At 48.2% G+C, this 59,090-nt stretch overlaps 4 protein-coding genes across 4 annotated transcripts; 1 reads left to right on the forward strand and 3 right to left on the reverse strand.

The window, feature by feature from the left end:
- Positions 1-12,710: 12,710 nt before the first annotated feature.
- Positions 12,711-13,685, reverse strand: LOC113243256 (interferon lambda-3-like). Its single transcript, XM_026481762.1, is given in 5 exon segments — positions 12,711-12,848; positions 12,937-13,035; positions 13,076-13,186; positions 13,450-13,527; positions 13,584-13,685. Coding segments are annotated over 5 exon segments (528 nt in total).
- A 14,646-nt stretch (positions 13,686-28,331) lies between these two features.
- Positions 28,332-29,639, reverse strand: LOC113243255 (interferon lambda-3-like). The gene is made up of 5 exons (XM_026481761.3): positions 29,487-29,639; positions 29,116-29,193; positions 28,716-28,859; positions 28,518-28,601; positions 28,332-28,430 (listed from the first exon to the last, which is right to left on the reverse strand). Exons 1-5 carry the CDS (start codon positions 29,637-29,639, stop codon positions 28,332-28,334), a joined length of 558 nt encoding a protein of 185 aa, XP_026337546.2.
- A 3,439-nt stretch (positions 29,640-33,078) lies between these two features.
- On the reverse strand, positions 33,079-34,847 carry LOC113250206 (interferon lambda-4-like). Its single transcript, XM_057314639.1, has 5 exons — positions 34,392-34,847; positions 33,871-33,942; positions 33,641-33,784; positions 33,338-33,412; positions 33,079-33,177 (listed from the first exon to the last, which is right to left on the reverse strand). The coding sequence occupies exons 1-5, from the start codon at positions 34,845-34,847 to the stop codon at positions 33,079-33,081; spliced, it is 846 nt and encodes a 281-aa protein (XP_057170622.1).
- An 8,538-nt stretch (positions 34,848-43,385) lies between these two features.
- On the forward strand, positions 43,386-45,154 carry LOC125283309 (interferon lambda-4-like). Its single transcript, XM_057314640.1, has 6 exons — positions 43,386-43,587; positions 43,673-43,842; positions 44,292-44,363; positions 44,450-44,593; positions 44,821-44,895; positions 45,056-45,154. Exons 1-6 carry the CDS (start codon positions 43,386-43,388, stop codon positions 45,152-45,154), a joined length of 762 nt encoding a protein of 253 aa, XP_057170623.1.
- The last annotated feature ends 13,936 nt before the right edge of the window (positions 45,155-59,090 follow it).

Raw genomic sequence — 59,090 nt, forward strand, 5'->3', positions numbered from 1 at the left:
GGAGTTCCTGGCCTCCAGTCAGATGAGCACCGAGTCAGGCGTGGATGAACCGATCGGACAAACAGTGGTTCAAGACTGTGGCTCTGTGGGTAAGGCCAAATCTAGGCCTCAGTTTCCTCATCTGTAAAATGGGTGATATTTTCTTGCTGTACCGCAGGATTGTTATGAAGATTACAAGGGATAATAGAAAGTGCAGGGGGAATGGGGCAAAGGAACAGCCTCTGGAGCCAGGCTGCCTGGGGCCAAATCCCAACTCCTCCTTGAGCTGTCCACACCTGATTCCACCTCCGGGCCTCAGGGAGACAAGGATGGTATCCATCTCAGGACGCTGGTAGAAGGGGTAAGTGAGTTAATCCACATGACAGCACTAATAGTAGGGCCCTTGCCAAGTGCCATGTGAGCATTTGCCATCACTGTTGTTATGCCAGCGCTTAGCATGGTGCTCACTAAACGTAAAGCAGCACAAGGAAGCATGAGCGCCCATCTGCTCTCATCCCCTCCTCCTCCCCCGGACGCTGTCTCCCGCCCTGGCCAGGCTAATGCCGTAGGGAAGAGCCAAAGGCTGGAAACACTTGGAAGTAGGTTCAAATTTTGACCCTGTCACCTTGCTGAGTGTCCTTAGGCAAGTGAACGCACCTCTCTGAGCTTCGGTCTCCTCCTGCCTTCAATGGGATAACAGAAAATGATAATAGAAAATTATTATATAGGGGCGCCTGGGTGGCACAGTGGTTAAGCGTTCCGGGATCGAGTCCCACATCGGGCTCCTCCGCTGGGAGCCTGCTTCTTCCTCTCCCACTCCCCTGCTGTGTTCCCTCTCTCGCTGGCTGTCTCTCTGTCACATAAATAAATAAAATCTTTGAAAAAAAAAAGAAAATTATTATATAAAGAAACCTAGAACTGGGGTGCCTGGGTGGGTGGCTCCGTTGGTTGGGCATCTGACTTTGGCTCAGGTCACGATTCCAGGGTCCTGGGATTGAGCCCCTACATGGGGCTCCCTGCTCAGTGGGGAGTTTGCTTAAAGATCTCTCTCCCTCTCCCTCTGTCCCACCCCCCTACTCATGCTCTCTGTCTCTTTTTCTAAATAAATAAATAAAATCCTTAAAAAAAGAAATCTATACGTGACATAATAAAATATCATTCATAAACATTAGGAACAATCTGCATCATTGTTATTTGTAAATATAAATACTTAATATTTAATATCGAATGAAAACAGTTGTCGATATAAATATATAAGGCACCAAGTACAGTGCCTGGTACATGGAAAATGCTCCGTAAACAGGAGCTGTTAGGACTATTCCATGATTCTGAGACCCTGGATCCTGGCCTGGCCCTGTCCCAAACCAGCCCTGGATCCTTCTCCCTCCTTTCGTCTTGTGAGCCCACGAAATCTAATCTCCAGCCGCTCACTTCCCAGCCGGCCTCCTTGACCTCAGGGACACAGAGCCCCCACCCTCCCAGCTCTGCCCGGCCCTGGACTCAGGGATGGACGCAGGTAAGTGTAGTGCGGCTGACAAGGGCATCAGACACTGTAGCCACATGGGACGGCAAGGAGACCCTGATAGGGAGAAGACCCAGGGACAGGAAGCCAGGACCCAGGCGGCCACAGCACACAGCCAGCATCAGCGAGGACCCATGGAGACCCAGGGTGAGCGCACAGCATCCCCAATCCAGGGACACATACATGGGCAGGGGGGTAGGGACACCCTGTGACACAGTCAACCTGATGATGGTCACTGAGCCTCACTCGTGAGTCCTAGAGAACAGCACACACTGAGTGTAGATACCTGCTTGGGACACACAGTCCAAGAGAAGCACCGTCCCAGACAATGCGCCCCCAACAGAAACACACCCACCACCACCAACAGGCCCCCAAGCCTCGACCACTCCCAGCCTGCACCCTGCAAAATCCCAAAAGCACAAAACCCCATACACAGATCTGTGGGGCCAGAGGGAGCACCCACAAGCCATCTTCGTCCAGAAGCAATTCCGTCACTGTGTATGAACACAAAATGGGCAAATAGAAGAAAAATAAACATCTCCTTTTTTTCCCCCCATTTTTTTCTTCAAAAAATGGAAGGATGACCTGCCCTTGAGGAACCCATGAGCCTTTGAAAAAGTCAGACGGTAAATCAATAATTCGACCACAATGTGAAAAGAGTTAAAACGGGGGCGCGGCAAAGGACTCTGGGAACACAGTGGGAAGAATAGCAGGGTTTCTTTAATATCCGCGGATACATTTTGATTCGTACAATAAGGAAAGAGTCTTCTCTTCAGATCGCACAACCTTAATTCCACCTTTCCCCCAAGACCATAAAAAAGGAGACTGGTATGCCCATGAAATTGCCGCTAGTAAAAAAAGAAAGTATTCGTCTCCATGAGGGCGGTACCTGAAGCTAAACACTACAGGTGGCACAGAGTTTAAACAAAAATGCGGTCTGTTGCACAATTACAGGAAAATACTCTGGTCGGTCCTTAAGTTCACACTGGATCATGGGAACTCACTACGCTTCTGCCTCCCTATGGCACTGAATGGGATTATTTCTATATAATCCTTAAGGGCTACTATGACCCTCCAAAGCAGCCGTAACTGTGTTTGGAAACAGTGCTTCTAGAAGTGTGGTCTCTAGACCAGTGGCATCAGCGTTCCCTGGGGACTTGTTAGACATGCAAATTCTGGGCGCCTGGGTGGCTCAGTCGGTTAAGCATCTGCCTTCGGCTCAGGTCATGATCCCAGGGTCCTGCATTGGGCTCCCTGCTCACCAGGGAGTCTCCTTCTCCCGCTGCTCCTCTCTCTGCTTGTGCTCTCTCTCTCTCTCTCTCTCTCTCTCTCTCTGAAAAACAAATTAAAATTTTTAAAAAAAGGAAATGCAAATTCTCAGCTTCACCCAAGTGGTTTGAATTAGAAACTCAAGAGGGTAGGCTCAACAATCTGAATTTTAAATGCCCTCCTGGGGATTCAATGCCTGCTAGAGTTTGAGAACCACTGGGTTAAGGCATTGGTCTTCTCAGGTTTCCTATGTCCCTGATAGTTTATTGCCACCTAGAATTTTCTGTATTGACACCTCAACTTGCTCAGCTCCTGTAAAATGTGTTTCATATAATTTTCCTGATTAAAACATTCCATTAGCAATAGAAAAAGGGACATGTCTTGGGAGACCCAGGTGGAGCCTCGTGAGAAGGTGACTGGAACCCAAATGCCTCCAATGAACTTGAATCCTCTCCAACACAGACAAAACGTCAGTCATCATCTAACTTCAGGACGTGACTGAAGACCGTTTACTCAAATACACCTGCCCAAGTGAGGCGCCTCGTTTCCAGGTCTCCCCGGTCCCATGGCCCCCTAGTGGTCTAGGCCAGGGCTACTCCACCTTCAAGGTGCCGCAAATTCCTTGGGGCGGGGAGGGTCTTGTTAAGATACAGATGCCGGGGCCGCCTGGGTGGCACAGCGGTTAAGCGTCTGCCTTCGGCTCAGGGCGTGATCCTGGTGTTGTGGAATCGAGCCCCACATCAGGCTCCTCCGCTAGGAGCCTGCTTCTTCCTCTCCCACTTCCCCTGCTTGTGTTCCCTCTCTCGCTGGCTGTCTCTATCTCTGTCAAATAAATAAATAAAATCTTAAAAAAAAAAAAAAAAAGATACAGATGCCGATTCAACAGGTCTGGGTTGAGGATCTAGGCTCTCCATTTCCGGCGAGCTCCCAGGTGCTGCCAGGCTGCCGGGGGCCACTGAGTAAGTGGCTAAGTGGCTCTCCCAGCTGAGACGGATATAGCAGGGATACAGCTGCAAATCAGACACCTGGCACCGGAGGGCGTGGCAGGAATTCCGAGTTGGGCAAGGCCAGGGAGACGCCGGGGAGCGGTTGCAATGCAAAGAGAAAACTCCAGCGAACTTTCAGAAGGAGGCCTGTGGAGGAAGTGAAGTCTGAAACTCCTCGGGGCAGGAACAGCTTTGGCCCAAGAGTCCCTGAGAGCGCAGGTGCGGTCGTGGGTGCGGTCGAGGGTGCGGGTGCGGGTGCAGGTGCGAGTGCCCATGCGCGGTGAAACCCTCGGGGGAGCCCGAAGCCGGGCGGGGCTTCGCCCGCCGCCCGCGGGGTTAGGGGAGGCTGGGAGCCCTCGCGAGGTGGCGCCAGAGCACGGAGATTCCCCGGACGGGCTGGGAGTGCTGGAGCCCAGGTTCAAATCCCGACTCTGCCATCTACGTGCCCCGCGAACTTGGGCACGTTGGACAACCCCTGTTAGCTTCAGCTTCCTCGTGTGTGAAGTGAGGATAATACACAAAAGTTAGTTATAGCTACGTTTCCCTTTTTATTGCTTATGTTAGGCATTGGTACGTTCTTTTTTTTTTCTTGATCAGTTTTAAGATATAATTGCAACCGTTTTATTAGTCTTTCTTTTCAAGTTACCGACGATAACCAAGGTTTAGCTGTGTAGATTCCTCTCTATTGCATATGTAGTTTTTTCTTTAATTTAATCTTCATTAATATGAACAGCATTCGTTTCTATTGTGAATTTGGATTCTTTTCTTTCTTTCATTCTACTTTCTTTGGATTTTTTTGTATGTGTGCCATTCTTGTTCTGGCGTTTGAGACGGATGTTTAGGTTGCTTATATTCAGGCTTTCTTCTTTTCCCACGTTTGTACTCAAGGCTTTCCGCTTCCTTTGTAGGAGTGTTTTTGGCTTACCTAAGATAATAAGTGTAGCATTGCTGAGATTGCGTTAGGCACACGGAAGGTGCTCGGTATGTTAACTGTTAGTGTTGGTGTTGGTTTTTATTATTATTATTAATCAGATGACTTACAGACAGAGAAAGGTGCAGGGGAAGAAGCCTGAATCAATTATGCATTGGTTTTCTATTGCCCCCATAACAAATGATCTTAAACTTGGTGGTTTATAAACACAGATTTATTATCTGACAGGTCCGGAGGTCAGGAATCCAAACTGGGTTTCTCTGGGCTGAAATCAAGGTGTCCGCCCGACTGCACTCCTCTGTGGAGGACAATCCATCTTCTTGCATTTTCTAGTTTCTAGAGGCTATTTGCATTCTTTGACTTGTGGTGCCTTCCTCCTTCAAAGCCAGCAACATAGCATCCTCAAATCTTTCTCTGATTCGGACTCCCTCTTCTGCCCCCTCTCCCACTTTCAAGGATCTTTGTGATTACATTGGACTCACTCAGATAACCCAGGATAATTTCCTTATTTTAAAATCAGCTGGTTAGCAGTTTTTCTTTTTTCTTTTTCTTTTTTTGAAAGAGAGAGCACATGCAGAGTGGGGGTGGGGGCAAAGGGAGAGAGAATCTTCAACAGGCTCCATGCCCAGCACGGAGCCCGACGCGAGGCTCGATCTCATGACCCTGAGATCATGACCTGAGCCGAAATCAAGAGTCAGACACATAACCGACTGAGCCCCCCAGGTGCCCTGATTAGCAGCTTTTGTTCCATCTGCAGCCTTAACGCCCCTAGCCATGTAACATAACATATTCATGGGGACTGGAGATTAGGACATGGACATCTTTGGGGGGCAATTATTCTGCCTAGCACAGATTAACATTGTTTTACTATAAACGAGGAGGATTCTCTTTTGTAGGAAAAGAGGCGACCATCCAAGGTGTCTGGGGCTCTAGTGTCAGGGCCCAACCTCCTTCCATACTCTTGCTCCATCATCAATATGTGGCTTCCTCTGTGTGGTCCAGGATGATTGCTTGAGCTCCATCCTTCACATCCACATCCCAGACAATGGAGGAGAATGGGAGGGAGGGGGAAGGAATGCCCCACCCAGAAGTACCACACGATACTGCTATGTCCTGCTGTCAGAACTCAGCCGCAGGTGGGCACGTGATGACACCGGAAGCTGTCTTGATCCAGGTTAGCCATTTATGGGATGACAGGTCAAGTTTCCTGTTACTAAAGAAAGAACGGATATTGAAGTATGGTTACAAAGCTTGGGTAAGAGGCAGGTCGAGGGATGACAGAGAGTCAGATAGGACACAGATCTGCAGGAGAGTTAAAAAGGGAGTCCAGCCTATCCACAACCTGGGTATGGTAGAGAGAAGACGGGCTGCAGTAGGCTGATTAATGGCGTCCAATGATATTCATGTACTAATCCTAGAAGCTGTGAATGTAACCTTATTTGGTACAAGGGATGTAGCAGATGTGATTGTGTTAAGGATCTTCAGGTGGGAGAGATTGTCCTGGATTATCTGGGTGGACCCTAATCGGAAACACATGTCCTTGTAAGAGGGCGCCCGAGGAAGACTCGACTCCAGAGAAGAGGTGATGACCAGAGCAGAGATTGGGGTGATGTGCTTTGAAGATGAGGAAGGGGCCACAAGCCCAGGAATGCAAGCAGCCACCAGAAGTTGAAAAAGGCAAGGAAGTGAATTCTTCCCTGGAGCCTCCCTGAGGAATCAGCCCTGCTAACAACACCTTGATGTTAGCCTTTGAAATCTGACTTTCACCTTCTGGCCTCTAGAACTATAGGAGAGTACATCGTGTTGTTGCAAGCCACTGAGTTTGTGGTAATTAGTTACACCAGCCACAGGAAATGAGTATAGTGACTGTGCCCTAAACAGCTCATGTTCCCTAGAAGTAACTAGAGAGGAGATCCCCTGAGAAATTGGGTTTTGGCTAAAGTCTTCCTGGGAATCAAAGTGATTATGGATCCAGCACTTCCTCTTCTGGGTATTTGCCTGAAGAAAACAAAAACGCTAATTCAGAAAGAAATCTGCACCCTCTTGTTCATTGCAATGCTAGTGACAATAGCCAAGACATAGGAGCACCCTAAGTGTCCATCGATGGATGAATGGATAAGGAAATGTGGTATATACACACGATGGAATGTTATTTGGCCATAAAAAAGGGAAATCTTGCCATTTGCGACAACATAATTGGGCCTTGAGAGCATTGTGCTAAGAAATAAATCACAGCAAGACAAATACCATAGGATCTCCCTTATATGTGGATTATAGAAACAAACAAAACCAAATTCATAGAAACAGAGAACAGATCAGTGGTTGCCAGAGGCAAGGGTAGAACATGGGCAAAATGGGTAAAAAGGGTCAAAAGGTACTAACTTCTAGTTATAGAATAAATGTCATGGGATTGTAATTACAGCATGATGACTACAGTTAATAATCTATATTACATATTTGAAAGTTACAGGGACGCCTGGGTGGCTCAGTTGGTTAAGTGTCTGCCTTCAGCTCAGGTCATGATCCCAGGGTCCTGGGATTGAGTCCCGAATCGGGCTCCCTGCTCAGTGGGGAGTCTGCTTCTCCCTCTGCCCCTCCCCCAGCTCATTCTCTCTCTCTCTCTCTCTCTCAAAAATTAATTAATTAATTAATTAATTAAAACCTTGAAAGTTGCTAAGACAGTAGATCTTAAAAATTCTCATCAAAAGAAAAAAAGTGTGTAGCCATGTATGGTGATGGATGTTAACTCGACTTATTTGGTGATCATTTCACAATATATACCAGTATTGAATCATTATGTTGTATACCTGAAACTAATGTAATGTTATAGGTCAGTTGTACCTCACCTTTTAAAAAAAGTGATTATGGGGAGCAGGGGGAGGGGGCTTCCAGAAGGCAAGGGCTGGATTAGATTGACTGGTGTTGATACACCCAAAAGTAGTAGTAGTAAAATTGAAAATAATGACAGCAGCAATAATAAAAGTGATACCAGTAATAGTGCCCACTTTTGGAGCCCTTACTATGTGCTGGATTCTCTGCCAAAGACCTTACACACGTGTTCTCATTTACTCTTCATAGACACTCAGTGGGTTGGTGACAATAACCTGTAAGTTAAGACAGGCTGAGTTTTGCTGCAGTAACAAGTAGCCCTCAGTGGCCGACATCTGCAAAGGTTTATTTCCTTCCCACCCTGTGTGCTCATCACAGGTCAGTTTGGGGCTCTGCCTGTTATTGTCCTTACTCAGACAATACCTGGATCATTGCCAGTCTCTGGTCATAGGAAAAAGCAGGTGAAGAATGGGTCGGCCCAGAAATGACATGTCATACCACTCACATTTGGGGGCAGGGGAGGGGGGTAATTGGCTTAACTAAGTAGACAAAAACCATTGCCCTTGTGGAGATTAATTCCATTTGGGGAGACAGGTAATAAACAAAGTAAAATAAATGAGTTGACTGAATGCCGCATGGTGTACATGCTATGGAGAAAAGTGAATCAAGCAGAGAGCATGGAACAGGGTAGGAACAATTTTGAATGAGTGGCCAGGGAAGGCTTAGGAAGAAGCATTTGAGCAAAGACTTGAAGAGGGGAAGGAGGGAGCTATGGCAATGCTGGGGGGAGAGCATGCCAGGCAGAGGGAACTGCAAGAGCAAAAGACTATTTCAGAAATGGTAAGGAATTTGTGTGGCCAGAATGCAGAGAGGTGGGAAGAGGGGAAGAGATGGGATCAGAGAGGTCATGGAGGCAGGTCATGTAGGACCTTATATAACAACTTTGTCTTTTACTCTGATTGAAATGGAGCCAGGAGAGAGCAGGGCAGGGTCCCGACCTGACTCAGGTATTCACAGGGTCCCTCTGGCTGTGTATGGGCAACAGGCTGGGAGTTAGGGGCAAGAGTGGGGAGCCTAGGGAGGAGGCTGCTGCCATGGTCCGGGTGGGATAAGGTGGACAAGACCAGGGGAGGGGCAGGGGAGTGAGTGAGAAATGGTCAGATTTAGCATATACTTACAACTAGATTTACTAACCAGATGTGGGAAATGACAGAAAAGAAAGGAGCCATGGATGATTCCAAGGTCTTTCACCTGGGGGTCTGGAAAGATGAGCTGCCGTTTAATGGGCTGAGGAAGATTACAGAAGTAAAAGTTTAGAGTGAGAAGAGCAGGAGTTACATTTTGGGTATGATAAGTTTGAGAAGTCCATTGAGCATCCAAATGAGGTTGTTCAGTAGTCACTTTGATGTATAAGCCTGGAGTTCAGGGGTGAGGTCTGAAGATCAAAGTTTGGGAGTTCTATCAGTCAGTTTGTGCTGTATAATAAGCAACCACAAAAATCTCAAAAACACAATTACCACTTACTTATCCCAGCATCTGCAGACCAGCTGGAGATGGCTCTGCTCATCTCTGGGGTTGGCAGATTCAGGCTAGGTTCTGCTGGGTGGGTCTGCTTCAAGCTGTGGGTCTGGCTGGCTCAGGTTTGAGGCCAGGCTGAGGGACAGCAGCAAGCCAGGGGAGCTCTTATTGCCATCACCAAAGCTCAGGAGGGCAAGTGGAATCGCTTGTGAGTCTTATTAAGGCTTAGACTGAGAACTGACACATTGCCACTTCTAGAGATACATCATTGGCTTAACAATTCACACTGATTTTGGACCCATCTCAGGGTCCTGGAATCAGCTCCGCATTGGACTCCCCGCCTTGGCAGGGAGTCTGCTTGTCCCTCTCCCTCTGCAACCCCCCCCCCCACAGCTCATGCTCTCTATCTCAAGTAAATAAATGAAATCTTTTTTTAAATATTTCATTTATTTACTTGAGAGAGAGAATGAGAGAGAGCACAGTGTGGGGGGTGGAGTAGGGGCAGAGGGAGAGGGAGAAGCAGACTCCCCACTGAGCAGGACGCTCAATGCGGGGCTTGATCCTGAGGCTTGATCCCTGGGCTCCAGGATCATGACCTGAGCTGAAGGCAGACGCTTAACTGACTGAACCACCCAGGTGCCCCCAAAATGAAATCTTAAAAAAAAATAAAGAAAAACAACAACCATTACCTGTAAATCCTGAAAAAGTTAACAGGCATTCACTAAGAGCCAAAGGATAAAAGAAACCACCCTGCTCTGGCAGACAGTAGTGTTCAGAACCATGGAGAGCAACCAGTGGTGCTGCCTTCTCAGCACCGTAGACTAGCTCTTCTTAGAGCGGTTTCCACAAGCCAATCTCTTTCTATTGACTGTTCAGAAGATGGCAAGGGAACTTTTAGAATCAGAGTTTTTGTTGCTACTGGCTTATTAGGTGGTCCAGTGTGGATCTGAACTTGAGCTGTTTTCTGTGCCCAAGAACAAAGCTAATTTGTCCTTGTCCTTGAAACCAGAGTTGGAGATATGAATTTAGGATGTGTTAGACTCCCTTATCATTCAAATTATTTTCTTACATTTTAAAATGAGGAATCCATTTATTGGGGGGAAATTATAAATCTCTGCCCTACTGACATGAGGCTTGGCTACATCACTTGTTTTGTCTAATGAAATGGAGGTAGAAGTGAAGTGGTGTGTATCATTTCAGAGCAATGCTCTAAGAGCAGGTGCACAGACCACCATACACTCTAATCTCTCTACTCTAAAACTAGCAATATCTCAGTTAGGGCCACACCTTTATCCTGGATTCCAGTGAAGAACTGAGACTCTGCCTATGATGATCATGTTGAATGAATGAGCAATAAATCTTTGCTGTTATTAACCACTGAAATTTGAGGGTCATTTGTTACTATGGTATAACCCACTCTAATGCTGACTGATGCAAGAGTAATCAGCAAGAAAGTGGTTGGTGAATCCACATTATTTATGAATGTATATCATACATACAGGAATGTATGATATAACAACAGAGAGACTATAAAGAGGGAAGAGAGAAGAGGAACAGGACTCTGAGAAACTCCAGTATTTAAGAGGTGGGAAGAAGAAAGAGAAGCAGTAAATGTGACTGAAAAGAAACAGCCAGAAGTCGAAGGAAGACAGGAAAAGTGTAATATCACAAAAATCAAAGTGGGAGAGAGTTAAAAGAAGAAATTGGTGAAGAATGGGTACTACACTGCTGAGGGGCTATCTGGGGAGAGAACCGGAGAAGCAGTCTCAGGATTTAGCTATGAAGAGATTGTTGGAGTTGGGTGGAGCTTTAGGGGCAGAAGCCAACTGTAGGGGGTATGGAGACTGGAATAGGTAAGGAAGTGGAGCCAATGGAAAAGAAAGTTGGAGATATAGTTGGAAAGAAGAGTATAGACTAAGGAAGGGATCTTATAAAAGGCAAGCCTGATGATGGGCAGGTACTAGTGGACAGGAAATTTTGAAAAATAGAGGGTAAGAGAGTGGTACTTCATGGAGGAATTAAATAGGAGCGTCCAGGATCAGGCACTGGCCCCAATTAGGCAGAAAGACAGCTCATCCATGGTGACAAGACAGCAAGGGATGTGTGGGGGCAGGTAGGAGGGTGGTGTAGATGAGGAAGAATTTCTACCTGGCAGCTTCTAGAAGGTAGAGGGCAAAGCAGTCTGTTTAGAAAGAGAGAAGAAGTGATGGAGGAGTGGATATGCAAAAGCAGAGATTGGAAAGAGCTGGGGTGAAACTTTCAAGAAACAGAGATTTGAAGAAATAGTGATGTCACAGAGATAGGGGCAGCCAGAAGAGACTGGGTCCCTGGACTGTAGCCCCAGATTATTCATCTTCCTGACCCTTCCACGCAGAGTGAATACAAGGACACTCTGAAGCTTTATAGCAATGACAGTCCCAGTGAATGATGGAGACAGAATAATTCCATGCAGCCAAAATTCTTCAGCTTTGAGGGAAACTCACTTTTCACTTCCATGTGTATCATTAAGGATGTTTCGACTGCAAGTAACAGAGAGTCCTAACTCAACTGGCTTAAATAGTGAGGTGAATTTGTTATCTCACACAAAAATACGTAATGAATGTAGACACACAAATCTTTAACAAAATATTAGCACATAGAATTCAGCAAAAGATCAAAGAATTATACACTGTGATCCAAGGGGGTTCATCCAAGGACGCAAGACAGGTTCAGTATTTGAAAACTAATCAGTATAATCCACCAAAACAGGCTAAAGAAAAAAACCCATGGGATCATATCAATCAATGAAGAAAAAGAATTGCCAAACTTCAACACCCATTCATGATTTTTTGAAACTCTTAGAAAAGTAGGAATGGAGAAGAACTTTCTCAAGTTGATAAAGAGCATGTACAAAAACCCCACAGCTAACATTATACTTAATGGTGAAAGACTGAAGTCTTTCCGCCTAGATGAGGGAAAAGGTGCCCTCTCTCACCATTCTCATTCAACATGGTACTGCGGTTCTGTCCAGTGCAATAAGGCAAGAAAAGGAAATAAGAGCATATAGAGTGGAAAAGAAGAAATAAAACCATTTGCAGATGACACAATTGTCTGCATAGAACAATGTCCATGGTGGAACTTAAATGACATTTTGGCTACAACTCTGACATTTCTCCCCAGAGATTTCCACCCTGACCATAGTCACTCCAGGTTTGGAACCCTAGTGGGTTTAGGGGAATGAACCACAAACACAAATTTGACACATATCCTTAGAAATACTCAGATACAGACCTTAGGCTCATGATAAAGCCATTGTCACACTGATCTGACCCATGTCTTATTACTGGGTATCATGATTGCTTGTGATGTTGAAGTTGCTTGTGATAAAATCCTCCACTACTCGTAGCTGAAAGCATCCTTAGTGAGCCCATCATTCCTCATCCATTCTTTCATACTCTCTCTCCCCCTCCCCCTTCCTTTTCTCTCCACCCCCCAACACACACACACACTCAGGGGGCCACAGTCACTTGTGCAGTTGTGTAGTCCTTTACAGAGTCACCTATAAACAAGGTCAAGGTCAGACAAATTATTTTCACACATTTCAGGGAAAGCACAAGAATAAACATCTGTTGGGGGCTTCATAAGTAGGGATCTGGAGGCAATAATCTAGGGAAGATAGTTGGTGCTTAAATAATATCTAAGGGACCTGCTGCAGGAGGGTCTCAGGGATCAGATACGTGGGTCTACACTGGCAACGCGGGTCCTGGTGAAGGTCCCAGGTGAGAAGGTGGAAGAGGTTGAACATGACAGAGGCTTCCAGGCAGCCGAGGGACTCCTGTGGGAAGGAAGGGCTGGGTCAAGTGGCTGCCTGTCATCTGGGCTCCCCGTTGTTCCCAGAGACTGGTCACTCTCTGGTTACTCACCTTCTTTGAGGCCTCCTGGAGTCAGTGCAACCAGTGCCGGAGGTGACCTCAGGGCCAGGTGCTGCCGCGGGCTGAGGAGTGTGGTATGTGAAGCAGAGCCTGGGACAGAGGGGTGAGGTACCCTAAGCCCAGAACCCACAAACATGGCCTGGGTGCTCTGAGCTCGGAGTGGGTGTCGTGCAGCCATGGTCTCCAGGACCTTCAGGGTCAAGGCCAGCTCAGCCTCCAAGGCCACGGGGTGCTCCCACAACTGAGGACGGGAGACAGAGACAGGGGAGAGTCGCACATGAGAGAGGACAGGTGGGGAGGACTGAGGAAGGGACAGGCGAAGGTGACAGTAAGGGGACAGGAGAGAGGGCACAGCCAGTGTGCTCAGGGAGGGGAAGCGGCATGTGGTGCTGGTGGGGAGAGCTAGGAGAGAGGGACACGTGAGAAGGAGAAGGTGAGGGGTGGCCTAAGCAGCCAGAGGAGTGGGCCAGGGAAGGGCAGGGCTGGGCCTGACTGTCCCCTCACCTGCAGCTGCTGCAGGTCCCAGGTCCTGGGCAAGAGGCGGGGGCGGCAGCTCCAGGCCTTCAGGGAGAGCGATTCTTCCTGGAGAGCAAGGGCAGAGGTCAGCCCCCAGCAGAAGCAACAAAAGGGACACTCACAAAGGTGTCCTTCTCCTTCTTAAGGCCCCTCACCAGGCTGCATTCCTGGCTCCTAAGCCTCTTTCGCCAAGAGGAAGATATGGCAGCCGTCCTGGGATCCATTGCCCTGGGGCCTCAGTCTCCCCTTCTGGGTCTCAGCTCTGTCCCCAGTGACAATGTCTCTCAATTTCCACCTCCTCCTGGGAGATAATTCTTGCTTCGGCTCCATGTTGCCATGTTTAGCCTGGACAGACGGGTTGTCTGGGCTGACGTAGCAGAGCACGGCCAGGGCTGTCCTGGGAGCCAGGGGAAGCCCCAGGCTGGCGAAGCCAGGGAGCAGGGCGGGGCCAAGTAAGCCAGGTGAGCCTGGGAAAGGGAAACTGACATGGGAAAGTGACTTCCCGAGCGGGGCAATCCTCAGGGCTGGGGAGGCTTCAGCCCCATGGGGAGGGGTTATTGGTGCCCGGATTGGGGGGGGGGGTGCTCATCTCTGCAGGCTGCCCAAATGTGGACAGCAGACAATGAGGAGATACCCAGAAAGTATCTCCAGGAAGGAGCTGGAGGCTTCTGCAGGGAGGTCGTTTACAGCAGGGAGATGACACAGGGAATCCACTGTAGAGGGAACAGAGAGTCAGCAAGGCCAAGACAGAAAAGTGAAAGCAAAAGGTAGCCCTCCTTGTCCCCCCTCCATCTGACGCTGATATGAGATGGGAATGAGTGTTTGCTAATGATTTCAGGTGCAGCTGAGGTCTTCAAAGGACTCAGCTGATTGTGGAATAAAGGAACTCATTCCTTTATTTCCTCGTTCAGTCAATCAGCCAATCACTGATTCAAGAACGTATTCGTTGATTAGTTCCTACAGGCCAGCACGGTTCTAGGCATGAAGGATCCAGCAGTGAACAAAACACAAACCTCCCTACCCCTCATGGCGCTGACTTTCCAGTGGGAGGGTCAGACAATAACAATATAATAAATGTATATGAAGTCAGCTACTAACACGTGTTTTGGAGAAAGACTAAGCTGGAGATGGAGCCAGGTATGCAGAGAAGGGGTTGCATGCTGTAAGACAGTTGGGGAAGGTGACATCCGATTGAAGATCTGAAGGAGGGAGTGAGGGAACAGCATTCCAGGTAGTGGGAACCGCCAATGCAAAGTGAACACAATGGAGAAGTTCTCCCACTGGCACCTCCCTGTGCTGGAGGCTTTCCCCAGACAAGAATAATGAATTTCCTTTTTTTTTTTTTAAGATTTTATTTATTTGACAGAGAGAGAGAGACAGCCAGCGAGAGAGGGAACACAAGCGGGGGAGTGAGAGAGGAAGAAGCAGGCTCCCAGCAGAGGAGCCTGATGTGGGGCTCGATCCCAGAACGCCGGGATCACGCCCTGAGCCAAAGGCAGACGCTTAACAACGAGCCACCCAGGCGCCCCGAGAATAATGAATTTCCACACTTTCTAGTGGGTACCATGCTTTCTCTTACCACATATCTATTATAATATTATATATATATATATTTAACTAGTCTCCACACCCAGTGTGGAGCCCCATGCAGAGCTTGAACTCATGACCCTGAGATCAAGACCTGAGCTGAGATCACGAGTCAGACACCAAAATGACTGATTCACCCAGGCACCCCTCTCTCACCTTATAAATGAGCAAGCTGTGGTTCAAAGAGGTAAAGAGCCTTGCCAACTCTGTACAGCAGATGCAAGCCAAGGACTAACACCTTTGCCTGGCACCCAGACCCGAACCCCTCCACCTCCTGCCTCAGAGGTGTTGGGTTTTTGGCCCCACTCTGTCACTTGACTCTGAGATGGAGGTTGGTCTGGGTCACCAAACCCAAGACTCGGTTTCTTGAATCCTCTGTGCCAGGTGTGGCCACATGACTCTAGCTTCCCTAAGTCTAGGCCTTCAAACACGGCAGGTGGTCTGCCTCTCTTCCCCCTTCCGACATCCTAGAACCTGGACATACCTAAGAGCCAGTCCCTGCCGCTGTGCAGATGAGAACAACATCAGAGCATAAGAATTCAGGGTGGGCCTGTGAATTTGGAAGGGCAAGAAAAAAATCTTAATTTTCACTAATCTCTATTTGAAATTTGACATTTCCTTCCAATATTACTTTGTTATGGTCGTTGCAGCAAATCACCACAAGCTTAGTGACTTAAAACAATGGAAACTGTCCATCACCTGATGCGTGGACAAACCGAATGTGGGCTGTGCATGCAACGGAATGTTTATTTGGCTTTTTTAAAAAAGATTTTATTCTATTCTATTCTATTCTATTCTATTCTATTCTATTCTATTCACTGGGGGGAAGGGGCAGAGGGAGAGAGAGAATTTTCAGCAGTTTCCTCACTGAGCACAGAGCTCAGAGCCCATTGTGGGGCTCAACGTGGGGTTCGGTCTCTTGACCTTGAGATCATGACCTGAGCTGAAGCCAAGAGTCTGGCACTTAACCGATTGAGCCACCCCAGCACTCCTACTATTCAGCTTTTAAAAAGGAAATTCTGACACATGATAAGCTGTAACATGGATGAACCTCGAGGACATGACACCAAGTGAAACAAACCAGTCGCAAAAATAAACATATCCTAGGATTCCAGTTATAGGAGGTCTCTGGGGTTGGTAAATTCATTGAGACAGAAACTAGGGTGGTGGTTGCCAGGGGCTGGGGGAGAGGGAAGGAGAAATTGTTGTTTCATGCATACTGGGTTTCAGTTTTGCAAGATGAAAAAGTTCTGGAGATTGGTTTCACAACAGTGTGAAGATACTTAATACTACTGACCTGTCTACTTACAAATGACCAAGATGATAAATCTGTGTATTCTTCACAATGAAAAAAACATTTTTTAAAGATTTTATTTATTTATTTGACAGAGACAGACAGCCAGCGAGAGAGAGAACACAAGCAAGGGGAGTGGGAGAGGAAGAAGCAGGCTCCTAGCAGAGGAACCTGATGTGGGGCTCGATCCCAGAGCGCTGGGATCACGCCCTGAGCTGAAGGCAGACGCTTAACGACTGAGCCACCCAGGCGCCCCCACAATGAAAATTTTTAAAAATTACCTAACCGATGGAACGAAATAAAAACACTCCACGAATTTATACTCCTACAGTTCTGTAGGTCAGAAGTCTAAAATCAAGGTGTTGGCAGGTTGGGACAGGTTCCTTCTAGAGACTTCAGAGGAGAATCCGTTTCCTTGCCTTTTTCAGTTTTGAGAGGTCACCTGCCTTCCTTGACTCATGTTTCCTTCCCCACAGCATTCCAGTCTGCTGCTTTCGGCATCATTCCCCCTGCTCTTGACTCTGACCCTCCTGTCTTCCTTTTATAAGGACCCCTGTGATTGCACTGGGTCCACCCGAACAGCTCAGAATAATCTCCCCATCTGAAGACGCTTAACTTAATCACATCTGCAAAGCCTCTTTTACTGTGTAAGGGAATAGAGGCACAGGTTCCAGGGACCAAGAACATCTTTGGGACCCACTATTCAGTCTACCCCACGTCTGTTAACAAATGTAGGCAACAAACCACAACGGTGTCGGCAGAACTTGTGACGTTGTCACTGAAAGATATTTTCAGATATTTTCTTATTATGTTATTTTCCAACAGGCATCTTGAGATATTATTTATGCTCATCTCTACTTTTAAGGTAAAGTAGCTATTAAAGCTGCCACAAGTGACTTTTTATTTAATGCATTAGTGAAGAAGCACATAAATTACTATATCACGGTTTTAAAAAATATTTTGATAACTGCATTATAATAAAAATTGGATTTCTTTGTCCTGTGTATTTTCTTTTATTTTGAGAAGCTTTGCAAGTCTGTCATGAGGTCCAATGCATGAAAATGGGTAAGAATGCCTGCTCTTGGGGATTGTAGAGCAGTAAAAAATGGGTCCCTGAAAGACTGGGTAGAGACATCCTGCCAACTGGACCACTCCCTTGGGGGCTGTGGGGTGGTAGAGCCTTACCCTTCTGCGGAGTTTTTTTCATCCATTGCTTTGAGGGTCTCTTTGTTACAGCAGCTCAGCCTTTATGCAAACTCTTTTCAGCATGAATTGACTGGTTTGAGTTGCTCTTACTCAAGGAGGCAGATCCGGGATTAGTGGGGCTTGAAGCTCACACCATTTAGGGGCTCCTTTTGAAAAACTGAATGGATGCAGCCACAATGGAAAACAGTGTGGGGGTTCTTAAAAAAAATTAAAAATAGAACTACCGGGGCGCCTGGGTAGTGCCGTCGTTAAAGCGTCTGCCTTCAGCTCAGGGCGTGATCCTGAAGTTCCGAGATCGAGTCCCGCGTCGGGCTCCTCCGCTGGGAGCCTGCTTCTTCCTCTCCCACTCCCCCTGCTGTGTTCCCTCTCTCGCTGGCTGTCTGTCACATAAATAAATAAAAAAAAATCTTAAAAAAAAATAGAACTACCATATGATCCAGCAATTGCTCATCTGGGTATTTATCCAAAGGAAACGAAAACACTAGCTCAAAAGATCTACGTGCCCCTGTGCTCATTGCAGCGTTATTTACAAAAGCCAAGGCATGGAAGCAGCCCAAGAGTCTATCAGTGGATGAATGGATAAAGAAGGTATAGTATATATAGAACAATGGAATAGTATTCAGCCACAAAAATGAAGGGAGTCTTGCCATTTGTGATAACATGGAGGGACCCTGAGGGCATTATGCTGCATGAAATAAGTCCGAGAAAGACAAACCCCATATGATCTCACTTATAAGTAGAAGCTAAAAGCAAAACAAAACAAAATAAAAACAAAACCAAAAATCAACCCCACAAAAACTAAACAACTCATAGACACGGAGAACAGATTGATGGTCTCCAGAAGCAGGCGGGGGGTTGGGGGTGCCCAAGATGGGTGAAGGAGATCAAAAGTACAAACTTCCAGTTATAAAATAAATAACTACTGGGGACATGATGTACAGTAACTATAGCCAATTGCTAAGAGAATAGATCTTAAAAGTTCTCATCTCAAGAAAGTCTTAAGTATGAATGATGATGAATTGAGGTGATCATTTCATAATGTATCCAAATATCAAATCATTAAATTGTAGACTTGAAATTAATATAATGGTATATGTCAATTTTATCTCAATAAAGAAAAAGGAAACCCAACGGGAAAAGATTCTATTTTGCTTATTTTACAAAAACAGGTGACCAAAAACAGAAGGCCCACCTCCACCCCAGACTGAGAAGGGCCATGCAAGGGTGAGGCCCCGAATCTTAGGCTGCATCGTGGCTATGGTGATGCTCTGTCTTCTTCGGGACCTGCACGCACAGGCCCCGGCTGTTGGGAATACAGCTGCTGATGGCTCTGGGCTACCCCCCTCGTGAAGGAAGTACTGTCAGCTACGAGGAACTGCCTTGCCTCAAAATTCGTCCTCCTCCGAGGGCACTGGCTGTTGGCTGACATAGAGATACCAAAGCCTGGATCCCAGCTGCTATTTGGGACAACTCTGAAGGGCCATTTCAGCTGTGAGCTCTCTGCAGGAAGGGCTAACATCTCTGTGGAACTGCCCTGCAGTCCTTCCTTCCTTATATTCTTTTCAGGTGCACCTCCCAAGAGCCCTCCCCAGTAAGCCTTCTGCCTGAAATTCTGTGTTAGAGTGTTCCAGAAAATCTAACCTAAGGCCACTGGTATCAAAAGTGGTCTTATCAAGCAGACTCAGCGATGGGCTTTTGGAATGGGGACACTTGCCGGTTGGCTGGCAATGAGGACCCCATCCCTAGGAGCAGGTGGAGTGTGGAGACCCCTAGCATGCTTAGCAGTGCAATAGTTAAATTTTTTTACCTGTAATGAGCAAGACGCAATACCCGTGGAAGAGGAAGTGTCCTGGGCCATAATGACAGGCTCAGATGGGGCATCACCAACTCAAGGCAGGACTTGATAGCCAGATTCTGTCTTGGGGGCAGATGAAGTGGAAGACAGACTCAGGAGCTCTTCCTAAGAGTTGTGGAGATTCAGGGAAAGTCCTTCCCCAAAGGGACCCACAACCCGTGGTGTGGCTTTTACCAACATACCAGCGCCAGTTGTTAAATTTTCAGAAATCTTTTTAAGCCTATCGTTAGCAAAACCATTAAGAACATGAAATTACATGAACTTACAAGTTAAAATCTTACCAAAACAGGGGTGTCTGGGTGGCTCAGTTGGTTGGCTAGGTCATGACCCCAGGATCCTGGGATCAAGTCCCACATTAGGTTCCTTGCTCAGCAGGGAGCCTGCTTTTCTCTCTCTCCATCTGCCCCTCCATGGCCCCCCCACTCATGCTCTCTCTCTCTCAAATAAATAATAAATAAATAAATAAATAAATAAATAAATAAATAAAATCTTTAAAATCTGACTAAAAAAAAAAGTAACAAATACCCATAAATCACTTCCTATTTATTTCACCACATTATATCTATGCTCTCAAGGTCATTTATGTTATGAGTTGAATTGTGTCCCTCAAAAAGATTCATGGAAATCCTCACCTCCAGTTCTGAGAATGTGACCGTATTTGGAAATGGGATCATTACAGATGTTTTTAGTTAAGATGAGGTTGTTAGGCTTGGCTTGGCTAATCCAATGTGACCGGTGTGCTTCTAAAAAGAGGAAGAAGAGACACCGAGGGGCAGGGCGGCCATGGGAGATCACAGCGGTGCACCGAGGAATGCCAAGGGTTGCTGGGAAACACCCGGCAGCTGGAAAAGATGAGGAAGGAGTCTCCTCTACAGGTTTTCAGATGGAAACCGGCGTGGCCCAGCTGATACCTTGATTTTAGATTTCCAGCCTTCAGAACTGTGAGACAACACATTTCTGCTATGTTAAGTCACACAGTTTGTGGGACTTTGTTATGACAGCCCTAGGGAAGTAAAATACTTTGCCTATTATTTCTCCGTAGAAATACTAGATAATGATGTCCTGCTGGACAGCTCTTCCAAACTCTGCTCAGGGATGCCATGTTGGCAGCTTGGTGTCAGCCATGCGGTTGTATTTACATGATAGAAATTGGAAAATGCTACAAATTAGAGCTTTTCTTCTCAGAGAGCCAGTTGTTAAACCATTGCTAATGGCAATTACCTTGGTTAACAGTGCACTGGCTAAAGGTGAAAACTCAGACCTTTTGATAACTGTTGAACACAGGGTCTGGATTAATATCGATGCTGGGGACCCAGAGCGCCATACTGGCCCTTCCATTAGAGTCAGGGGTGCATATGGAGGCAGGTGATAAATGGAGTCCTGACCCAGGTCTCCTTCCCAGAGCTGTTCTAATGGGGAAAGGCCAAATGGAATCCTCTAAAACTGGCACCTTCCCATTATGGTCATCATAGTTTTTAAAAAAATCATCACATCCCCCAGGGTATGGGAGAGATCTATGCCATCCTCAAAGACATGAAAAATGCAAGAGTGGTTGGTCCCCATCATACCCTCATTTAGTTTACTTGCCTGACCCCTTCAAAAACTATCTGGATCGTGGAGGATGAGAGTGGATGTGCAAATTTAATCAAATAGTAGCCCAAATTGCAGCTGCTCTGCTAGACAGGATATCTTTGCCAGAGAGAATGAACACAGCCTCACACTGTGATATGAGGCCGTTGCCCTGGCAAGTGCGATCCCTCTGCCCCTACAGAGAGGAGGATCAGAGGCGGGTCGCATTTACTCAGGATTGTCAAGATGCACATTTAATCTGGCCCCAGGGATATGTTAGCCATCCTTCCCTCTGCCATAACATTAACTGCAATGACCTGGGCCATCTGGACACAGAACACCATGTTGGCTCACTCTTCAACACCAACATGCTAATCAGATTCTAAGAGGAAGAAGTGGCAAGTACATTGAAAGATATCCTCCCAAGAGTGGAGGAGAAACCCTTCAAAGTTGCAGGCACCTGCTACATGAGTCAAGTCTCAAGGGGTCCAGTGGCCTGGGGTATGTCAGGACACCCCCTTCAAAAGAAACTATTGCAACTCACACCTCTCTTTGCTAAGAAAAAGGCACAAAACGGGTTAGGCACATTTGGGCTCAGCAGATAGCATATGGGAATAATGGTCCAAGCCACAAACATGGAACAGAGTCGGCTTTGAGTGGGGTACAGAACAGAATAGCCCTCTGCAGCAGGTCCAGGCTGTGGTGTGAGCCCCTCTGTCACTTGAAGCATGTGACCCAACAGACCCTTTGGAACTTGAGGGATCTGCGGTAAGAAAAGACCTCTAGCGGCATTGACACAAACCTCAATGGGAGAATCACAATGGGAGCCCACTAGGGTTCTGGAGCAAGGTCAGGGCATCTACAACGAAGTACACTCCATTCATAAAGCAGTGCCTGGCATGCTGCTGGGTCACAGCTGACAGGAAATGCGGGGCCTTGGGACATTAAGTGACCAATTATGAGCTGCTTGACCCACCAGATCGTAAGGCTGGGTGATCCAAGCAGCCGTTTGTTGTAAGACAGAAGTGGTAACATCTAAGATCGGGCACAAGCAGGGCTGGAGTACCAGTCTGCTTCATGAACAAGTGGGCCAAGCCTCCAGGTCACCTGTCACTGTGGCATCGCTGCCTATTCCTCTGTTCCCATGTATGGCTGCAGAGGCTGAGCTTGGGCCATGAATGTGTTGGCTCAGTATGCAGGTGCAAGAAGAAAACAGAGGGCGCCTGGGTGGCTCAGTCAGTTGGGCATCTGCCTTTGGCTCGGGTCATGATCCCAGGGTCCTAGGATAAGGCTCCCTGCTCAGTGGGGAGTCTGCTTCTCCCTCTGCCTGCCCCTCCCCCTGCTTCTTCTCTCTCTCTCACTCACTCTCTCTCTCAAATAAATAAATAAAATCTAAGGGGAAAAAAGGAGGAGGAGGAGGAGAAGAAGAGGAGGAGGAGGAAGAGGAGGAAGAAGAAGAAGAAGAAGAAGAAGAAGAAGAAGAAGAAGAAGAAGAAGAGGAAGAGGAAGAGGAAGAGGAAGAGGAAGAAGAAGAAGAAGAAGAAGAAGAAGAAGAAGAAGAAGAAGAAAGAAGAAGAGGAAGAAGAAAGAAGAAGAAGAAGAAGAAGAAGAAGAAGAAGAAGAAGAAGAAGAAGAAGAAGAAGAAGAAAGAAGAAGAGGAAGAAGAAGAAGAAAGAAGAAGAAGAAGAAGAAGAAGAAGAAGAAGAAGAAGAAGAAGAAGAAGAAGAAGAAGAGGAAGAAAATGGACTTTCATTCCACTATAGCCCATTCAAGGGTGACCCTGAAAGGCAGCAGTGACAGGAAATCTAATCAGTAGGCAGAGCTCCAGGTGGTAAAGCTGATCATCCACTGTGTGGAAAGAGAAGTAGCCCAAGGTGACTATACACGAACTTATAAGCACTAACAAACGGCCTTGATGCTTGCTCAGCAGCTTGAAATTAGCCTGAAAAAGATGAGGTGATCCCAGATGGGGCCATTTGGGTTATAGGTTTATGGGTAGACATATGAGAGTGGACACACAGTATAGTTTGTTTTTGCATGTCAATGCCACCAGAGAGCATCTACTACAGAAGTGACACTAATCAACCAAGGAGCATGATGACTTGGCCAGTTGACATCAGCAGCCTTGGTCATCAGCCTCCCCAGCTCTGCTACCATGAGCACGCGAATGAAACAGCCACAGCGGCAAGATGAAAGCCATGGACAGGGCCCAGAAGCATGAGCTCCCGTTCATCAAAACTGATCTGGATGATGCCACTGCCGAATGTCAAGCCTGCTAGCCAGAAGCACCACTCACTAAGAAGAGTGGTGCATGCCACTTGGTGGCACTTGGTGGCAAGTTGACTACACTGGACCTCTTCACCCTGGATGGGGCAATGATTCATCTTGAAAGGGTTTGCCTCTTCTGACCTCAAGGCCTCAGCAAGAACTACCATCTGAGGGATTTCAGAACTCAGATCCACCAACACGGGATCCTGCATATCAGCCCACGGATCAAAGGACTTCATAACAAAGGAAGTACAGACTCTACAAAGTATGCAGTATACACCTTAAATCAACCATCACCAGATGGCGTTGGGTCCCCAGTGGGCAGAAAAATGAGTCTGGGAGTCAAGGAGTGAATCACAAAATAACATTGCTTACCATCATTTCCACTGACCTGCCTTAGAAAGTGGTGATTCCTACCAGAAAATTTACGCTCTGCAAGTTGAGAGGCCCTGGTTCCCGGGGAGGGGACCTTTCCACCTGGAACATACCAAGAATCCCACTGAACCTTAAGTTCTGCTTGACACCCAGTCACTGTTCTTCTACCAAGAGACCAATGAACAAGGAGAGGGCGCAACATAAAAAAAAAATAAATAAAGAGTATGGACTCCGTCAAGAATAATTTGTTTCAAATGCTAACTTATTAGCTGTGTAACATGGAGTGGGCGATTTACCTCTCTGTTCTTCACCTTTCCGGACTTAAAAATGTATGCTGGTAATAGTACCTATGACAGGGTGCCTGGGTGGCTCAGTTGGTTAAGCTTCTGCCATGGAACCAGGCATGGACCCTGGGCAGACACTCACATTCAATCACACAGCATCATACACACTTAAATTATTGTGTGGAGGAAATAGCTCGGGATTGTGTTTATTGTGGTCAAATTGTATTTCCCAGCAATATCTCTATCCCACACCCTCTGCTGCAATGTGACACTACTACCCCACCATCAAGAGTGAGTTTTTCTTCCACCACCCCCCTCAAATCTGGACAGGGCCTGAGACAGCTGGGACCAACAGAATCTAGTGTCATTTCTGGACATAGCCCTTAACTAGCCTTCAGCTTTCATTTCCTGCCCCTTAAACACTGCTTGGAGGGTAGCCAGCTCCCTTGTAAGAAGTTCAACTGCTCAGGACTGCAGTGCTGGGAGAAATCAGAGTCACCTGGAGAAGCCACTTGCAGATGCTCTGGTCAACCCTCCCAGCTGACCTCACAGTCAGCCATATGAGTGAGCCAGCCATGGCATCCAACTCAGTCAAACCTTCGGATCAGTCAAATCCCAGCTGACATATGTCTGCACCACAGAGAGACCCCAAGTGCAATCATTCCCCTGAGGGGGAACCAGAGAGGTAGAAGAGTGGGACAGGGACAGGTGAGAGGGTACTGACTACCTTCTTCACAGACAATAATTAGCAACTCTAGACAAAATGATTTTTTAAAAACAACTATTTAAGGGTGCCTGGGTGGTGCTGTCAGTTAAGTATCCAACTCTTGGCTTCGGCTCAGGTCATGACCTCAGGGTCACAAGATCGAGCCCTGCGTCAGCCTCTGTGCTCAGCATGGAGTCTGCTTGGGACTCTCTCTCCTTCTCCCGCTCCCTCTCACTCTCCCTCTCTCTCTCTCAAGTAAATAGACCTTTTTTAAAAAATAAAAATATATTAAAGATTTTAAAAAATAATGATTTAGGGGCACCTGGGTGGCTTAGTCGGTTAGGTGTCTGACTTGATTTCGGCTGGGGTCAATCTCAGGGTCGTGAGATTGAGCCCCATGTTGGGCTCTGCACTGGGATTCACTGATTAGGATTCTCTCTCTCCCTCTGCCACTCCCCCACCAAAATGAAATTTAAAAAAAATTTTTTTAATTAAAAACAACTATTTGGAGGCACTGGAGCGAAACCAGAAGCAGGCAGAAACTGGAGAGGAGTCAACCTTTACATGCACTGTGTGAGATCTAAGTTCATAGGGCTTTTCCCCTGGGGATGCATCTCTGTCCATGTGGCAAGGGACAGCTAGAACTCAAGCAGAAAGCCATAGTCATTGACCTGAGGTGTCAGACACCAGAGTCTGGAGCTTCCAGAGCAGTTAGAAAGTGAGAAAAGAAATCCCAATATGGAGGGAGCTCCAGAAAGAAAGGACCTAAGTCTGTATATAACTTACTCTGAATCTTTAATGTGCTGAAAGAAAAAAAGGCCATCAACACAGAATTCTATAGCCACTGAAAATATCCTGGAAATTTTAGGGCAAAATAAGATGACTATTCTCATCCCTGTCATTCAGCAGGAAAGGAAAAAGGAGAAGAGACAGGCATTGTCATTTTCTGACTCATAAGGTGCTCATATCACTTTCACTTACATGCATTGGGCAATACCAGCTGCCTCAGGTGCAGGGGAGGCTGGGAAATATTGTCTTTGGTAGAGCACTCTTGAATCCACTTAAAACTCAGGGGTTCTCCAAGTAAAGGAAGAAAAAGAGAATAAATATAGATACAGCTAGCTAGAATCTTTGCCACTTCTACTTTTTGGCTAGTTAAGTGATTGTGTGATGGGTGAATCTGTGGCAGCCATTTTACAATCATGAGGGGAGACAGTACTGATATACTGAGGAGGGAGGAGTAGCCAGGTAGAAAGAGCCTAGAACCACTATGACATCATGCCCTCAAAACCAGCACTGTTTAATGCAAGTGTTACGTGAGCCACATATGTAATTTTAAATTTTTTAGTAGCCATATTTAAAAAATAAAAAGAAATATATGAAATAATATATGAACAATAAATATGTGAAATATATGAAATGACAAAGAATATATCTAAAATATACTTTCAACAGAAAATCAATAGAAAAATTATTACTGGGATTTTAGCCTTTTACACTAAACAAAAATTCTGTACATACATTCATCTATTCCCTAGCTTTGCTCTCAAAGGAGTAGAAACAGTAGTATTCCTGTAGCAATCAGCCCACCTAGCACCCAGATCCTGGTCCCTAAATATTGTTCTCCACTGAAAGTAACCAAATCTTCTTGGAGAAATGGCTCTTTACAGAACTGAGGCAGGGCAAAATTCACGGAAAATCTTATTCCAGGGGAGCCTGGATGGCTCAGTCGGTTAGGCATCTGACTCTTGATTTCAGCTCAGGTCATGAGATTGAGCCCTGTGTTGGGTTCTGCACTCAGCAAGGAGTCTGCTTCTCTCCCTCTCTCTCTGCACCCCACTCTAAAATAAATAAATCTTTTTTTTTAAATCTTATTCCAGAAAGCAAGGTGGTGCTCTGAGAATGATGGGGACACACAAAAGGACATAGGTGCCCTCTCGAAAGTGTTCCCATTGACCTGATCTGGGACAAGTGGAACGTCGAAATAAATGAGAATAAGGAATTACGACCCACTGAATAAAATAAGAAGCTGTGAGTCCATGCTGATAGAAATCGATCGGTAACTACATAAATGAGGGAGAAGACAGTAGAATGCCAGCTAATAAATATAGAAAGAGAATCACTGGTTGGTAACTGTCTTGACAGTAACAGCCGGACCAGCAGGACAAACACCATCAATGCATGCTAATACGAACAGGTTGGAGTTTAAGAAGGAATATGCATTTACCTAGTCTCCAAGTCTGCCCCCCATACTCACTTGTTACAAAGAGGAAATAGTCACTTTACAGTGGAGAAACCTGGCGAGCACCATCTGGAAAAAAATTAAAAAAAAAAAAACCCTCGGGGCCCCTGGGTGGCTCAGTCATGAAGCATCTGCCTTTGGCTCAGGTCATCATTCCAGGGTCCTGGGATCCAGCCCCGCATCGGGCTCCCTGCTCAGCGGGAAGCCTGCTTCTCCCTCTCCCACTCCCCCTGCTCGTGTTCCCTCTCTCGCTGGCTGTCTCTGTCAATTTTTTGATTTTATAAATAAAATTTATAATTTAAGATTTTATAAATCTTAAGCTTTTATAAATAAAATCTTAAAAAAATTTTTTTAAATAATAAAAATCCCTCAATTTCTGCAGTATAGTTTATACTTCGAGCCCAGCTCAGCTCACACTAGCTACATTTCGAGAGCTTCGCTAGCGATGTGCAGCCCGTGGACCATACGGAACCCTGCTGTTCAGGACTTCTCATCGAGGACGATGACACATGTTTTTACGAAGGCATTTTAGTTAATATAACTTCATTTATAACAGAACGCATCGAAGTGCTCCACTACCATGCCCCGAGAGAGAACACGCATGCGCACAATCACGCGTCTACCGCGGTGGGCGGCATAATGTCCCCCCCAAAGATGCCCGCCCCAACCCCTGGACTCTGTGACTACTTACATTACGTGGCAAAGGGATTTTGTGGATGTGATCAGGGTTGATGGACTTGAAAATTCAGAAATTACCCTGGATTATCCTCGTGGGCCCAATCTAAACACTGAGTCCGAAAGAGCAGAGAACTTTCTTGGGCTGGAGGTAGAGAGGAATGTGGCAGAAGGGGGAAATCAGAGGGCTTGCAAGCATGAGAAGGACTTTCCAGGCTGTTGCTGGCTCTGCGATGTAGGGTCGCATGTGCCAAGACCAGAAAGACGACACCAAGAGCTAAGGAGGGACGCTCACGTCTCAAGGGAAGGGGGACCTCCGTCTTACAACTGCAAGGAACCAATTCTGCCGACACCTTGAATGAGCTTGGAAACAGGTTCTCCCCAGAGCCCCCACATAAGAATCCCGCCAGCGGCACTTTGTTCAGCCTTGTGAGACCCACAGCAGAGAAACTCCCGAGCCCACCTGGATTTCTGACCTGCAGAGCTATGAGATCTGCCTTACTTGGACATGCTAAGTTTGTGATAATTGGTTATGGCCCCCAAAAAACCCAAAAAACAAAAATACCACAAAACACACAAAAACCTAAAAACTTAGTCCACACAAACACACAGTCCCACACCACAAGAAACATTGTTTCCTCATTTTTTTATTTGTACAATTTTTATACAAAGTAGAAAAATAAAGTTTGAGAATCCATGCACATAAATATATAAATAATGATTTGTCGGCAAAACATGAAGAAAAGTGGTTGAAGCATAAATAGTGCCATAAATAGATGCCAGGATGGGGTGCAGGTGGGTCTCAGGGGTCACACGCACAGGTCTCCACTGGCCACACACTTCAGGTCCCGGGTGAGGAGACGGAAGAGGTTGAACATGACAGAGGCTTCCAGGCAGCCGAGGGACTCCTGTGGGGAGGAAGGGCTGGGTCAGTGGCTGCCTATCATCTGGGCTCCCCATTGTCCCCAGACACTGGCCACTCCCTGGTCACCCACCTTCTTTGGAGCCTCGTGCAGCCGGTGCAGCCAGTGCTGGAGGCGGCCTCGGGGCCGGGGGCCTGTTGGGGGCTGAGCCTCGACCTGTGGGCAGAGGCCGGTGGAGTGTGAGGCATGGCCCGGGGCGGAGGGGGACGTTCAGGTGGTCAGAGAGCAGACAGGGCCCGGGTGCCCCCCCAGCCCCCACCGAGCACTCACACAGGCCTGGAGCTCGGAGTGGATGTGGCGCAGCGTGTGAAGGGGCTGGTCCAGGATGTCCCCCAGGGACGAATCAGCCATGGTCTCCAGGACCTTCAGGGTCAAGGCCACCTCGGCCTCCAAGGCCATGGGGCGCTCCCACACCTGAGGACCAGAGACAGAGACAGGGGAGAGTCACACATGAGAGAGGACAGGTGGGGAGAACTGAGGAAGGGACAGGCGAAGGTGACGGGACAGGTGTGAGGGCACGCCAGTGTGCTCAGGGAGAGGAAGCGGTGTGTGATGCTGGTGGGGAGAGCGAGGAGAGAGGGACACGTGAGAAGGAGAAGGTGAGGGGTGGCCTAAGCAGCCAGAGGAGTGGGCCAGGGAAGGGCAGGGCTGGGCCTGACTGTCCCCTCACCTGCAGCTGCTGCAGGTCCCAGGTCCTGGGGAAGAGGCGGGGGCGGCAGTTCCAGGCCTTCAGGGAGAGCGACTCTTCCTGGAGAGTAAAGGCAGAGGTCAGCCCCCAGCAGGTGGGACAGAAGGGAGAACACTCCAGTAGGACCGATTGATGCTACCAGCAGGAGGAGCCGAGGTTAACTTGCAAAACGGAGGTAGGGGCATCTCCACCCCAGGAGGAAGGAGGACGGGAGTCTGTCCAGTGCGGGACTGGGGGAGGTTAGCCCGGCGAGGGAAGGGTGCAGGTCCCCCTCTGGGGGAGGGCAGCATGGTAAGCCAGAGAGGCGGGGCGGGAGGTTAGCCCACAGCAGGCGGGGCAGCGGGGAGACTCACAAAGATGTCCTTGGCCTTCTTGAAGGCCTGCAGCTCTTGTGGGGACAGAGACTGGAACTGGGCCAAGTGGCAGCCCCTTGCATCTGGGAGGACCCCGAGGGGCTTGGGGCCAGGAACTGCTCCTGCCCCGGTCAGCACCATAGTCACCAGCATGCAGCCCACAGCTGTATCTGTGATACGGAAGGACAGAAAGGTGAGGGGTTAGAGAGCATCAGGCGCTGAGGGGGAGGGGAGGGTCACGGACCATGATAGGGGGGCTCACCCAGCTTCATTCCTGGACCCTGGTCTCCTTCCGCAGAGAGGGGAATCCGGATGTTCCCTTTGAGGCTGTTGCCTGGGGTCCTCACTCAGTCTTGCCAGGCGTCCCCGACTTCAGTGTCCTCCTCTGGGTCCCAGGAGACGGCTCTGTCTGCGTCTCTGAACATCCAACTCCGTCTGAGATGTGATTCCCGCCTGAGCCCCGTGGTGCAGCTTTTAACCTGGGCAGATGGGCAAGTCCAGCTGATGTAGGAAAAGTGAAAACAGCCGGATGTTGCCATCCACCACCAGGGGAGGCCCCAGGCTGGGGAGGCCCCAGGCTGGGGAAGCCCGGAGGCCGCTGAGCCATGGGAGCGGGAGCGAAAGAGAAACTGGACTCTGATTCAGTGTTCACCTGCGTGAAGGTGAGTTCTGAAGATGATGCGTCAGGGCTGGGGCAGCTTCGGGCCTGCCAGGAGGGGTCACGGTGCCCGGAAGGGGCTAGATTCAGGCCTGGGGTGGGAGGCCACAGAGGGACTCGCCTTTCTACAGGATGCCCTCATGCAGGGAGGGGAGGGGGAAAGGCACCCTTAGGGGCTGGTGCCACAAAGAACTTGGAAATTCCGGAGGGAGGCTGTGTAGGGCAGTGGGGAAGGCTGCTGGGTGCGGGAAGAGAGAGAAAGGCAAAACACCCGAGAATTAAGAGAGGACACCGGCTCTTTCCCCACCTGTCCCCACCTGCCATTGGCAGAGAGAGAATCGGGGAGGAGGAGAGCCTCCACGACCATCTTTCCTTGTTGAGGCACGGAAGGGCCCAGGAGTATGACGCTTTGCTAAGGAATTGGGGAGTGGCCAAGAACTGGAAGGGAACCAGTTCAGTTGTGACAAATGCCTTCATTTATGTGCAGACTACATTATGCACTGAGTACCTGCCCAAAATGCCAGGAATTGAGCATAGAATAGAAAGAAACAAACATAAAACGATCCTTCACAGAGCTCATTACTAGAGAGGAGTAACAGACACCGTCCGGGGCGGGGGCTGGGGGTAGGGGGCTCATGGTACGTATTATGTCAGGAAACAGAAAACGGGGGAAAATAATGCCGAGATGAGAGCAGAGAGCAGAAGGGACTTTGTATTCATGAGGTGGACTGAGAAAATGATGTTTGAGCAAAATCCTAAAGGAAGTGAGGGAGGGAGCTCTGCGAAGATCTGAGGGAGAAGCCTTCTGGGTAAAGGCAACAGTGGGTGCAAAAGGAAAACAGAGACACCCCCCCCTTTGGTTGTGCACTTGTGTGTCTCACCTGGTCACGGAGGTTTTGCCACAATGTAGGATTGAATATCCATGTTAACACCAAGCACATATTGTGCTTTGCCTACGTTGTAAATCTGTAGTAATCTACAGGGACTCAGAAAGGTTAAGAGACCTGCCCAAGGTCACACAGCAAGTAAGTCAAGGCAGGATTTTAATGAATTTTGTCTGACACCTAGACAGTATCCACTGCAGTCTCTGGCCTTTGTGTTGCTAGATCTTCTGGACCTGGAGGTGATGAATTTTTGGAGAGAAGGTGTTGAGTCCTTTTTGACACTTGGCCCCCACCTTAACCCCTTCTTTCTCTCATTCATAATTCCAGAGACAGGGTGAACAGAGGTCCTCAGTTGGGAAAATCTTTGAGCTCTGACATATAAAAATGTTTCAAAACCAAGAGCAGGGATGTACCCAACTCACCTACCAGTATACTGGTCACTTCCTGTCATTGCAGGGGCCTTAATTCAGGGGAGAAGACATTGCATCAACAGTGAATTCTGAAAACTGACAGCTTATCTTAGGGGTGCCTGGGTAGCGCAGTCGTTAAAGCGTCTGCCTTCGGCTCAGGGCGTGATCCTGGCGTACCGGGATCGAGTCCCACATCGGGCTCCTCCGCTGTGAGCCTGCTTCTTCCTCTCCCACTCCCCCTGCTGTGTTCCCTCTCTGTCACATAAATGAAAACTGACAGCTTATCTCAAAATTCCTAAGCTTCATACTTGTTTTTCTTACAAAGGCAGTTCGGTGGGGGTGGTTAAGAGCACTTCCAGGGGCGCCTGGGTGGCTCAGTCCTTAAGCGTCTGCCTTCGGCTCAGGGCGTGATCCCGGCGTTCTGGGATCAAGCCCCACATCAGGCTCCTCCATTGGAAGCCTGCTTCTTCCTCTCCCACTCCCCCTGCTTGTGTTCCCTCTCTCACTGGTTGTCTCTCTCTCTCTGTCAAATAAATAAATAAAATCTTAAAAAAAAAAAAAAAAAGGCCCTTCCAGACCCTGGAACTAAAGGGTCTGAGGTTCAGACCTTGCTCTGACCCTCAGTAGCTGTATGACCTTGAGAATGAATGAGGCATGTAGTTAGCAACAAAGATCGGCAGCCCATAGATCCGGACAAGTTAAAAAAGTACAATTGTTTGTGTACTTATGTATGTGTGGTTATTTAATGGAGACCACTTATTAAGACCTCACTACGACCTCACCTGGAAGCTTTATAAACACTATTTCAATGTGCATTACTCACTTGCAAGGACAGTATAATAATGTCATTGTATAGATGAGAAAACCAAGGCTCAGAGAGAAGGAATTTGCCGAGTTACTCCATGGCAAGGTCAGAAATGATATTCCAGTCACCTGATTTCCCTGGCCTAGCATTTTTTACTGAACAGTGCACCCCAAAATGGTCACAGGGGAAACGACCAACGCAGATGCAATAATATTTAATAGCCGGCAATAAATTAACACAGGCAGATAGAATAGCAGATAAACACGGGAATTTTGCGAATACAAAACACCCGTAAGTATCAGAATCCAAAAAACTACAATAACTTAAGAACTTTAAAACCTTTCACTACCAAACCCCTCAGGGAATGCATGGGGCCTCCCCACTGGGGAGATTCAAGAGTCACAGATTTATACAGTCTCAAAGTGGCAGTTGAAGATTCAAATCGGGAGTGGGACCTGTCCTGGGAGAGGGCCTCTGGGGTTCTGGTGACCACAGAAGTAGAAACCGGTCCATGGTACGTGGGGGTCAGCGACCAAGGCAGACTCCAGACTCAAGTCTCTTCCATCCACACCATGCGCCTGTTAGATCATAGGGCAACGCGTCCCACGTAAATATCGCTGCATCCCGAGGAACTCGGTCTGGTCTTGGGGAAAGTACCAGCACCTCTGGCCCTCAGTGCAGGTGGGTCGAGGTCCGGCCAACGCAGGCTAAGAGGTCTCCCGAGCCTCAGCGCCCACGGGCTGAGACACTCGCCTGCTCCGATGGGCCAGCAGAGGGCAGTCCCCCAGGCGCCCTCCTGCAGAGCTTCGGGTCCCAGGCGGAGCCGCGGCGGGGATCAGAGACAAGGCCCCGAGCTCGCCACCAGCTTCAGGTCCCACGTGAGCAGGCGCAGGAGGCTGAAGATGACGCTGGCTTCGTGGCACCGAGGCGAGTCCTGGAACCCGGGAAGGAGGCGGAGCCGGGCTGAGCCAGGAATTCCCTTCGGGACAAAGTCCCCTCCAGACGCTCACCGCTCAGAGTCTCAGCTCCCATCCCGTCTCAACCTCACACGGTCCTCCCTGCAGTCTAACCGCCCCACCGCCTGCGCCACTCACAGCTCTCCGTGTTTGGGAACGCCTCCTCGGTGGCCGCAGGGACTTCCTCCAGGAGCCCGGCCGGACCAGCTCGAGCTGCAGGGGCAACACGAGGGACATGGAGACGGCGAAGAACCCAGTGTCCCGGGGACTCTGCCCGTGACCCTCCTAGCCTCGGACCAAAGCGCGGATTGGGGGACACCGAGACCGCGCGAATCGTGGCTGCGGAACAGACTGGCCAAGCCGGTAGGCCTGGGCTGGAGGCCCGGGGGCGCAGAGCGAGCTGGGAGGGCCCGAGGGGCGGGGGGCGCGGGCGGCACTCACGCAGGCCCCCACGTCCCGCCGCGCGGCCGCCAGCAGCTCCAGGGTCGGGCCGGTGCCGGGGAACCGCTCGGGGCTCGGCAGGCGGCTCAGCACCGCCTGGGCGTCCGCCAGGCTCCGGACCACGAAGCGGAGGCGCGCACACGACTGCGGGGAGCGAGCGGGAGTTAGAGAGGCCGCACCCGGGGTCCGCGCCGCCGCCCCACCGTCCCCCGACGGCTCGCCCGCCTCACCCAGGGTCGCGGAGGATCCTTCCTTGGGCGGAGGGAGCAGTTGCGCAGCCTCCAGCTCAGCGTCTCCTCCTCCTGCGGGACAAAGGCCGGGGTGAGGCTGGGCCACCTCGCCAGGCCCCCGAAGTGCTGCGACGGCGGGGATTCCTGCTCGTGGAACGCGCCTGGCCAGGACGGTTGTGCAGATTGTGCACGGAACCCCGCAGCTCTCCGAAGGCGCGAAAGCGCGCTGAAGGCACCGCGCAGTCGCCTTGCCCCCGCCAGCCGGTTGCCCCGACGTGGAGCCGAGCCCGCCTGCAGGGGGCGCCTTTGGAGTACGGGCACAGCGGCGGTACCTGCTCTGACCCCCTCTCCTCCCCGCCCCGGCCTCCCGCAAGATCTGGCGCTCAGAATTCTGCCCCAAGATCCGAGCCGCCCTGCTGGGCGCTAGGGTTCAAGGGCCGTCGCAGACAGCGACCAGCGGCTGGGACCCGGCGCGCCGTCGGGCTCGGGGGACGGGATGGGGAGATCGGGGCATCACTCACGTAGCGGTCCCTCAGCGCCTTGACGGCCGCCAGCGCCTTGGGGTCCAGCGAGCGGTAGTGTGACAGGTGGCAGCTCCGGGGCGTCGCCACGCCAGGGTCCACCGCCTCGCCCGCCGTCACCAAGACCCACAGCGCCACCGCCACCGCGGCTGCTCCCGTCAGCCCCATCTCTGCTCGTGCAGCAGGAGCGGGACGGCAGGCAAGGGGCCCAAACCCAGCCTCTGCTGGGCCTCTCACAGGGACTGACGCTCCGAGCGCGGGCGCTGGGCACACGCGGTGGCTGTGGCGGTGGCGGGAGAGAGGAGGAGTCGGAGACCCCCTCTTGCCGTCGGCCTCTCTGCACTCCCTGCTCCGCTGCGGAGTGCCGTCGGTGCCTCCCTGGTGCGGCAGCGGGACCTGCCTCCCACTGGCCCCGCGATGGTGCCCACCTTCGACCGCGGTGCCCGCGCCCTCCATGCCGGCTTTATGTGTGCGGCGGAGACTCCGTGAGCAACGCGGCTTTCCCTCGGGATCCCGCCAAGCTTTCCGAACGTCAGCGCTGGCCGTGGGCCAAGTGGCAGACTATACCCGCGCGCGGGACCGTGCCAGTCATGACGCTGCCCCAAAGTCAGCCACCAGTTCTGGTGTCTGTCCCACTCTGTATCCTCTCTTCTTGTCATCAATCTAGGAGTCCTTATCTCTGTTCTATGTATAATATAGAACTGCACACAGTGGCTGTATAATAAGCAGCCATTGTAGAGTGCTTACTGTGTCCTAGACCCTGTTTGAAGTAATCCATACACAGGTGTCACTTTTTAAAAAATATTTATTTATTTGAGATAGAGAGCATGAGTGGGGGGCAGAGGGAGAGGGAGAATCGGACTCCCTCTGCTGGGAGGAAGGAGGGAGCAGGGAGCAGGGAGCAGGGAGCTGGATGCGGGGCTCAACCCCAGGACCCTGGGATCATGACCTGAGCGAAAGCAGATGCTTGACTGACTGAGCCACCCAGGTGCCCCAAGGTGTCACCTTTAATACTCAAAAAAGGACTCTGCAAGGGATGTCCCACTATTACCTCCATTTTGTAGATGGGAAAACTGAGGCATAGTAAAGTGAAGGAACTTTTCCAAGGTAGGAAGTAGGTGACAGAGGCTGGATTTGAAGGTACACAATGTCCAGCCCCAGTGCTTTCTCTCTAAGCCATAATTGCCCCTACATGTCTGATTCAGTCTCCTCTCTCTCCAACTCTGATCATCTCTTCCGTTCCTTTTTCTCCCCTGTGTAGAGGCCTCCCTCTATCTCATTCCTTTTTCAAGCAATCATCCAGCCTGGGATTCCTCTGTCTGTCCCAATCTCCTTGTTTTAGTTTAAAAATAAAATCTACTTGGGGCACCTGGCTGGCTTAGTCGTTAAGCGTCTGCCTTTGGCTCAGGGTGTGATCCCAGGGTCCTGGGATCGAGCCCCGCATCAGGCTCCCTGCTCTGTTGGGAACCTGCTCCTTCCTTTCCCGCTCCCCATGCTTGTGTTCCCTCTCTCTCTGTGTCAAATTAAAAAAATAAAAATAATAAATAAATAAAATAAAATCTACTTCACCTTGGAACTACTGTCCAAAAAAAAAAAATCAACTACTTTTTCTGATAACATTAGCAATGCAGGTTCGTGGAAAATATAGAAATGCATAAAGGGGAAAAAAATACCCACCTGTAACTCCACCACCTACCTCTCTCCCCTCAGCCCGGCTCTGGAACCATGTTTCCAATGTGTAGAAATTCTATGCCTATTCATTTTTGCATATGTTTCCTGATTACCAAAGTTAACACATTCAAAGATTCAGTCAATACAAAAACGTAGGACTTGTTAAAGGACATCTTTAATCCCACTTCCTGGAGGTAATTCTTTTTAACAATTTGTAGCAATTCCATGTGTTCCATCCCCTTATACACCCTCTTCTTTTTCTTTCTAGGAATAATTTCCCCTAAACCGAAACCAGGCTGTATACAGTTTAGTAGCCTGCTTTTTATGTCTTACCATTATCTCTTATTTGCATTTCTCCACATCTTTAATGATGCCGTACCAGTTAGGGCCCCAGCAGCAAACAGATGGCCCAATCAATTTAGGATAATTTGAGGTGGGTTTAATACCAGGAGTATTTACAAAGGGTTTGGGTGGTGAAGGTAAAGCCCAGGGGCAGTGCAAGGCCTTGGGGCCCTGGATGGGGGAAGGCCTGTCCTCCTTAGGCCCAGAGGGAGGGGAGAAGGGAGGGAGTGGTTACTTGACCTGGGAAGCAGAATCTTGTTCACAGGGTGAACAATTACACAAATTGTAGGGAGCCTGCGGGGAGGGAGCCTGGGGATTAATATACTCTGAGCTCTCAGAGAATAAATACTCTCCTTTCCTCTCCCTGGGCCTACGGTGAGGGCTCTGATGGGCTTCACCCAATGAAGGCCAAAGGCCAGCCTCCTGGGGTCCGGAGCAGGGGGAGCAGTCAGTGGGAAGAGTGGGGCTGCAGGGGCAATGGAAACCATCCCCCATATACCACTAGTAAGGCTTCCATTCTAATGGGATCATTTAGTAACCAGTCCCCTCTTGATGGGCATGGACGTTATTTCCATGTTTTGTCAAAGCCATGGTTCTCAAGCCTGGTGGAGGGGGAGGCAGCAATGTTTTCAGTCTCAACAGCTGAAGTTTTTAAGTTGAATGAAATTTACTTCCTCGATTTTTTTTCTTTCGTGGGTTGTGCTTTCGGTGTATCTAAAAAGTCATCACCAAATCCAAAGTCCCCTAGATTTTCTCCTGTGCTGTATTCTAGGAGTTTTATAGTTTTCTGCTTTATATTGAGATCTAGGATACAAGGCGAGTTACCTGGTGAGTTACCATACAAACAACGGCCTTGAACTCATGACCCTGAGATCAAGACCTGAGCTGAAATCAAGAGTCTGGTCACTTGGGGCGTCTGGGTGGCTCAGTCAGTTAAGTGTCTGCTTTTGGCTCAGGTCATGATCTCAGGGTCCTGGACTCGAACCCCAAGTTGGGCTCCCTGCTCAGCAGGAAGTCTGCTTCTCTCTCTGTCTCTCTTCCTCCCCCCACTTGTGTGTGTGCTCTCTCTCTCAAATAAATAAATAAAATAAAATAAAAAAGAGCTGGTTGCTTAACTGACTAAGCCACCCGGACGCCCCTGTTCATTGCTCCTTTTTTTAAAGATTCGTTTATTTATTTGAGAGAGAGAAAAAAGGGGGGGGGGGCAGAGGGAGAGACCATGACTTGAACTGAAACCAAGAGCCAGACGCTTAACCAACTGAGCCACCCAGGCGACCCTGTTCATTGCTTTTATATAGGAAAACCATAGACTTTTGTAGTTAACCTTGTGTCCTGCAACCTTGCTATAATCATGTATTGATTCAGAAATGTGTTTTTAATGCACAACATTAAATACACAGGACTATGAAGAAAATTCATTATATTGAAACACAGTTACCAAAACATAAACGCAAGCTGGTAATAAGTAAGGCCGATGCCTCTTTATCAAGGCGTTACGTAATACGATACTGCAGTAGGTTTAACAACTACTATCCTTTTGAGGTAGTAATGAGAGTAAATGGTATGTCAAGACAGGTGCCACATCAGTAATGGACCGTGAAAATATCTGTGATTTCTTTTAGCAACAAAGTCATAGTTTCTGCTATTACTCTTGTGGTTTGCTGCTTACATTCGTAATGGAGAGAAATGCTAACTTTAGTTAGAGCTCAGTGAAAATGAAAACACATCCTTTTCTCATGCAAGGTCAGCCTCCCCTGGGTCGTACGGTGGGGGTGATCCGTGGACCCCAGGGTAAGCTAGACCCGCAGAGGAGAATAGAATGAAGCAGATCTATGTGTATTGACATGGAAGAATCTTCATGACGTATTATAGCGTGTAAAAAAGGTACACTGCTGAGCAATACGCCTGGTGTGGGGCCGCTTGTGCTCAGAAGTACTCAACTGCAAAAGCAGTGCGGTGGAGAAAAATAGCCTTTTCCACCAACGGTGCTAGAACAGTTGGACATGCACAAGCCAAAAAGTGCACCCTGATCTAAACTGCACACCTACGATAAAAAGTAACTCAAAACGAATCACAGACTTCAGCGATATGAAATATGAAGCTGTAAGACTTTGGGATATACAGCGAGGCAAAGAGTTCTTCAGCTTGTCACCCCAAAGGCTCAACCTGTAAGAGGACAACTCATCAACTGGACGTGACTGAAAACTTTTCCTCTGCGAGAGACCATGTTAAATGGTTGGAAAGACGAGCTAAAGACTGGGTGGAAAGATTTGCAAACCGCCTGTGTGATCAACGACTAGTACCCAGAGTATACAAAGAACTCTGAAATCTCAACAGGAAAAGCTTCCACAGTCCAGGGGTGCCTGATTGGCTCAGTGGGAGGAGCACACAACTCTTCATTTCAGGGTCATGAGTTCGAGCCCCATGCTGGGTGTAGAGATTACTTCAATAAATAAAACTTTTTTTAAAAAGCAAACAGTCCAAATGGGAAATGGGCAAAGGACAGGAAGAGACATTTCACCAGAGAGGATACACAGTTGGGGAATAAGCACATGAAAAGACGTTCCACACCATTAGCCATTAGAGAGATGCAAATTAAAACCACAATGAGATCTCATTACACAGCTTTCAGAATGGCTAAACCAAAAAATACTGCCAACACCAAATGCTGGTGAGGATGTAGGAAAAATTGACCACCCATCGTTGGTGTGAGTGCAGAAATGGTGCAGCCAGTCTGGAAAAAAGGGTTGACAGTTTCTTTTTTTTTTTTAAGATTTTATTTATTTATTCGACAGAGATAGAGACAGCCAGCGAGAGAGGGAACACAAGCAGGGGGAGTGGGAGAGAAAGAAGCAGAAGCAGGCTCCTAGCGGAGGAGCCTGATGTGGGGCTCGATCCCATAACACCGGGATCACGCCCTGAGCCAAAGGCAGATGCTTAACCGCTGTGCCACCCAGGCGCCCCTGACAGTTTCTTAAAAAGCTTGACATGCAACTGCCACATGACCTAGCAATTGTGTTCATGGGCATTTATCCCGGAGAAACGGAGACTTATGCTCCCACAACATCTCCCATGTGAATGTTTATAGCAGTTTTATTTGTAACAGTCAAAAACCGGAAACAATCCAGACATTCTTTGACAGGTGATAGTTAAACACACAGTAGTACATACGTACCATGGAATACCATTCAGCAATAAAAAGGAACAAACTCTTGATACGCAACTGTCTGTGTAAAGCTCCGGGGAATTATGCCAGGTGCAGAAAGCCATCCCTAAAAGTTACACACCATAGGATTCCATTTATAGAACACTCTTGAAATGACAGAATTAGGGGCGCCTGGGTGGCGCAGTCGTTAAGCGTCTGCCTTCGGGTCAGGGTGTGATCCCGGCATTCCGGGATCGAGTCCCACATCGGGCTCCTCCCCTTGGAGCCTGCTTCTCCCTCTCCCACTCCCCCTGCTTGTGTTCCCTCTCTCGCTGGCTGTCTCTCTCTGTCAAATAAATAAAAAATGACAGAATTATAGGAGCACCTGGGTGGCTCAGTCGGGTAAGTGGTTAAACATCTGCCTTCAGCTGAGGTCATGATCCTGGGATCTTGTGGGCTCCCTGCTCAGCGGGGTGTCTGCTTCTCCCTCTCCCTCTGCCCCTCCCCCACCTCTTGTGCGCACTCTCTCAAGTAAATAAATAAAATCTTTTTTTAAAATGACAGAATTATAGAAATGCAGAGCAGATTAGTGGTTGCAAGGGCTTACGGAGGGGATGGAAGGGAATGAGGGACCTTTGTGGTGATAGAATTTTCTTTTTTTTTTTTTTTAAGATTTTATTTATTTATTCGACAGGATAGAGACAGCCAGCGAGAGAGGGAACACAAGCAGGGGGAGTGGGAGAGGAAGAAGCAGGCTCATAGCGGAGGAGCCTGATGTGGGGCTTGATCCCATAACACCGGGATCACGCCCTGAGCCGAAGGCAGCCGCTTAACCGCTGTGCCACCCAGGCGCCCCTGTGGTGATAGAATTTTCTGTATCCTGACTGTATCAATGTGATATTGTATAATAATCTTGCAAGATGTTACCAAATAATCTTGCAAGATGTTACCATCAGGAGGAAACTGGGTAAAGGTTGGTATACAGAATCTCTTTGCATTATTTCATACAACTGCGTGTAAATATAAAATTAGGTCAAAATAAAAAGCTTAATCAACACAATCAGATGCAAACATTACATATTGCCTCGGGAGCCATATGATGTATCTCAAAATGTATAAAAACGGTTTTCAAACATATATGTCATATATATTCATAGTGGGGTATCTCTGGGGAGGGCATGGGAACTGGGGAGATGATCCTTGGAGTACCTAATCTCATCAATAATAGTCTAGTTCCGGGCACGGCTGGCTGGCTCAATCCGTGGAGCTTTCTGACTCTTGATCTTGGGGTTTTGAGTTTGCGCACCACACTGGGTGAGCATTACTTAAAAATAAAATCGTAAAAAAGGTAGTATTTTATTTCCTTACAAGGAGAAGGAATTCTACCCGACTAATTAGAAACTTAAACCAACTCACAGTGCCTGGCTGGTTCAGTTGGAGCATGCAACTTTTGATCTCCAGGTCATGAGTTCTAGCCCCACTCTGGGTGGAGAGATTGCTTACAAAGAAAATCTTTTAAAAAATAAATAAAACTAACTCATTGGCTATGGGGGAAATGCTAGCTCATTGATTCCTTAATTCCCGGTAGGATGAACACATTCTGAGAGCTTTCTAAGAGGTAGAGCACGTCAATCGGACTCCAGACCTGTTGATATGGCTGAGTAAAATGCTGGGCTTGCCCTCCAACCTTCCGCTGCTCTGCCGATGATGTCTACTTACCAGATGTCTTGTGCAGCCTGTACTGGGCCCTCAGCCACTGCATCGTGAGGCTCCCCTGCCCTCTGGCTAATGGCTGGGTTCAGCCAATGGGACGTGCTGGCAGGATATTGAAAGGAGGAAGTGAGCAAGGTTGGGGTATTTATTTTCTGTTCTCCTGGTTCCCTCCCTGTAGCACTGAGGTCTGACAGCGGCTGTGTTCCTGTTCCTCTATCTACAGCCTCATCTCACTGTGACGGCACCAGCTCTCCACGTTACTAGCCTCTGGATCCAACGCCGTCCCTTGCTGGTTCCTGTAACCTGCGCACTTTGGCCCAGGTTACACATTTGCGTAGGTCACCTGCTTCCTTTATATTTCATTTTTTTCCTGAGTTTTTTTTTTCACTGGGATTTTTATTGAGACAATTGTAGCTTTGCATGCTATTGTAAGCAATAATACAGAGAGGGACGCCTGGGTCCTTCAGTCGATTAAGCGTCTGCCTTCGGCTCAGGTCACGATCCTAGGGTCTGGGATCGAGTCCGGCGACGGGCTCCTTGCTCAGCCAGGAGCCTGCTTCTCCTTCTCCCTCTGCCTGCTGCTCCCCCTGCTTGTGGGCTCTCTCTCTCTGACAAATAAATAAATAAAATCTTTTTAAAAAAATAATAATACAGAGAGCTCCTGTCCACTCTTTATCCAGTTTCCCGCAATGATAACATCTTACAAAATTATAGTACGATATCACAACCAGGCAATCGACATTGATACAATTCACCCATCTTATTAAGAGATCCTCAGTTTTACTCGAATACAGTATGTGTATGTGCGTGCAGGTCTTGATACAGAGTAGCGGTCTCAAACACTGGGTCCCAAGAAACCCTTCTATTAGGGGGACCTGGGTGGCTCAGTTGGTTAAGCGTCTGCCTCTTGATTTCTGCTCAGGTCATGATTTCAGGGCCCAGAGATTGAGCCTGGAGTCAGGCTCTGCACTCAGCCCCCAATCTGCTTGAGATTCTCTCCCTCTGCCTCCCCCCCCAACAGCGTTTGTGCGCTTGCTTGCTCCTAAAAAAAAAAAAAAAAAAAGCAAAATAGAAAACCTCTTTGCCTTTGAATAAGAAGACCTACACTGAAAAAACAAAATAATTTTCTCTTAATGCTGAGGAAGACCTGTCTCTGAAAAAGTCACGACTTGTCTGTCATTATCAATATTTTTAATGACTTTAATTATAATTAGAGGTGGTCTCATGGCAGAAGCTTGGTTGAACTTGCCCAAAACATACCTCAGCGATTCTGCACATGGGCAGATCAGTCTTTACAGATGAGAGGCGGTAGGACACCACTGACAGTAACACAGGCGGTCCCAAAGCCACATCTAAGAGCTGTGTGAGGTCTGGCGGGACTCAGAGCCTCTCTGTACCTCAGTTTCCTCGTTGGCCAAATGTCAGCTGAGAAGAGGGCCTATGTGGCAATGCTGCTGTGGAGAATGAAGCAGAAAATACAAGAGCAGAGCTTCGAGTGCGGCCTCGCGGGTGGGAAGTGTTCAGTACGATCCAGCTGCGATGATTATTAACCATGGTTGAAAAACTCACGTCTGTCACTCCATTTTTCGACAGCAAACTCCCATTTATAATCGGTAAAAGAATACATATCATTTAATAGCGACTCAGGAAGACCTCAGGATGAGGAAAAGCCAGAGAGAACCCAGGCAGGAGTTATCAGGGTGAGAGAGAAAGATAAACCGAGAAAGACAGGAATGTAAGGACAAGAAGAGCCTGCCGACGGGGCGCTAGACACCCAGTGTGAACTCCCAGAGGCCAGGCTCTTGTGTGGGTGCACCTGCCACTCCTGTCCCTCGGAAGGGAAGGAAGTGGTGTGTTTTCAGTTCATTCCTAGAGTGCAGAAGAAAGACCAAGGCAGGCGGGAAAGACAAACAGCTGTCCAGAAAACAGACACGAGCAGTTGGCTCAGGATAGAGGGTTGGGGCAGCGTCATGGTTGGCACGTCCCGCGCGCAGGTAAAGTCCTCACCCGGTGGCAGGCATCCCACCCGGCCCGCGGCCAGCGCTGACGTTCGGAAAGCTTGGCGGGATCCCGAGGGAAAGCCGCGTTGCTCACGGAGTCTCCGCCGCACACATAAAGCCGGCATGGAGGGCGCGGGCACCGCTGTCGAAGGTGGGCACCACCGAGGGGCCAGTGGGAGGCAGGTCCCGCTGCCGCACCAGGGAGGCACCGACGGCACTCCGCAGCGGAGCAGGGAGCGCAGAGAGGCCGACGGCAAGAGGGGGTCTCCGGGCTCCTCCTCTCTCCCGCCACTGCCACCGCCACCGCGTGTGCCCAGCGCCCGCGGTCGGAGCGTCAGTCCCTGTGCGAGGCCCAGCAGAGGCTGGGTTTGGGCCCCTTGCCTGCCGTCCCGCTCCTGCTGCACGAGCAGAGATGGGGCCGACGGGCGCAGCCGCGGTGGCCGTGGCGCTGTGGGTCTTGGTGACGGCGGGCGAGGCGGCGGACCCTGGCGTGGCGACGCCCCGGAGCTGCCTCCTGTCACACTACCGCTCGCTGGACCCCAAGGCGCTGGCGGCCGTCAAGGCGCTGAGGGACCGCTACGTGAGTGATGCCCCGATCTCCCCATCCCGTCCCCCGAGCCCGACGGCGCGCCGGGTCCCAGCCGCTGGTCGCTGTCTGCGACGGCCCTTGAACCCTAGCGCCCAGCAGGGCGGCTCGGATCTTGGGGCAGAATTCTGAGCGCCAGATCTTGCGGGAGGCCGGGGCGGGGAGGAGAGGGGGTCAGAGCAGGTACCGCCGCTGTGCCCGTACTCCAAAGGCGCCCCCTGCAGGCGGGCTCGGCTCCACGTCGGGGCAACCGGCTGGCGGGGGCAAGGCGACTGCGCGGAGCCTTCAGCGCGCTTTCGCGCCTTCGGAGAGCTGCGGGGTTCCGTGCACAATCCGCACAACCGTCCTGGCCAGGCGCGTTCCACGAGCAGGAATCCCCGCCGTCGCAGCACTTCGGGGGCCTGGCGAGGTGGCCCAGCCTCACCCCGGCCTTTGTCCCGCAGGAGGAGGAGACGCTGAGCTGGAGGCTGCGCAACTGCTCCCTCCGCCCAAGGAAGGATCCTCCGCTACCCTGGGTGAGGCGGGCGAGCCGTCGGGGGGCGGTGGGGCGGCGGCGCGGACCCCGGGTGCGGCCTCTCTAACTCCCGCTCGCTCCCCGCAGTCGTGTGCGCGCCTCCGCTTCGTGGTCCGGAGCCTGGCGGACGCCCAGGCGGTGCTGAGCCGCCTGCCGAGCCCCGAGCGGTTCCCCGGCACCGGCCCGACCCTGGAGCTGCTGGCGGCCGCGCGGCGGGACGTGGGGGCCTGCGTGAGTGCCGCCCGCGCCCCCCGCCCCTCGGGCCCTCCCAGCTCGCTCTGCGCCCCCGGGCCTCCAGCCCAGGCCTACCGGCTTGGCCAGTCTGTTCCGCGCCACGATTCGCGCGGTCTCGGTGTCCCCCAATCCGGGCTTTGGTCCGAGGCTGGGAGGGTCACGGGCAGAGTCCCCGGGACACTGGGTTCTTCGCCGTCTCCATGTCCCTCGTGTTGCCCCTGCAGCTCGAGCTGGTCCGGCCGGGCTCCTGGAGGAAGTCCCTGCGGCCACCGAGGAGGCGTTCCCAAACACGGAGAGCTGTGAGTGGCGCAGGCGGTGGGGCGGTTAGACTGCAGGGAGGACCGTGTGAAGTTGAGACGGGATGGGAGCTGAGACTCTAAGCGGTGAGCGTCTGGAGGGGACTTTGTCCCGAAGGGAATTCCTGGCTCAGCCCGGCTCCGCCTCCTTCCCGGGTTCCAGGACTCGCCTCGGTGCCACGAAGCCAACGTCATCTTCAGCCTCCTGCGCCTGCTCACGTGGGACCTGAAGCTGGTGGCGAGCTCGGGGCCTTGTCTCTGATCCCCGCCGCGGCTCCGCCTGGGACCCGAAGCTCTGCAGGAGGGCGCCTGGGGGACTGCCCTCTGCTGGCCCATCGGAGCAGGCGAGTGTCTCAGCCCGTGGGCGCTGAGGCTCGGGAGACCTCTTAGCCTGCGTTGGCCGGACCTCGACCCACCTGCACTGAGGGCCAGAGGTGCTGGTACTTTCCCCAAGACCAGACCGAGTTCCTCGGGATGCAGCGATATTTACGTGGGACGCATTGCCCTATGATCTTACAAGGTCGTTCAGGAAGAAATTTCAAACCTCGGTCCACCTTGGCCACTGACAGTCCTTGCCTCCCCCCACCCACGCCTCGCCAAATACCCAGAGACAGTGTTACATCATTGCCTGGGTTATTCTCGCCATAACAGGGCTGGACCTCTAATTTGAACCTTCAGCACCTCCTTTAAGATTCTATGAATTTGGGGATTTGGGGCACCTGGGTGGCTCAGTGGGTTAAGCCTCCTACTCTTGATCTCAGCTCAGGTCTTGATATCAGGGTCGTGAGTTCTGTCTGGCCCCACGCTGTGTGTGGAGCTTACTTAAAAAAAAAAAAAAAGATTCTATGAATCTGAATATCGTATCTCCCCACCTGAGCTGGTCTCATTTCTTGAAGGATTTGGGGATCGCAAATGTCAGAGTTCCCATTATTGTGATATTTTTGGATCCTGCTATTTATGTGTCCTCCTGTCTGTATGGCCTGCTACCTGTGTTTTCAGCAGTTTCTCCGGGTGTTTATTTTCACTTATTAAACGGTGTTACACTTACGAGTTGGGAGCAATCATTTGGAGGTGGTGTGAAGTGGAGGAAGCCCAACTTTGGACTCAGACCTGAATTTGATACCCAGATGGGACATTTATTTGCTAAGTTACAGTTTCTGCATCTGAAAATAGTCTAGTGATACCTCTCTTGGAAAGGCGTATTTATCATCCATCCGCCCAGTCAGTTATGCACTCATTCTACATGGACCCTATTTCCTGGTTGCCACTTATTTGCCAGGTATTGGGGCAGAGAGCCACAGCCGCTGTCCTCAGGGAGCTCCAGAATGGGGAAGGAGCCTATCATCAGTTTGAGGAGCAGAGAGGAGGCCAGTGGACTGGAGTCCAGAGCGCCACACAAGGGTGGCTGGGAGCAAGGTTAGCCAGATAGAGAAGGGCCAGGTCCTATGGCGTCTGCGGAATCTTTCAAAAGCACTTGAATGTCCTGGAGGGTACAGAGAGAGTCCTTGCAGGGTTTTTAAGCAAGGAAGCCACTGCTCCCACTTCCGTGTCTAACGTTCTGGCCTCCTAAGAGGAGAGGGGACTGGCATGCCTAGGAATGGATGCGGGAGTCTAGGTGTGCTATGATGGTGAGTTAGATCCAGTGGGGCAAGAAGATGGTAAGATGTATTCATACCTTTTGTGGGTTCAAAACAGTATATGCAAAGCAATGAGTACCCGACCTGATAGGTGGAAGTGTCCCCAGTGTGATGAAGAAGACAGTATGATTGTAGTGGTTAAAAATGTGAAGTCTGGGGAGCCCGGGGGGCGTGGCTGGTTAAGCGTCAGGCTCTTGGTTTTGACTCAGGTCATGATCTCAGGCTCAGGAGATCGAGCCCCGGGTAGGGCTTGAGACTCTCTCCCTCTGCCCCTCCCTTTCTCTCTCTAAAATAAATAAATAAATCTTTTAAAAATGAACTCTGAGGTCAGAGAGATCTTAGAATCTCAACTCTGCTCACTTAGATACTGTGTGACCTTGGGCAAGGCACTTCAACTCTTAGTTTCCAATGGATAAAACAGTTATAATATCTTTCCTCACCACGTAGTTGTGGGAATTAAAAGCATTAAATCATGTCAGCTGCCAGGCCCTGGCACAAAGTAAGAACCCCATATGAAATCAATGTACCATTACTTATAAAAAGCTTTAGCACGCAAACTGTCAAACAAGAGAGGAAGTGTTATCTGGGGGTCCTATCTCTAAAATGGATAAAGGAGACAGAGCTATTCCCAGCCCAACAAAAAATTTCTCATGTCTTTGTGGCAGATCCCCTCCCCCACATCATTTTTGGGCGAGTCTTGATTGACCTAAAATCAATCATGGGATTCCCATTCCTCTTGCTAGGGATCAGTGTAAGCATGACTATGTGACTATCAGCCAGGACCCCTGCAACACACCCACGTCACAGTCAAATGAGGAAAGGGACTTATTTAAGCAGCAATGTTCAGAGGCAGGGCATGGTTAAGGGAAACCAACAAAGGGAGCATCCCAGGCCCAGCTGATGGCCAGAAACTATTACCATTCCTAAATTGGAAGGGATGTGGGAGGGAGTGGTTATCAGTCCCCTGACAGAGATTCTGGAACACCACTGCTGCCAGCACACAGCCCTGCAGGGATGTAGACAGGGGAGTAAATACCCAACTGCTCTCCCTACCCGCCTCAATTTTCTTCTGACGCCTCCCATTGGCCAACCCCGGCTGGAGGACAGAAGGTAAGGGAGTCCCCGTTGATGTGATCCAGATTCTGAGACCTAAAACAGCAGAGAGTGAATCTCGGGGAAGAAAGAGACGATGTGTTTCATGGTTATCCCATTCTGGCTGATGATGAGGGAAATTTGGCTTGAGGGGAGGCAGGTGCTCTAAGAAAGGTTTTATATTGTTGCATGTGGCAGGCTGAAAAATGACTCTCCAAAAGATATCCACATCCTAATGCCAGGAACCTGTAAATGTGACCTTATGGGGGGGGGGGATGTCTTTGCAAATGTGATTAAATTGAGGAAGAGATGAGATTATCCTGATGAGGGGTTGGGGGGGAGCTAAATGCCATGGCAAGTGTCTTATAAGAGCGGTACAGTGAGAGATTACCCACACAAAGAGGAGGAGGCGGGGCGCCTGCTGGCTCAGTGGGTGGAGCTTGCAACTCCTGATCTTAGAGTGCTGAGTTCGAGCCCCACACTGGGTGTAGAGATTACTTTAAAAAAAATTTTTTTTTTAAAAGAGTAAGTAATGTGACCACAGAGGCAGAGATGGGAGTGATGTGGCCACAAGGCAAGGAAGACTGGTCGCCCCTAGACGCTGGAGGAGGCAAGGAAGATTCTCCCCTAGAACTTCTGTGGAGGGAGCCCACCTTGATTTTGGCCCAGTGATACCGATTGCGGGCTTCCGATTGCCAGAGCTGTGAGAGAATAAATGTCTATTTGACACCACAAAGCTCGTGGTGATTTGCTACAGTATCCATAGCCAACTCGGTTCATTGTAGAGACCAGGACCTGGGCTGGTTTATTGCTGCAGAAAGGGCTTACAGGCTAAATGTTAAATGGCTAACAGGAATATCAGGAAGGTTGAACAAATAGATTCTGTGTTGACCATTCTGGTACAATTTCAAGAGCCAAACCATAGACTTGGGTTTTTCAAGGACCGGCTTCTCTATGATCAGGACCCTGACTGCTTAATTAGACATTGGCTTCCACGGCCCCGTTCAGGAAAGCAACTCAACCGGGAATCTGTCCCAGTGATGGGACAACTGCCATCAGGCAATGGCTATGATCAGGGATGCCTGGGTGATTCAGCAGGTTAAGCGTCTGCCTTTAGCTGGGATCCAGCCCTGCACTGGGCTTTCTGCTTGGCAGGGCAACTCCCTCTGCCTGCCACTCCCCCTGCTTGTTCTCTCTCTCTCTGTCAAATAGATAAATAAAATCTTTAAAAAAAAAAAAAAAGGGAAATGGCTATGATCAGAAAGACCATCACAGAAAAGTGTACCTTTCCATGATGGTAGAGCCAGGAGAAGAGTGGTTTCTACCTCATGCCCACCAGTCATTCAAATCTTGTATGAGTGCATCTGATTGGACAAACCCAGACACAAGGCAGATCCTGCCTGCAGGGGAGTTTTTCGCCTTCTCACCCCTTCAGGCAGCAGGCATATAAGAAGGGACTTGACATGGATGCTGGGCACCAACCCACCACATTCAAGACAGGCTTCCCAGCTATGAGTAGGAGACACAAGGAGAGCCTTTCATCCCCTCCTTACCCTGAATGTCTTTGTGTCTCCATAAGATGCCTGGAACTTCAGCAGCCATCTTGGGACCATGAGGGTCTGAGAAAAAAACCAATTTCCTAAAAGTGGCAGCTCAGAGAGATGGAAGGAATCTAAGCCCTCCACACTTCCTTTTTAAAAATTTACTTTTTTATTCAAGTATAATTAATACACAGAGTTCTATTAGTTTCAGGTGTACAGCACCATGATTCACCAATTCTACACATTCCTCAGTGCTAAATCAAGATAAGTATATTTTTAATCCTCTTTATTTATTTCACCCATCCCTCTCCTCCATGCCTCCTTGACCTTCTAAAACGCACAATCCACCCCCCAGAGTCACCTCCGTTTAGACTCCTTTATTGTGACAAAATGCATTGTCCGTAATGCTCATGCCCAAGTGAGACAGGGTTTTCAGTTACTTGCAGCCAAAGCATCCTGGTGACCGGATAACAGGCTTTCTGGCTGGAAATAGAAGCGCGTCCTACCAGAATAGCACTATTCTTTTATGTAAATATTTAGCAGCTTTTGTGTGTCCCTGTGCTGGTCACTGAGACAATATTGATGAGACCTTGTCTTTGGGGAGCTTCGGAAATTCCTCCTCATTTGCTAAGATTTAACGAGATCACCTCTTCCTCTGAGAAGCCTTCACGGGACCCACCAGTAAGTCACTCTTGGCTTTTCTTCCTCCACACTTTGCACACGACACTTACACCGCATGTGTGGTCTCTTTGTTAATGTGGCCTCTGAGCCCTCAGAGGGCTGGGACAGCGGGCCGCACTGGATTCCAGGATCAAGGCCCAAAGCCTGGACTCTGTAGATGTCAGGAAAATATGATTAATGAATGAAGGAACGAGCAACAACTATTGTATGGGGCGCCTGGGTGGCTCAGTCGATTGCACGTCTGCCTTTGGCTCAGGTCATGATCTCAGGGTCCTGGGATCAATCCCCGAAGTAGGCTCCCTGCTCATTGGGGAGTCTGCTTCTCCCTCTACCTTTCCCCCTGGCTCGTGATCTCTCTCTCTCACTCACACTCTCTCAAACAAATAATCTTTAAAAAACAAACAAACAGGGGCGCCTGGGTGGCACAGCGGTTAAGCGTCTGCCTTCGGCTCAGGGCGTGATCCAGGCGTTATGGGATCAAGCCCCACATCAGGCTCCTCCACTATGAGCCTGCTTCTTCCTCTCCCATTCCCCCTGCTTGTGTTCCCTCTCTCACTGGCTGTCTCTATCCCTGTCAAATAAATAAATAAAATCTTTAAAAACAAACAAACAAACAACTATTGTGAAGTCATCACCCCTGAGCTGGGACATTATCTTGGAGGATCCCCAGAAAAGAGTGTCCAATTGCCCTGGGGCTCCAGTCATCATCAAGAAATGTCCTCTTGGGGCACCTGGCAGTCTTAGGTGGTATAGCGTGTGGCTCTTGATCTTGGGGTTGTGGGTTCAAGCCCCACGTTGGGCATAGACCTTGACCTTAATTTTTAAAAATGTCCTCTCAAAGTACTTCATCCATTTACTCAATAAACATCTACTGAGTACCTACTCTGTGCTAGGCCCTGACCTGCATGACAGTTGGACACAGTGATGACCAAGAGGACCCAGGTCTGGCCCTCACTGAGTTCAGTCCATCTCAAACTCTCCAGCACTTGGTATTTTCAGTCTTTCTGATTTTAGTCATTCAACTGGGTGAGTAATGGTATCTCATGGTGATTTTCTTTTCATTTTTTCTCATTGTGATTTTATTTTTATTTGTTTTTTTAATGTGGGGAATTCCTTTTTATTTATTTTTAAAATTTTTTCTACTTTAAAAAAAAATCAATTAGCCAAGGTATAGTATATCATTAGTTTTAGATCTAATGTTCAGTAATTCATTGGTTCAGTATAATACCCAGTACTCATCATATCATGTGCCCTCTTTAATCTCATTGTGATTTTAATTTGCATTTCCCTAATGACTAATGATAATGAGCATGATTTCATCTCCTTCTTTGCAACCTACATATTCCCTTTGGGGAACTGTCTGTTCAACATTTTTGCCCATTTTTACTGGCTTATTTGTCTTACTATTGAGTTGCAAGTTTTAAACAATATATTCTGGATGGAGGCCATTATCAGATCATTGTTTGTCAAATATTTTCTCCCTGTCTATGGCTTCTCTTTTCATGTCTCAGCCTTGTCTATTTTTCATATATGGTTTTACTGAGATATAATTGACACACAATAAACTACCAATAATTATAATGCAAGTTTGCAATTTGATCAATTTTGATTTATGAATACATTTGTGAAACCATCACCACAGTCAAGGTCATAAACATATCCACCAGCTCCTAAAGTTTCCTCTGCCACGTTGTAATGCTTCCCTTCTGCCCTTCCTTGTTTATGAAGCACTCCTGAAATAAGTCAGAAAAGGGTCATGTATACTCTGTGACTTCACCCTGGACATTCTGGAAAAGGCAGAACAATAGGAATGGAAGCCAGATCAAACTGCCAGGGGCATGAGCCAGTTGTCCCGCCCTGGTCCCAGGAGCCTCTCAGGCTGGGCTGGTCTTGCCTCTGCAGGCAGATGGTGACAAACACAGAAATCATCCGACAGGGTTAATGCCTGTCTCAGAGTCTTTTTCTCTTATTTTATTAGTTTTCTACTGCTGCCCTAACGAATCACCACAGATTTAACAGTCTATTATTATTTTTTAATTTAAGTAGGCTCCATGCCCAATGTGGGGCTTAAACTCACTTGAAATTAAGAGTCACATGTCCACCGACTGAGCCAGCCAGGTACCCCAAATCTAGCAGTTTATTATTTTGTTTTTTTTTTAAGATTTTATTTATTTATTTGTGAGAGAGAGAGCACGAGAGTGGGGAGGGTCAGAGGGAGAAGCAGATGCTTTGCTGAGTGGAGAGCCCGATGCGGGGCTTGATCCCAGGACTCTGGGATCATGACCCAAGCCGAAGCTTGATGCCTAACCATCTGAGCCACCCAAGCATTCCAGGTCTAGCAGTTTAAACAGCATGTTTCTGGATAACTCAGAATCATCTCTCTATCTTGTCTGAAACCTCAGTGGCATCCACACAGTCCCTTTTGCCATGTAACGTGCTTCCATCACTTCTGTTTTTCTCATCCACCCAACAACTTCTCAGGACCTGCTTCATCTTCCAGACAACCTAGAAACTGACCTCAGCCCCTCCAGGAATCAGGACATGGATATTAGAGGGAGAACATTCTTCCTAGCAAACTTATTACAGAGTTGCTAATGTTCTTTATATATTCTGGATTCGAGTCTTTTATAATGATATGTGTTTCATAAATATTTTCCCCTAGTCTGTGGCTTGTCTCTCGATTTCCTTTTTTTTTTTTTTTAAGATTTATTTATTTATTTTAGAGGTGGGCGAGGGGCAGAGGGAGAGGGAGAAAGAGTCTTAAGCAGACCCCACGCTAAGCGCCAAGTACAATGCAGGACTCAATCTCATGACCCCTGAGATCAGGACCTGAGCTGAAACCAAGAGTCCACCGCTAAACTGACTGTTCCACCCAGGCACCCCATTGTCTTTTGATTTTCTTAACAGTGTCTTTCAAGAGAGGAAGTTTGTAATTTCAATGAAGTTCAAGTTATCAATATTTTCTTCTATAGTTGTGCCCTTTGTGTACCATCTAAGAAATTCCTGCTTAACCCGAAATCACAAGGATTTTTTTTTCCTAGAAGCTTACATTGAATTCTATGATTCCTTTTGAGTTAATTTTTGCTTATGGAGTGACATAGGCCATGGGCGGTTGGCTGTATTAGTTTGTTTACATGTGGATGCTCAGTTAGTTCACCTTTCTTTTCTACCCCATTTCCTTGGCACCTTCTGCAAAAGTCAATTGACCACACATGTGTGAGTCTCTGGACTCTGTCCTGTTCCCTTGGTATACCTATCACCTATCCGTCGCCAATACTATACTACTGTTTTGATGTCACTAGCTTTATTTTAAGTCTGGAAATCAGATGGTGCGGGTCTTCCCATTTTTGTCTTTTCAAAATTGTTTCCTTTGCCTTTCCATATAAATTTAGGTATTTGCCTATCAGTTTCTTAAATTAAAAAAAAAAGTCTCCTGTGATTTTGATTTGGATTTCATGGAATCTGTAGGTCCATTGAGAAAAAATTGACAGCTTATCAATTTTGAGTCTTCCAACCCATGAAAATGATATATCTCTCTATTTTCTTTGGTTTTTCCCATTGATATTAGTTTTCAGCATACAAATCTTGCACGTATTTTGTTACATTTATTCCCAAGTATTTCATATTTTTTATGTTAGTCTAAGTATCACTTGTAAATTTTCAGTGTCTAATTGTTCACTGATAGCATATAGAATTACAGGTTACTTTTGAATAGTGACCTTGTTTCCTGTGACATTATTAAACTTACCAATTCTAATAGTTGGGTGTTTTGGGGGTTTTTTTGTAGATCCTTCAGGAGTTTCAACGTAGACAAGCATGTTATCTGTGCTTAAAGACAATTTTATTTCTTCCTTTCCAATATGTATGCTTTTTATTTCTTTTCTTGCCTTTCTGTACTGACTAGAACCTTCAGCAAAATATTGAATAGGATGGTGAAAGTGAACATTCTTGCTTCATTCCCAGTCTTATGGGAAAATATTCAACCCTCCACTATTAAGTATGATACTAACTTTCCTTTATCGCTTTTCTCTTCCTTGGATGTGAAAATTATGCTTGGAGTTATGACAGTCCTTTTTCTACTAATGAGAGAAAGGCTAAGAAAATCTGTTTTGGTATCATTGAGCCACTGAACTAAAGTAGTCATCTCCAAATTTGGTGTTATGTGAGAAAAAAAATCCCTATTTTGGAATATTCTGTTTCTTGCAGCCAAAGGTATTCCCAAAGTGATATAGTCAGTAGTTGTCTAGGATAGGTGGAGGACATTAACTCATAGCTAGATAATTTGGGGTTGACCAGATGTCCAAAATCCAATGGCTATTTCAAATTCTCAAGTCTTCTGACACCATTAGGCTCTTAATATGATTGGGGGACAAAAATAAAAAATGTTACCAACTTATTCTGGCTACATGTGGATTGTTTTCTCTGAGGAAACTCTAGGGTTGACTGACATGCCCCACCCTTCCCAGTATCAGAAAAGGCAGAACAGGGTGCCTGGGTGGTGCAGTTGGTTAAGCGTCCAGTTCTTGGTTTCAGATCAGGTCATGATCTCAGGGTCCTGAGATTGAGCCCCACATCGGGCTCTGTGCTCAGCATGGAGTCGGCCTGAGAATCTCTCTCCCTCTGCCCCTCCTGCTTGTGCTCTCTCTCTCTTTCTCAAATAAATAAATAAATTGGAAGGAAGGAAGGAAGGAAGGAAGGAAGGAAGGAAGGAAGGGGGAAAAGGCAGGACAGGCCATGAGAGCAATCACGCATTTCTGTCTTCTCATCTACCTGACAACGGGCTACCTCTTCCGATTGACCTGGATTTGCACAAATTCACCCCAGCCTCTGAATCTCCTACATTCACCCCAGTCCCTTTCTCAACCCCTGCGATCTGGCACCCAGCCTCACCAGCCAACCATGGCTGCCAGTGGTAAAGTTTGGGGAGCCTTATATTTGATAGGATGACAGATAATAGGTCAAGTGGCATCGTTTCCAATCTCCTTCTATTGTGTCATCCTGAATAATAGTAGCTGGAATGCTAAAAAAATTTTCCTAACTCCCTTTCAGTTAGTTCTGGATGCGGGTGAAGGTCTGACAACTAGGTGCATTCTCAGAAATTTGAAAAGGAGAAGTGGAGTGTAAGCCTCCTTTCCACGGTTTTGATTTTGTTCTACAGAAGCATCCCGAGTTTCAAGATTCACAGATGTCAAGAAGCAGTGGGACAACTTCATAATCACTGAGTGCCAGCCACAGGGCACGTTCTTGAAGTCAACAGTTCTAGCGATTACCTCACAATCCCTCATCTTCTTTTAACTGGGGCAGTGTTACTCATCAGGGTTCAGTCAGGAAAATAGAACCATTCTAGGTATTTCAAGTAACAGGGTTGAAATTCAGAGATCTGGTTGCACAGGTGTTTGGAAGGCTGACTGAGGAAAAAAAAAAAAAAGGAACATCAGAGTAACCCAACCCAAGTATCAACAATGGAATAAACCAGCTATTACCTCTAGGATTGAAGGAACAAAGACAGATGGTGCTCCCAGAATCCAGGATCTTTGTAATAAGGCCCCACTGGATGGGTTCTCAGACTATCAGGATCTGGTGCTGGAACCTCCAAACCTCCATGGAGGCACCATGGCCACTCATGCTCCAACTTCTGAAGGGAGCTCCCTGCAGCAGGTGCCCAGGCTCTGAGTAGAGAACTGTGAAGCTGGTTCTCTGACTTCCAAAGGTATGTTCCCTGAAGTTGGTTCTTTGACCATCCATGGCACATGGCATATTGGACTACTGGTGTGTTTTACGGGCTACAGAGAAGCTAGTACTGGGAATACTGCAGTATTCCAGTTGGAACTAGAGCTGTCTATTGTGTAGTGAATGTGATGATAAATGACCCAGAACCTCATTCAAGAATGAAGAACTTACTTCTCCAGGTACCAGGAGGGCTTAGCTGGTGTCTTTGGGAATTGCCTGAGTTGAAGAAAACTGCTTTACCTAAATTCACACCTCCTTCCAGGGAGAGCCTGCATCCAACGACTGATCAGTGTGGAGGTCTAAAGACCCAGACCGCTCATCCAAACTCAGGACAATTCTGAAAGACCATCCAGAGCTCCCACAGGTTGGGGGGCGGTGTTTGTTGGGAATATATCACAGCTCCACTTCCCCCCTGCCCAATCCTGCTATATTCCCCTCCCTTTCACAGGTATTGCTCCTGGGAGCGCCCCCTGGTTTTCTTTCTAGGAACCCCAGCTACTGGAAGGATGCTGATCTGAGCAAGAAAAAAGTTCCTGCTCCCTTCTTCTATCATTGGCAGAACTTAATGAGAAGATGGCAAAGAGTCCAGGAAAATGCATTGTGTAGGTTTTCTGCCCCATAATCACAGAGCATGGAGTACACTTGGAGTAGAGACAAATGGATTCGGGGCTGAGACTCTAGATGAACAATCAGTCCTCCCAATTTGCTCCTGAATTCAATAGTCCCACAGTCGTCTCCTGAATTTCCTGGTAGTGGAGAAATAGCAGCCCTCTGGTGGGCAAGCTCTGCAGCATTTGTCGGAAGGTCATTCCTGGGCGCCAAGCCTATAGCTTTCTCCTTCGAGCCTTTGAGTGATTTTATAAGTGTATTAGTCAGGGTTCTCCAGAGAAACAGAACCCCTAGGTGATCTATAGAGATAGATATAGATATAAATATAATTATGTATTTTATTTTGATATATTTTTATGTCACAATATAAAATAGAGAGAGAGAGAGAGAGATTTATTTTAAGGGATCGGCTCACGCGATTATGGAAATTGGCAAATCCAAAATCTGCAGGGTGAACTGGAAAACTGGCTACCCTGGGAAGAGACAAGGTTGCAGTTCAAGTCCAAAAACTATCCGCTGGGAAATTTTTCTCTTGCTCAGGCGAGGTCAGTCTTTTGTTCTATTCAGGCCTTTGATTGAATGAGGCCCACCCACGTTATGCAGAACAATCTGCTTTACTCAAAAGTCCATGGATTTAAATGTTAATATCATCCAAAAAAACACCCTCACAGAAACATCCAGAATCACGTTTGGCCAAATGTCTGGGCACCATGGCCCAGCCAAGCTGACACATAAAATTAACCATCACAGTAAGTGCCTAAATCTTACTATGAACCCCCTTTTGTTTAGAATAGCGAGAGCGGTTTATTCCTCCTACAAATGTACCCTGGCTGATACAAATATCGGTCTTTTTGCAAGATAGCTGCTAGCCACTTCAAAGTCTTTCGCTTTGCAGAGTCTCTTTATGGAAGTTGAAGAGAGTCAGGAAGATAACCTGGGGTGAGGTCACTTGGATTCAGGCCCCGGATCTGCCACGTACCAGGTAGATGTGACTTTGATCAAATCATCGCCCCTCTCTGTACCTCACTTTCCTCTGAAATAAAATAGATAAAAATAGTGTCTAGCTCATAAGGTTATTGCAAATATAAGTATTTAATATCTATAAAACACTGAGAATAACTCTTGGCTCAGCATCAGTGTTCAGGAAACGTTCATCATCATCACCCTCGTCGCTTATGAGGATGGCCCCAGAGCTCCGTCGCCCACTTAAGCTTAATGATTTCCCCAAACACTAGGATATAGGGACTCTTGGCCAGTCTTTCCGAGGAATTCTGAGTTCAGGGGAGGGCAAATAGGAATAAGGAAGGGAGGAAGGGAACAGAGACAGACAAAGAGATTTAGGTTGTGGAGGAATCGAGCTACAAAACCAATTCAAGAAAAAAAAAAACAAGAGAAATTTATTTCTACATGGTTGTCAAAGAACACCAGAGAGCTGAAAATTTTTCTAGCCGTGAAAATCTGGGTTGTTTATATTCGAACCATAACTGATATTTCAAAATCTTCAAGAAATTTTGGAACCACCAATGGAGTAATTCATTCACATAAGGAACATCAATCAATTTTCATTCTTTGGGTGAAAAGATTTTGAGGAAAGAGATATTCACACAGTCTCCAGTATCATCCCACAGATGACTTATTAATTAGAAGGAAGGAAAGAAGTCTTTGTAAGAGCAAAATCTGGCAGTCTTCTCCTTAACCCAGCCGTCGAGAAGGAGACAAACTGAAATCACATTCCTCGTGATGCAGCGCACTGAGGACGCAGCGCCCTCTCTGAATTATTCTTGCCAAAAACGTCGACCCTGAATTTAAATCATGAAGAAACAATCAGACAAATCCAAGCCAAAATTTTCTATACAACAGCCAGCTTTGGACTTTTCAAAAACATCAATGTCATAAGAGAATAAAACAAAACAGAAAGACTGTGGACCGGCTCCAGATCAAAGGACAGAAAGAGATGTGTCATCGACATCTAAACTCAATGCAAGGTCCTTGATTGGACTGGATCCTGGATTCGAAACTATATTATTTTTAAAGAACAAAGATATTATTGGTATCACTGGATAAATTTGCACATGGAGTGCATACCGAATAATATAGTGTTGATCCTCTTACCATAATGTTAAAGTTTTGGAGCATTGTGATTCATGTCAGAGAATGTCCTTGTTTTGAGCAGATTCATAGGAAATATTTAGGTGTAAAGTACTGTGATATCTGCAATTACTTTCAAGTGGAAGAGAGAGACAAAGGGAGGTAAAATGGTTGGGTTATTTATTTATTTATTTATCAGAGAGAGAGAGCACAAACAGGGCGAGCAGCAGGCAGAGGGAGAAGCAGGCTCCCTGCCATAGAAGGAGCCCTATGCGGGATTGATCCCAGGACCCCGAGATTGTGACTTGAGCAGAAGGCAGATACTTACCCCACTGAGCCACCCAGGCACCCCAGGGAGGTAAAGTCTTTAAAATCTTAACACTGGTGAATCTAGGGGAAGGGCTTAGGAACATCATTGTACTATTACCACTTTTCTTTAAGAGTGCAAAATTTTAAAATAAAATATTAGAGGCAAATCAATAAGTATTTTTTAATTTTTTTAAAGATTTTATTTTATTTATTTATTTATTTATTTATTTGACAGAGAGACAGACAGACAGCGAAAAAAGGAACACAGGCAGGGGGAGTGGGAGAGGAAGAAGCAGGCTCCCAGTGGAGAAGCCCGATGCAGGGCTCTATTCCAAGACTCTGGGATCACACCCTGAGCTGAAGGCAGATGCTTAACGACAGAGCCACCCTGGTGCCCCTAAGTATTTCTTTTTAAAACTTCTACCATGTTTCAAACAATTATAACTTTTTTTCTGCTACTTAGGGTCTTAGGCAGAGGTCCATTCGTTCAGCAGTTACTGAGCGCCTACTG

Source organism: Ursus arctos, unplaced genomic scaffold, assembly GCF_023065955.2.
Source record: "Ursus arctos isolate Adak ecotype North America unplaced genomic scaffold, UrsArc2.0 scaffold_19, whole genome shotgun sequence".
Lineage (NCBI taxonomy): Eukaryota > Metazoa > Chordata > Mammalia > Carnivora > Ursidae > Ursus > Ursus arctos.

Coding starts and splice junctions, on each gene's coding strand:
- LOC113243255 (XM_026481761.3), bottom strand. CDS start 29,639: ATGCTGGTGACTATGGTGCTGACCGGGGCAGGAGCAGTTCCTGGCCCC. Junction 29,194..29,486: donor AGAAGGCCAAGGACATCTTT/GTGAGTCTCCCC, acceptor TTTACTCTCCAG/GAAGAGTCGCTCTCCCTGAA. Junction 28,860..29,115: donor GGGACCTGCAGCAGCTGCAG/GTGAGGGGACAG, acceptor TCTGGTCCTCAG/GTGTGGGAGCGCCCCATGGC.
- LOC113250206 (XM_057314639.1), bottom strand. CDS start 34,847: ATGGAGGGCGCGGGCACCGCGGTCGAAGGTGGGCACCATCGCGGGGCC. Junction 33,943..34,391: donor AGGCGCTGAGGGACCGCTAC/GTGAGTGATGCC, acceptor TTTGTCCCGCAG/GAGGAGGAGACGCTGAGCTG. Junction 33,785..33,870: donor AGGATCCTCCGCGACCCTGG/GTGAGGCGGGCG, acceptor CGCTCCCCGCAG/TCGTGTGCGCGCCTCCGCTT.
- LOC125283309 (XM_057314640.1), top strand. CDS start 43,386: ATGGAGGGCGCGGGCACCGCTGTCGAAGGTGGGCACCACCGAGGGGCC. Junction 44,364..44,449: donor AGGATCCTCCGCTACCCTGG/GTGAGGCGGGCG, acceptor CGCTCCCCGCAG/TCGTGTGCGCGCCTCCGCTT. Junction 44,896..45,055: donor GTTCCCAAACACGGAGAGCT/GTGAGTGGCGCA, acceptor CCCGGGTTCCAG/GACTCGCCTCGGTGCCACGA.